Source organism: Aegilops tauschii, chromosome 6, assembly GCF_002575655.3.
Source record: "Aegilops tauschii subsp. strangulata cultivar AL8/78 chromosome 6, Aet v6.0, whole genome shotgun sequence".
Classification (NCBI taxonomy): domain Eukaryota; kingdom Viridiplantae; phylum Streptophyta; class Magnoliopsida; order Poales; family Poaceae; genus Aegilops; species Aegilops tauschii.
The window spans coordinates 392,489,290-392,561,378 of record NC_053040.3 but is presented as its reverse complement, the minus strand read 5'-3'; the positions used below and the strand labels follow the sequence as shown (position 1 = coordinate 392,561,378).

General features: G+C 44.8%; 4 protein-coding genes across 5 annotated transcripts; 1 reads left to right on the top strand and 3 right to left on the bottom strand.

Moving 5' to 3' along the window:
- Positions 1-24,431: 24,431 nt before the first annotated feature.
- LOC120967110 (uncharacterized) lies at positions 24,432-25,460 on the top strand. The gene is made up of 2 exons (XM_040393708.1): positions 24,432-24,771; positions 24,910-25,460. The coding sequence occupies exons 1-2, from the start codon at positions 24,432-24,434 to the stop codon at positions 25,458-25,460; spliced, it is 891 nt and encodes a 296-aa protein (XP_040249642.1).
- Positions 25,461-30,424: 4,964 nt separating this feature from the next.
- Positions 30,425-31,304, bottom strand: LOC109757850 (uncharacterized). Its single transcript, XM_020316686.4, has one exon. The coding sequence runs from the start codon at positions 31,108-31,110 to the stop codon at positions 30,697-30,699; it is 414 nt and encodes a 137-aa protein (XP_020172275.1). The 5' UTR covers positions 31,111-31,304; the 3' UTR covers positions 30,425-30,696.
- A 13,999-nt stretch (positions 31,305-45,303) lies between these two features.
- Positions 45,304-46,376, bottom strand: LOC109757849 (uncharacterized). Its single transcript, XM_020316685.4, has one exon. The coding sequence runs from the start codon at positions 46,188-46,190 to the stop codon at positions 45,645-45,647; it is 546 nt and encodes a 181-aa protein (XP_020172274.1). The 5' UTR covers positions 46,191-46,376; the 3' UTR covers positions 45,304-45,644.
- A 2,959-nt stretch (positions 46,377-49,335) lies between these two features.
- Positions 49,336-53,580, bottom strand: LOC109757843 (uncharacterized). 2 transcript variants are annotated; one of them, XM_020316680.4, is made up of 5 exons: positions 53,162-53,580; positions 52,254-52,596; positions 51,777-52,048; positions 50,630-50,829; positions 49,336-50,191 (listed from the first exon to the last, which is right to left on the bottom strand). In XM_020316680.4, exons 1-5 carry the CDS (start codon positions 53,349-53,351, stop codon positions 49,751-49,753), a joined length of 1,446 nt encoding a protein of 481 aa, XP_020172269.1. In that variant the 5' UTR covers positions 53,352-53,580; the 3' UTR covers positions 49,336-49,750. The 2 variants fall into 2 exon arrangements, with proteins under 2 accessions (XP_020172269.1, XP_020172270.1); XM_020316681.4 differs by having other exon boundaries at positions 50,639-50,829; positions 53,162-53,570.
- Positions 53,581-72,089: the final 18,509 nt, after the last annotated feature.

Below are 72,089 nucleotides of genomic sequence, written 5' to 3'. Positions count from 1 at the left end.
TGCCATGAATAACATTACTTACACATAACTCATGGACGAACACCTGCAAACTGGCTTTTTCCTTCATCTTCGGTATAATATTTCCATGATGGGAAGATACGCACATAGGATTTAACAACATCAAATTAGATGATGCTACACTATGAATGGCTGGTTGTGCTTCGTCCTCAGGAATAGGTGTACTAACTGGTCGATTTGGGGTTCACCGTGGTAGTCCTGGCACTTTGGGCACTTGAGCTACCTTACTAACTGCTCTTGTTTGGGAGCTATGTGGTGGAGATGGTGTTTTGTCAACTAGAACTGAGTTACTATCTGCTAGGGTTGGGGTTATATTGGGTGAAGCTAGTTTTCTGTCCATCGGAGTAGGCGTACAATCTACGAGAGTCTGGGTTCTTGTGCATGTATAGCCGGGGTGTATCTCCACCAAGAGGTAGCACTGTTTTATATGAACACCGTGTTTTTACTCCGCTAGATACTGTCATCACCCCCTCCAATTCAAATGGATGATAAACAAGAAAAGTAGTTGAATGTACATACCTTGTATGAGAGACAGATGCAATAGATAGTGTGGAAAAAAGAGGGCATGAAATAGTTCACGTATATATTGTCTAACTAAAAAGGATAGCATGACATAATTTCACATATATGATATCTATCTAAACTGGATAGCATAGCATGACATAATTCAAAGATATGATGACTAACTAAATAGGATGGCATGAGATAATTATATGATGTCTCTAGTAAACAGGTTCGCATGACATAATTCACATACGTGTTATCTTTAATCAGGATCACATGATATAATTCACATATGTGATTTATATACTAAGCAGATGGTTGTGTACAATATCTGACATATTCAACATGACTGTGTATAATATCTGACATGCATATGAAAAAAATATAGTGAGATTATGTAAGGAGGGCATGCAAAAATCTAGAGTGTTGGTAACAACAAGTGGATGTATCCAAAAATAATGATAGCAAGCTAATGATAGATTTAATTTAATAAAAAGACAGGTGATGATTGTTTTACTATTTGTTTCCCACCCAAGATGAACAATATAGACATACCCTAGGTGAACCAGATAATAGACAGAGGTACTATTCATTGTTGCCTCGATATGTGCCCCACAAGCATTTTAAAACTCAAGTTTAAACATTAATTTGGACCTGACTTGGAGTCTAAGAGGTGAACAGGATGATAAAGTAGCAGGTAATATTAAGCAATGCATAACATAAGCAGAAACAAAAGAGTGCGACCTATCTTGCGGACGAGAAGTAATTAGTGTGCATCTGATAGCCTTGAGCCTTTCATCTCCTCTTTTGTAGCTTCCATCACTTAGCTCCCCCCCCCACCTCCCTCAAGAACTATTTAGTTCTAACTGCTCTACAGCTAGTGCAGCAGTGGCATTGCGCCACCGGCAGGTGCTCGTAGTTGCTCTCCATCTCGCACGCGTAGGGTTGTGATTGCCCTCACAAGATGCAGATGTGCTAGCTGCTTGTCAATGCCAAAGGAAAGTTCCTCTATTCTCTGCGCAGAGGTGATTGCATTTGTATATGAATGGAAGTGATGACCAGCAAGGGCATGCAGATGGGAACTGGCGAACCTGGTGCGTTTCAACTTGGCATGCAGAATGGGCAAAGCAGCATGGCTGAAATGATGTACCATAATATATTTCGACCACTTTACTCGACTTTAAGGGATAGCTCATTAACAATTGATTCGAGATATTTATGAAATGAATGACACGTTGCAAGCAATTGTAACCTGTGTGTGTGTGTGTGTGTGTGGATGTCATTCGTATCTACGTACTTAATCACCATAGGCATAGATGATATATGCAAAGTGTGTTATACACATCACGTACATGGATGATACACACAATGGGTGGTGTACATTCAAAAAAAATTATCGAAGGGCATGGATGATATACGCAATGTGTGGTATGCATATCTTTGTACTATGTCAAAGGCATGGATGATATATGCAATATGTAGTATACATATGTTGATACTTAATGTCAAATGGCTTGGGAGGTATATATATTGTGTGGTATGCATATCTTCATAGTTAATGTCGAAGAGCATCATGTTTAAGATTCATGCTATCGTTTGGTTTGTTTAAGTTATTTCTTACTGTGTTCTTGGTTTCGGAACTTTAGATATTGTAACATCCCAAATTTTCAATTTGGAATGTTATACATAGGTCATCCATGCATATCATATTTTATTGCATTTCGTTTTGCGATCCCCGAAATTCTAAGCAACTCAAGGACCCACGGAGAGAGTTGGGGATTTCACGTTTTTCATATTTGAATTTTTTTTCAAATATCGAAACAAGGATCATTTGGTTTTAATTATTTTTCCTCTCCGAAAATATTTCATACTAAAATATATCAGAGGAGATAATATGACTTCTCCAAAATGAATGAAATATTGGAAGAAAAATACTAAAATCAAATAAATAATTTTATTTGAATTTTATCGCAATTTTATTTGAATTAGAAAAATATGCATTTTTCAAAATTGCATTTTAGGGCCAAGAAAATGTTCACTTTGTTCTAAATATTCTATTTAGACGGTGAAAATTTGTTTTGCTATTTTTTAGATTTTTATTTTATTTTCTAGGATTTTTCCGGCAAAATTAGTTTTTTTTTAATAAAAAAGTTTTGCTTCGGACCGACTGGGCCGAAAGCCCAGCCGGCCCACTCCGCCGCCGCCGTCGCCTTCGTCCCTGAGCCGGACTCCTCGAGGGAGTCCGAGCCGCCGCCGACGCCACCCCGTCGCCCCTCCCCCAAGCCGCCATCTCCCCCCCCTTTAAAAGCCGACCCGGGCCCCCCCTGGAGCCCCAAGCCAGAGCCGACGCCGTCTACCTCGCCTCGCCACCGCCTCCCGAGCGCCGCCGTCGCTGCCCGCGCCACTCCGCTGCCGCGCCCTGCCTCGCCTCGCCGGAGCCGCCGCCGTTCCCGATCCAATCCAAGCCGCCGTTTTTTTTGTTTTAGGTAAAAAAAACCCTAGATGTGTTTTTTTGGCTCGGTTTTCTCGGTTTAGTTGTTTAGCGTCCGTTCGTTTGTTTTAACGAACGTTGTTCGTCAGTTAGCCGCAGACAGCGAACGTTCGATCGTTAGCCTGTTCGTCTCCTTTTATTTTCCAGGGTTTTTCAGCGATTATTTTCGATCGCGATTTCTGCCCTGATCTTTGTTTTATTTTATCTTTTCGCTCGTTTATCCAAATCAGGTGAAACAAGCGCCTAGATCTTCGTCTCGAAGCCCTCTTTCTGTTTAACCAACTTGAGCAAGATTTTGGTACTGTAAAATTTGACTTTAGTCCAGATTAGATCTTGTTTCTTTCGTGGTTTGAGTTTCGTTGCTCCGTTTGATTTGATTCTTTTTGCAAACCGGAGTTCTTCAGTTGAACTTTCTGGTTAGATCTTCTTATTTGAGTTTTACCCATGCATCTTTGCTTAATTGCTTATGTATGCTATTGTTTGTTTGCGATAGAATTCCCGAAGTGCGAAGCGTGCTACCTCGAGTCTTTAGGATTTGCAGATCGTCAGCAAGGCAAGTAACACATTGATCATACTCTTTTCATACCCAGTTTTTATGCATTAGTTACAATCCTCAAACACTGCATGATTAGGATGTGATTAACTTGTGGGTTTTGGGAAGTAGTTGATGAGGTAGAACCTGTTGCCCTGTTTATTATCAAACCCTGGGAGTTACTACTACGTTATGCTTATATTGCCATGCTATGCTCGTAGACGTGGATTGGGTTTGAGTGAATCCATGACAGATGTGATATTGTTTATTAATGGTTAACCTAAGGTGGCTACTTGAATACACATCTGGGTGGATTGTTGGTTTGGGCACCTCCTGGAGAATCCAGTGTTGTCCTAGGATATCCCGGAGTACCCATGTGATCATCCTATGGTCCGCCACCCAGGCTCGAAGGGATCATAAGATTATTCATGCTAGAAACTTCCGTGTGCAGCCACAAGCTATTATGGGCTCTAGCATAGTTGAGTAGGTTGCATGACCTCTTTCAGTGGTAGGCTAGCAGATGTAGAGGGAAAGTAGGTGTAACTGTCTACCCAGAGTAAAGAGTTAATGTTTCTGAAAGACTGTGTCTCGGTCATCCGTTTCTCAAACACCATGTAGTGCGAGAAATCCAACGGAGAAGATCGAGTCTTGTGGGGAAACGTGGGCAAACCTCTGCAGAGTATATAAACTAATCATGGTTAGCCGTGTCCCTGGTTATGGACATCTTGAGTATCTGGTACTTGAATTATTGGTTTGATCTCATCACTCTAAATTAATTTGTTGGGATGATAATGACTACTTTAATTGGGATTGAGTTGGAGGAACCTTCTCAATGATGTTTCAACCAGCATGATAGTTAAATAAAGCATATTCCTTTGTTGTAGGGAAAAACTGGCTTTTCTCAAAACATTATAACCATAGAGCCTTCACCAGCCATATATGCATGTAGTGATAGCATTTATCTGTTCATTGCTCTATTGTGTTATTTTGCCAGCATATTCCATGTGCTGACCCGTTTCGGGCTGCAACATATCATGTTGCAGACTTTTAAGACGAGTAAGGTGCGCTAGGTTGTTGTCATGCACTCAGCTATGCCGTTGGAGTTGATGGACTCACTTTATCTTCTAAGCCTTCCGCTGTTATCTTTTTTAGATGGCCTTAAGCCATATTTATTGTAATAAGTTCTCTCTCTTGAGACATTCGATGTAATAAGTGTGTGATTGCTACTCTGTTATAAATCCATTCAAGTACTGTGTGTGTCAGCATTACCGATCCAGGGATGACACTGAACACAGAGATTTGACCGTCTGAGGTCGGATCGCTACAAGATGGTATCAGAGCACACTCTGAATGTAGGACACGACCACTAAGATGAGTCATAGGTCACTCTTCTCTACTCATTTCTGACTCCTCTCCATTTTCTACTCTTTAGGATGGCGGACTCAAGGAACAAGTTTGCACAACCGGATGAAGACACACCCTTTGGACGACACTTGAAGGAAATCACTAGGTACCTGAACATCGGAATACCGAGCTTCACCGGGACCTACACCGCCACTTTACCAGAAGAGGAGCGCTGGATGATTCGAGTTCAAGTTCCAGGAAGGACATTCACGCCAGTCACTGAACCCATAGAGTTTTCCTTTGATGCACCAACCTGGAGTCTAGGAAAGAGCATGGCAGCCCACATCGCCATGGGACGCATTGGCGAAGTTTATCACAAGGATCTCAAGGATACTATCTACCAAATATGTGGGCGCCGAGATGAGCAATGGGAGATAGTCAGCACCAGGAGGGACAGGTCCATTGCAGCTTTCATCCAGGAGCTAAACCAGCACATTCGTCGGCAGGAGAATCAGATGTGCACAGGCATGATAGATCTGAAGAAGGCAATGACCAGGATCACGGAGCTAGAAGAGGAACTCAAGTCTACACGCGATGGATATGAGGAGGAAATAATGATACTCGTGGAGAAGAATGACGACCTGACAAGGAAGCTAGGAGTTTTTATGGGAGACCCCGCGCCAGGAGGAGAAGACGACGAACCCAAGGAAATTCGTTCTGAAGACTACATCATCATCGACGACACCGACTCCGACCCTGATGGTAGTGATGATGATTATGAAGACGAAGCTGGAGCGGATATCATGGAGTCTTCCACCGATCAAAATTTCTAGATGACCACCATATGATTAGTAGTATTTCCCCATGTATATAGTAGTAGCCCGAGCACTTTTGTCACGATAGTTCTAGAACGATTGTATGCCCTTGCTTATCTCATGTGCACTTTTGTGATATGATTGTGTTTATCTCATGTGCATATGGGTAGTGCTTTCTCACTAGACCTCATTCTATTCTAATCTCTCCCCTCTAAACCCATCAGATGCCTCCGAGACGTGGTACCGGATTTGTCTTCCCACCGGAGATCACCCAGTTGATCCAGCAGCAGAATGCCTTGATGCAGATATTAGTCCAGAACCAAGGCAACAACAACAACAACCCGCCGCCACCACCTCCAGTTGACAACTTAGCTCGCTTTCTGAGGTTGCAGCCTCCGGTGTTTTCTAGTAGCACTGAGCCAATAGTTGCTGATGACTGGCTACGCAGGATTGGAAGGGAGTTGACCACCGCAGGTTGCACAGATGCTGAGAAGGTGCATTTTGCCGCACATCAATTGGATGGACCCGCAGCCGCATGGTGGGAGAATTACACGACCACTTTACCTATAGCCAATGTCACTTGGGATCAGTTTCAGCAAGCTTTTCGCACAGCCCATGTCTCAACTGGAGCTATGAGCATGAAGAAGCATGAGTTTTGCAACTTGCGCCAGGGAAATCGTACTGTGGCTCAGTACGTAGATGAGTTTAGTAAGCTATCTCCCTATGCCCCAGATGATGTGGCCACAGATGTCGTGAAGCAGGAGAAATTTATGGAAGGGTTGAATGATGAGATGAGCATGCAGTTGATGGTGGCAACATTTAACAACTACCAGGAACTGGTAGACAAGGCTCTTATGACTGAAGGGAAGCAGCAGCAGATAGAGAGCCGCAAAAGGAAGTATGGACAAGGGAAGTACAATTCTGGAGCTCAGCAGAAGCCCCGTTTCACCCCGAACTCGGGAGGATTTACCCATAACCATGGAGGCCATACCCACAATGGAGGAAGTTCACATAACCACAGTGGCCCCAAGAATGGAAATGGGAATGGAGCAGGCAGCAATCAGAACCGCTCTAACCCAGCAACGCCCGCCAAGAAGGATCTAAATCACATTACTTGTTTCAAGTGCGGGAAGACTGGACACTATGCCACTGAGTGCCCTGAAGTGAAGAATGGGAATGGCAATGGAAGCTCTGGGAAGAAGCCCAACCCTTTCAACAGGGGACAAGTGAACCACGTGAACGTGGAGGAGGTTGAAGAGCAGCCTAATGCAGTTGTCGGTAAGTTTTTGGTTAAGTCATTTACTGCAATTGTTCTTTTTTATACTGGTGCATCGCATTCATACATTTCAAGGGGATTCGTGGATAAATAATTGTTGCCCACTAAAGTACTTGGGACACCTATGTTAGTAACCTCACCAGGAGCGGAGTATATGGCAAGTCAAGGATGTTTTCAGATGCCATTGACCATTGGAAGCCATGTTTTCCCCTCAGACCTGATAATTTTGGAGTCACAAGGATTGGATGTGATACTAGGAATGGATTGGCTATCGATGTATGGGGGAAACATCGATTGCGCTAGTAAGTCTATTTTACTCACCACCCCGGAGGGAAAAAGGATCAGGTACGTATCCAGGCATGCGCCCAGGAGGACCCAAGTAAATTCTCTCTCGGGAGTTGTTCAAGAGGAAGTGCCTGTAGTGAAGGATTACCCAGATGTATTTCCAGAGGAGCTACCAGGCATGCCGCCAGATTGAGACATCGAGTTTCTAATAGAACTGTTGCCAGGCACCGGACCGATATCGAAGAGACCATACCGGATGCCCGCAAATGATCTGGAAGAGATCAAGAAGCAGATTAAGGAGTTATTGGAGAAAGGTTACATTCGACGAAGTTCATCACCATGGGGAGCCCCAGTGCTCTTGGTTGAGAAGAAGGATGGATCCTTAAGAATGGTTGTTGATTATCGAGCCTTGAATGAGGTGACCATCAAGAACAAGTACCCACTGCCGATGATCAATGATTTGTTTGACCAGCTACAAGGAGCTAAAGTGTTTTCAAAGATCGACCTGCGATCAGGATACCACCAGCTGAAGATCCGGGAAAAGGATATACCTAAGACAGCTTTCACCACATGGTACGGGCTATATGAGTATACGGTTATGTCATTTGGACTGACTAACGCCCCTGCCTATTTCATGAGTATGATGAATAAGGTGTTCATGGAATTCTTGGATAAGTTTGTCATGGTGTTCATTGATGATATCTTGGTGTACTCGAAGAATGAAGAAGAATACAAGGAGCATTTACGTTTGGTTCTTGAGAAACTCAGGGAACATCAGTTATATGCCAAGTTCAACAAATGTGAGTTTGGCTGAAGGAAGTTGGATTTCTTGGACATGTTATATCAGGAGAAGGTATAGCAATGGATCCTACCAAGGTTCAGTCAGTCACTGAGTGGTTGGCACCCACCTCAGTTGGAGAGATCCGCAGTTTTCTTGGACTCACGGGATACTATCGGAGATTCATTGAGAACTTTTCCAAGATTGCGAAGCCTATGACGGCACTGTTGAAGAAGGACACCAAGTTCCATTGGACTGAAGAATGTGAAGCAAGTTTCCAGGAGTTGAAGAAACGCTTGGTTACAGCCCCAGTGCTAATTTTGCCGGATATACGCAAGGATTTCCAAGTGTATTGCGACGCGTCTCGTTTAGGACTTGGAGGAGTACTTATGCAAGACGGAAGAGTTGTTTCATATGCCTCACGTCAGCTTCGACCACATGAGTTGAATTATGCCACGCATGATTTGGAGTTAGCAGCAGTAGTGCATGCGCTCAAAACCTGGAGACATTTTCTTATTGGAAACCGTTGTGATGTGTACACGGATCACAAGAGTTTGAAGTACATTTTCACTCAGAAGGAGCTGAACCTCAGGCAGAGGAGATGGTTGGAACTCATAAAGAATTATGATATGAAGTTGCACTATCATCCAGGCAAGGCCAATGTCGTAGCAGACGCTTTGAGCTGGAAGAGTTATGCCAATACGCTCGTGAGCGGAGGATTTCCAAAGGAGTTGGCCGAAGATCTCATGGAGCTTCGTTTGGAGATAGTCCCTAGAGGTTTTGTTGCAGCATTGGAGGTTCAGTCAACGTTACTGGGAAAGATTCGAGAAGCTCAGAAGGATGACAAAGAAATTGCCGAGATAAAGGAGAAGATGAGTGAAGGAAAAGCCAAAGGTTTTCGCGAGGATGAGCACGACACCTTGTGGTTTGAGGACCGTGTATATGTGCCCAACAATGCTGAGATTAGGAAGTTGATACTACAGGAAGCTCATGACTCGCCATACTCGATACACCCCGGGAACACCAAGATGTATTTAGATTTGAAGGAGCGTTTCTGGTGGACTGGAATGAAGAAGGATATTGCCGAGTATGTAGCCGTATGTGATGTATGTCAGAGAGTGAAGGCAGAACATCAGAAGCCAGCAAGATTACTGCAGCCTATGCCGATACCCGAATGGAAGTGGGACAAACTTGGCATGGATTTTATCACTGGATTACCCAGGACCCGATCGGGATATGATTCTATCTGGGTAGTAGTGGATCGCTTGACCAAAGTAGCTCACTTTATCCCAGTGAAAACCACTTATACAAGCGCAAAGTTGGCCAAGATATATATGACCAGGATCGTATGTCTGCACGGAGTTCCGAGGACCATCGTATCAGATAGAGGAACACAGTTTACTTCTAAGTTTTGGCACCAGCTGCACCAGACTTTGGGTACCAGGCTAGAGTTCAGTACAGCTTTTCATCCGCAGACGGATGGACAGACCGAGAGAGTCAATCAGATTCTGGAGGACATGTTGAGAGCTTGTGCGCTAGATTATGGATCTAGTTGGGATGACAATTTGCCATACGCAGAGTTCCCATACAACAACAGCTACCAGGCCAGTTTGGAGATGGCACCTTTCGAAGCCTTGTACGGACGAAGGTGCAGAACACCGTTGATGTGGGATGAAGTTGGAGACCGTCGGTTGTTTGGACCGGATTTGATTAAAGAGTCAGAAGAGAAGGTTAAGCTGATTCGAGACAGACTAAAGGTAGCTCAGTCTAGACAGAAGAGCTATGCAGACTCAAAACGAAAGGAGGTAGTCTATGAAATCGGAGACAGAGCATATCTACGAGTGTCACCTCTGCGAGGAGTTAAAAATTTTGGAGTTAAGGGAAAGTTAGCCCCGAGATTTGTAGGTCCATATCGTGTTTTGGAACGCATGGGAGAGGTTGCCTACAAATTGGAGTTACCCGAAGGGCTGTCAGGAGTTCATGATGTGTTTCACGTTTCCCAGTTGATGAAGTGTCATGCAAAGACGGTCGATATTCCTCTGAGAGATACAGTGCCCCTGGAAGCAATTCAGTTGGATAGTGATTTGACCTATGAGGAGAAACCGGTCAAAATTCTCGAGTTTGCCAGCCGAGTTACTCGCAGCAAAGTTATCAAGTTTTGCAAAGTTCAGTGGAGCCACTATACCGAGGATGAAGCCACCTAGGAGCGAGAGGATGATCTACGCAAAGACCACCCACACCTATTTTCTACCCAACCCGAATCTCGAGGACGAGATTCAACTTAAGAGGGGTAGGTTTGTAACATCCCAAATTTTCAATTTCGAATGTTATACATAGGTCATCCATGCATATCATATTTTATTGCATTTCGTTTTGCGATCCTCGAAATTCTAAGCAACTCAAGGACCCACGGAGAGAGTTGGGGATTTCACGTTTTTCATATTTGAATTTTTTTTCAAATATCGAAACAAGGATCATTTGGTTTTAATTATTTTTCCTCTCCGAAAATATTTCATATTAAAATATATGAGAGGAGGTAATATGACTTCTCCAAAATGAATGAAATATTGGAAGAAAAATACTAAAATCAAATAAATAATTTTATTTGAATTTTATCGCAATTTTATTTGAATTAGAAGCATTTTTCAAAATTGCATTTTAGGGACAAGAAAATGTTCACTTTGTTCTAAATATTCTATTTAGACGGTGAAAATTTGTTTTGGTATTTTTTAGATTTTTATTTTATTTTCTAGGATTTTTCCGGCGAAGTCAGTTTTTAAAAAAAAAGTTTTGCTTCGGACCGACTAGGCCGAAAGTCCAGCCAGCCCACTCCGCCGCCGCCGTCGCCTTCGTCCCCGAGCCGGACTCCTCGAGGGAGTCTGAGCCGCCGCCGACGCCACCCCGTCGCCCCTCCCCCAAGCCGCCACCTCCCCCCCTTTAAAAGCCGACCCGGGGCCCCCCTAGAGCCCCAAGCCGGAGCTGCCGCCGCCTCCCGAGCGCCGCTGCCGCTGCCCGCGCCGCTCCGCCGTCGCGCCCCGCCCTGCCTCGCCTCGCCGGAGCTGCCGCCATTCCCGATCCAATCCGAGCCGCCTTTTTTTTTGTTTTAGGTAAAAAAAACCTCGGTTTTTCTTAAGAAAAAAACCCTAGATGCGTTTTTTTTTTTGGCTCGGTTTAGTTGTTTAGCGGACGTTCGTCCGTTCGTTCATTTTAACGAACGATGTTCGTCAGTTAGCCGCAGACAGCGAACGTTCGTTCGTTAGCCTGTTCATCTCGTTTTATTTTCCAGGGTTTTCCGCGATTATTTTCGATCGCGATTTCTGCCCTGATCTTCGTTTTATTTTATCTTTTCGCTCGTTTAGCCAAATCAGGTGAAACAAGTGCCTAGATCTTCGTCTCGAAGCCCTCTTTCTGTTTAACCAACTTGAACAAGATTTTGGTACTGTAAAATTTGACTTTAGTCCAGATTAGTAAACGGATATTGTTTCTTTCGTGGTTTGAGTTTCGTTGCTCCATTTGATTTGATTCTTTTTGCAAACCGGAGTTCTTCAGTTGAACTTTCTGGTTAGATCTTCTTATTTGAGTTTTACCCGTGCATCTTTGCTTGATTGCTTATGTATGCTATTGTTTGTTTGCGATAGAATTCCCGGAGTGCGAAGCGTGCTACTACGAGTCTTTAGGATTTGCAGATCATCAGCAAGGCAAGTAACACATTGATCATACTCTTTTCATACCCAGTTTTTATGCATTAGTTACAATCCTCAAACACTGCATGATTAGGATGTGATTAACTTGTGGGTTTTGGGAAGTAGTTGATGTGGTAGAACCTATTGCCCTGTTTATTATCAAACCCTAGGAGTTACTTCTACGTTATGCTTATATTGCCATGCTATGCTCGTAGACGTGGATTGGGTTTGAGTGAATCCATGGTGGCTACTTGAATACACATCTGGGTGGATTTTTGGTTTGGGCACCTGGAGAATCCAGTGTTGTCCTAGGATATTCTGGAGTACCCGTGTGATCATCCTACGGTCCGCCACCCAGGCTCGAAGGGATCATAAGATTATTCATGCTAGAAACTTCCGTGTGCAGCCACAAGCTATTATGGGCTCTAGCATAGTTGAGTAAGTTGCATGACCTCTTTCAGTGGTAGGCTAGCAGATGTAGAGGGAAAGTAGGTGTAACTGTCTACCCAGAGTAAAGAGTTAATGTTTCTGAAAGACTGTGTCTCGGTCATCCGTTTCTCAAACACCATTTAGTGCGAGAAATCCAACGGAGGAGATTGAGTCTTGTGGGGAAAAGTGCGCAAACCTCTGCAGAGTGTATAAACTAATCATGGTTAGCCATGTCCCCGGTTATGGACATCTTGAGTATCTGGTACTTGAATTATTGGTTTGATCTCATCACTCTAAATTAATTTGTTGGGATGATAATGACTACTTTAATTGGGATTGAGTTGGAGGAACCTTCTCAATGATGTTTCAACCATCATGATAGTTAAATAAATCATATTCCTTTGTTGTAGGGAAAAACTGGCTTTTCGCAAAACATTATAACCATAGAGCCTTCACCAGCCATATATGCATGTAGTAATAGCATTTATCTGTTCATTGCTCTACTGTGTTATTTTGTCAGCATATTCCATGTGCTGAGCCGTTTCGGGCTGCAACATATCATGTTGCAGACTTTTCAGACGAGAAATAAGGTGCGCTAGGTCGTTGTCATGCACTCAGCTATGCCGTTGGAGTTGATGGACTCACTTTATCTTCTAAGCCTTCCGCTGTTATCTCTTTTAGATGGCCTTATGCCATATTTATTGTAATAAGTTCTCTCTCTTGAGACATTCGATGTAATAAGTGTGTGATTGATACTCTATTATAAATCCATTCAAGTACTGTGTGTGTTAGCATTACCGATCCAGGGATGACACTGAACACAGAGATTTGACCGTCTGAGGTCGGATCGCTACAGATGATATGATGAATATCTTGCCAAACACATTTAATTCATTTTTGTTTAGTGTAAAATAGCATTTCTTACTGACTACTGATATTTGTTGTTTGGATCGATATATCTCAAAGGGGAAAATATAAGCAAGTATTTACGGCATTTTTAACCATTTTTTGGCAACTTGGTGTAGATTTTTGTTTGAACATGAAAACTTGGTGTAGGCTCTCTGATGCACGATGCAGATTATCTATCCATCTACATGTCTATTATTACTATGCTATTATGAAAAACAAACAACCTACAATGTGCATCCACATGCTCAATTTATTTGCACCGTTTGATCAGTGTAGTACATAACATGTTGATATGCACGCACAAAGACACTGAACCATCATGCTAATATATTCTTTTTGAGAAGAAGAAAAAAAACATATACTAAAAATTAACTAGTTCGTTTGATTAGCCTATGTTTGGACAATAACGGAAGGATATGTAATCAACAAACCTACCCACAATCAAGACGTACATTTACATGCATACGTACATAGAAACAAGAGAACTAATTAGTGTGCATCTGATAGCCTTGAGCCTTTCATCTCCTCTTTGTAGCTTCCGTCACTTGGCTCCCCCGTCTGTAACTATTTAGTTCTAGCCGCTCTGTAGTGCAGCAATGGCGTCGCGCCACCGGCAGGTGCTCGTAGTTGCTCTCCATCTTGCTCGCGTAGGGTAGTGTGATTACCATTCACAGGACGCAGATGCGTCGGCTGCTTGCAATGCCAAAGGCAAGTTGCTCCATTCTCTCGGCAAAGGTGATTGTATTTGTACATGAATGGAAGTGGTGACCAGCAAGGACTCTATTATAAATCCATTCAAGTACTGTGTGTGTTAGCATTACCGATCCAGGGATGACACTGAACACAGAGATTTGACCGTCTGAGGTCGGATCGCTACAGATGATATGATGAATATCTTGCCAAACACATTTAATTCATTTTTGTTTAGTGTAAAATAGCATTTCTTACTGACTACTGATATTTGTTGTTTGGATCGATATATCTCAAAGGGGAAAATATAAGCAAGTATTTACGGCATTTTTAACCATTTTTTGGCAACTTGGTGTAGATTTTTGTTTGAACATGAAAACTTGGTGTAGGCTCTCTGATGCACGATGCAGATTATCTATCCATCTACATGTCTATTATTACTATGCTATTATGAAAAACAAACAACCTACAATGTGCATCCACATGCTCAATTTATTTGCACCGTTTGATCAGTGTAGTACATAACATGTTGATATGCACGCACAAAGACACTGAACCATCATGCTAATATATTCTTTTTGAGAAGAAGAAAAAAAACATATACTAAAAATTAACTAGTTCGTTTGATTAGCCTATGTTTGGACAATAACGGAAGGATATGTAATCAACAAACCTACCCACAATCAAGACGTACATTTACATGCATACGTACATAGAAACAAGAGAACTAATTAGTGTGCATCTGATAGCCTTGAGCCTTTCATCTCCTCTTTGTAGCTTCCGTCACTTGGCTCCCCCGTCTGTAACTATTTAGTTCTAGCCGCTCTGTAGTGCAGCAATGGCGTCGCGCCACCGGCAGGTGCTCGTAGTTGCTCTCCATCTTGCTCGCGTAGGGTAGTGTGATTACCATTCACAGGACGCAGATGCGTCGGCTGCTTGCAATGCCAAAGGCAAGTTGCTCCATTCTCTCGGCAAAGGTGATTGTATTTGTACATGAATGGAAGTGGTGACCAGCAAGGACTCTATTATAAATCCATTCAAGTACTGTGTGTGTTAGCATTACCGATCCAGGGATGACACTGAACACAGAGATTTGACCGTCTGAGGTCGGATCGCTACAGATGATATGATGAATATCTTGCCAAACACATTTAATTCATTTTTGTTTAGTGTAAAATAGCATTTCTTACTGACTACTGATATTTGTTGTTTGGATCGATATATCTCAAAGGGGAAAATATAAGCAAGTATTTACGGCATTTTTAACCATTTTTTGGCAACTTGGTGTAGATTTTTGTTTGAACATGAAAACTTGGTGTAGGCTCTCTGATGCACGATGCAGATTATCTATCCATCTACATGTCTATTATTACTATGCTATTATGAAAAACAAACAACCTACAATGTGCATCCACATGCTCAATTTATTTGCACCGTTTGATCAGTGTAGTACATAACATGTTGATATGCACGCACAAAGACACTGAACCATCATGCTAATATATTCTTTTTGAGAAGAAGAAAAAAAACATATACTAAAAATTAACTAGTTCGTTTGATTAGCCTATGTTTGGACAATAACGGAAGGATATGTAATCAACAAACCTACCCACAATCAAGACGTACATTTACATGCATACGTACATAGAAACAAGAGAACTAATTAGTGTGCATCTGATAGCCTTGAGCCTTTCATCTCCTCTTTGTAGCTTCCGTCACTTGGCTCCCCCGTCTGTAACTATTTAGTTCTAGCCGCTCTGTAGTGCAGCAATGGCGTCGCGCCACCGGCAGGTGCTCGTAGTTGCTCTCCATCTTGCTCGCGTAGGGTAGTGTGATTACCATTCACAGGACGCAGATGCGTCGGCTGCTTGCAATGCCAAAGGCAAGTTGCTCCATTCTCTCGGCAAAGGTGATTGTATTTGTACATGAATGGAAGTGGTGACCAGCAAGGACTCTATTATAAATCCATTCAAGTACTGTGTGTGTTAGCATTACCGATCCAGGGATGACACTGAACACAGAGATTTGACCGTCTGAGGTCGGATCGCTACAGATGATATGATGAATATCTTGCCAAACACATTTAATTCATTTTTGTTTAGTGTAAAATAGCATTTCTTACTGACTACTGATATTTGTTGTTTGGATCGATATATCTCAAAGGGGAAAATATAAGCAAGTATTTACGGCATTTTTAACCATTTTTTGGCAACTTGGTGTAGATTTTTGTTTGAACATGAAAACTTGGTGTAGGCTCTCTGATGCACGATGCAGATTATCTATCCATCTACATGTCTATTATTACTATGCTATTATGAAAAACAAACAACCTACAATGTGCATCCACATGCTCAATTTATTTGCACCGTTTGATCAGTGTAGTACATAACATGTTGATATGCACGCACAAAGACACTGAACCATCATGCTAATATATTCTTTTTGAGAAGAAGAAAAAAAACATATACTAAAAATTAACTAGTTCGTTTGATTAGCCTATGTTTGGACAATAACGGAAGGATATGTAATCAACAAACCTACCCACAATCAAGACGTACATTTACATGCATACGTACATAGAAACAAGAGAACTAATTAGTGTGCATCTGATAGCCTTGAGCCTTTCATCTCCTCTTTGTAGCTTCCGTCACTTGGCTCCCCCGTCTGTAACTATTTAGTTCTAGCCGCTCTGTAGTGCAGCAATGGCGTCGCGCCACCGGCAGGTGCTCGTAGTTGCTCTCCATCTTGCTCGCGTAGGGTAGTGTGATTACCATTCACAGGACGCAGATGCGTCGGCTGCTTGCAATGCCAAAGGCAAGTTGCTCCATTCTCTCGGCAAAGGTGATTGTATTTGTACATGAATGGAAGTGGTGACCAGCAAGGACTCTATTATAAATCCATTCAAGTACTGTGTGTGTTAGCATTACCGATCCAGGGATGACACTGAACACAGAGATTTGACCGTCTGAGGTCGGATCGCTACAGATGATATGATGAATATCTTGCCAAACACATTTAATTCATTTTTGTTTAGTGTAAAATAGCATTTCTTACTGACTACTGATATTTGTTGTTTGGATCGATATATCTCAAAGGGGAAAATATAAGCAAGTATTTACGGCATTTTTAACCATTTTTTGGCAACTTGGTGTAGATTTTTGTTTGAACATGAAAACTTGGTGTAGGCTCTCTGATGCACGATGCAGATTATCTATCCATCTACATGTCTATTATTACTATGCTATTATGAAAAACAAACAACCTACAATGTGCATCCACATGCTCAATTTATTTGCACCGTTTGATCAGTGTAGTACATAACATGTTGATATGCACGCACAAAGACACTGAACCATCATGCTAATATATTCTTTTTGAGAAGAAGAAAAAAAACATATACTAAAAATTAACTAGTTCGTTTGATTAGCCTATGTTTGGACAATAACGGAAGGATATGTAATCAACAAACCTACCCACAATCAAGACGTACATTTACATGCATACGTACATAGAAACAAGAGAACTAATTAGTGTGCATCTGATAGCCTTGAGCCTTTCATCTCCTCTTTGTAGCTTCCGTCACTTGGCTCCCCCGTCTGTAACTATTTAGTTCTAGCCGCTCTGTAGTGCAGCAATGGCGTCGCGCCACCGGCAGGTGCTCGTAGTTGCTCTCCATCTTGCTCGCGTAGGGTAGTGTGATTACCATTCACAGGACGCAGATGCGTCGGCTGCTTGCAATGCCAAAGGCAAGTTGCTCCATTCTCTCGGCAAAGGTGATTGTATTTGTACATGAATGGAAGTGGTGACCAGCAAGGACTCTATTATAAATCCATTCAAGTACTGTGTGTGTTAGCATTACCGATCCAGGGATGACACTGAACACAGAGATTTGACCGTCTGAGGTCGGATCGCTACAGATGATATGATGAATATCTTGCCAAACACATTTAATTCATTTTTGTTTAGTGTAAAATAGCATTTCTTACTGACTACTGATATTTGTTGTTTGGATCGATATATCTCAAAGGGGAAAATATAAGCAAGTATTTACGGCATTTTTAACCATTTTTTGGCAACTTGGTGTAGATTTTTGTTTGAACATGAAAACTTGGTGTAGGCTCTCTGATGCACGATGCAGATTATCTATCCATCTACATGTCTATTATTACTATGCTATTATGAAAAACAAACAACCTACAATGTGCATCCACATGCTCAATTTATTTGCACCGTTTGATCAGTGTAGTACATAACATGTTGATATGCACGCACAAAGACACTGAACCATCATGCTAATATATTCTTTTTGAGAAGAAGAAAAAAAACATATACTAAAAATTAACTAGTTCGTTTGATTAGCCTATGTTTGGACAATAACGGAAGGATATGTAATCAACAAACCTACCCACAATCAAGACGTACATTTACATGCATACGTACATAGAAACAAGAGAACTAATTAGTGTGCATCTGATAGCCTTGAGCCTTTCATCTCCTCTTTGTAGCTTCCGTCACTTGGCTCCCCCGTCTGTAACTATTTAGTTCTAGCCGCTCTGTAGTGCAGCAATGGCGTCGCGCCACCGGCAGGTGCTCGTAGTTGCTCTCCATCTTGCTCGCGTAGGGTAGTGTGATTACCATTCACAGGACGCAGATGCGTCGGCTGCTTGCAATGCCAAAGGCAAGTTGCTCCATTCTCTCGGCAAAGGTGATTGTATTTGTACATGAATGGAAGTGGTGACCAGCAAGGACTCTATTATAAATCCATTCAAGTACTGTGTGTGTTAGCATTACCGATCCAGGGATGACACTGAACACAGAGATTTGACCGTCTGAGGTCGGATCGCTACAGATGATATGATGAATATCTTGCCAAACACATTTAATTCATTTTTGTTTAGTGTAAAATAGCATTTCTTACTGACTACTGATATTTGTTGTTTGGATCGATATATCTCAAAGGGGAAAATATAAGCAAGTATTTACGGCATTTTTAACCATTTTTTGGCAACTTGGTGTAGATTTTTGTTTGAACATGAAAACTTGGTGTAGGCTCTCTGATGCACGATGCAGATTATCTATCCATCTACATGTCTATTATTACTATGCTATTATGAAAAACAAACAACCTACAATGTGCATCCACATGCTCAATTTATTTGCACCGTTTGATCAGTGTAGTACATAACATGTTGATATGCACGCACAAAGACACTGAACCATCATGCTAATATATTCTTTTTGAGAAGAAGAAAAAAAACATATACTAAAAATTAACTAGTTCGTTTGATTAGCCTATGTTTGGACAATAACGGAAGGATATGTAATCAACAAACCTACCCACAATCAAGACGTACATTTACATGCATACGTACATAGAAACAAGAGAACTAATTAGTGTGCATCTGATAGCCTTGAGCCTTTCATCTCCTCTTTGTAGCTTCCGTCACTTGGCTCCCCCGTCTGTAACTATTTAGTTCTAGCCGCTCTGTAGTGCAGCAATGGCGTCGCGCCACCGGCAGGTGCTCGTAGTTGCTCTCCATCTTGCTCGCGTAGGGTAGTGTGATTACCATTCACAGGACGCAGATGCGTCGGCTGCTTGCAATGCCAAAGGCAAGTTGCTCCATTCTCTCGGCAAAGGTGATTGTATTTGTACATGAATGGAAGTGGTGACCAGCAAGGACTCTATTATAAATCCATTCAAGTACTGTGTGTGTTAGCATTACCGATCCAGGGATGACACTGAACACAGAGATTTGACCGTCTGAGGTCGGATCGCTACAGATGATATGATGAATATCTTGCCAAACACATTTAATTCATTTTTGTTTAGTGTAAAATAGCATTTCTTACTGACTACTGATATTTGTTGTTTGGATCGATATATCTCAAAGGGGAAAATATAAGCAAGTATTTACGGCATTTTTAACCATTTTTTGGCAACTTGGTGTAGATTTTTGTTTGAACATGAAAACTTGGTGTAGGCTCTCTGATGCACGATGCAGATTATCTATCCATCTACATGTCTATTATTACTATGCTATTATGAAAAACAAACAACCTACAATGTGCATCCACATGCTCAATTTATTTGCACCGTTTGATCAGTGTAGTACATAACATGTTGATATGCACGCACAAAGACACTGAACCATCATGCTAATATATTCTTTTTGAGAAGAAGAAAAAAAACATATACTAAAAATTAACTAGTTCGTTTGATTAGCCTATGTTTGGACAATAACGGAAGGATATGTAATCAACAAACCTACCCACAATCAAGACGTACATTTACATGCATACGTACATAGAAACAAGAGAACTAATTAGTGTGCATCTGATAGCCTTGAGCCTTTCATCTCCTCTTTGTAGCTTCCGTCACTTGGCTCCCCCGTCTGTAACTATTTAGTTCTAGCCGCTCTGTAGTGCAGCAATGGCGTCGCGCCACCGGCAGGTGCTCGTAGTTGCTCTCCATCTTGCTCGCGTAGGGTAGTGTGATTACCATTCACAGGACGCAGATGCGTCGGCTGCTTGCAATGCCAAAGGCAAGTTGCTCCATTCTCTCGGCAAAGGTGATTGTATTTGTACATGAATGGAAGTGGTGACCAGCAAGGGCATGCAGACCGGAGCTGACGAACGGGGCGCGTTTCAACTCGGCATGCAGAACGAACAAAGCAACATGGTTGAAACAATGTCACCATAATATATTTCGGCCACTTTACTCGACTTTAGGGGATAGTTCATTAACAATTGATTCAAGATATATATGAAATAAATGACACCCCGCAAGCAACTGCAACGTGTGTGTGTATGGATGTCATTCGTATCTACGTACTTAATCACCATAGGCATTGATGATATATGCAAAGTGTGTTATACACATCACGTGGATGATACACATAATGGGTGGTGTATATTCAATAAAAATTATCCAAGGGCATGGATATTATACACAATGTGTGGTATGCACATACACACAATGGGTGGTGTACATTCAATAAAAATCATCGAAGGGCATGTATGTTATACGCAATGTGTGGTATGCATATCTTCATACTATGTCAAAGGGCATGGATGATATATAGTATACATATATTAATACTTAATGTCGAATGGCTTGGAAGATATATGCATTGTGTGTTGCACATCTTCATACTTAATGTCGAAGAGCATCATGTTTAAGAAAGATTCATGCTAGCGCTTGATTTGTTTAAGATATTTCTTACTGTGTTCTTGTGTTCTTGGTTGTTCGGAACTTCAGATATGATATGATGAATATCTTGCCTATTTTAAGATTCAAACACATTTAATTTATTTTTGTTTAGTGTAAAAGAGCATTTCTTACTGACTACTGATCTTTGCTGTTTGGATCGATATATCTGAAAGGGGAAAATATAAGCAAGTATTTATGGTGTTTACAACCATTTTTTGGCACGTGTTTGAATTCTAATTTGGTGTAGATTTTTGTTTGAACATAAAAACTTGGTGTAGATTTTTGTTTGAACATAAAAACTTGGTGTAGGTTCTCTAATGCCTGTCTATTATTACTATGATATTATGAAATACAAACAACCTACCATGTGCATCCACATGCTGAATTTATTTGCACCGTTTGATCAGTGTGGTACATAACATGTTTGACATGCACGCACAAGGATACTGTATATTCTTTTTGACAAAAAAATATACTAAAAATTAACTAGTCCGTTTGATTAGCCTAAAGGATATGTAATCAACAAACCTATCCACAATCACGATGTACATGTATACGTGCATAGAAAGAAGAGAACTAATTAGCCTAAAGGATATGTAATCACAATGTACATTGTATATGTAAGGTCGGTGATGCTAATTTAATATAAAGTCAGTTTAATTCAATATAAAGTCAGTGGGGGGGGGGGGTAATGTCATGGGTTGGAAGATATATGCAATGTGTGGTATGCATATCTTCGTACTTAATGTCAAATGGCTTGAAGATATATGCAATGTGTGTTATACATATCTTCATACTTAATATCTTACGGCTTGGAAGATATATGCAATGTGTGGTATGCATATCTTCCTATATACTCCTATGATTCATTAACCATGTGATACATATTTGGCTTTGGTTCCCTCCTATCCAACTTTTGAAAACCCAAAATATAGTTCCCCTCCCACTCATGGTTCGCAAAAAGTCTATCAAATGCAAAGTTATGCTAGATGCTCGATGCCCGCTTCAAATGGAACCAACTAAAAAATCCAACACAATTAACCAACTTACATACATCGAACCTACAGGATTAGATGGACATTTGGTACTGCATGCAAATGTAGCATCAAGCATTCATCAGACCAAATAACATAATTCCTATATCCAATATATGCAATAACAATAATACAATGTCAACATAAAAAGAAAGGGCACTGATAGGCGCCGGCGCGCCGGCCGAAATTTCAGCTGGTCAGCGCACAGCCGCCTGATACAGCTGTAGCGAGCCGTCTGATCTGGCCCCGCGCCGTCTACTTCCTCCCCTTGATTCTTTCTTCCTCCTCCCACTCATTGCCGCACCAGAGCCGCCACGCACAAACCCCCGTCCCTTCCTCCCCCGACGACCCCCAACGCCGATGACCTCGCCGGCTCGCTGCCGCTTGCCATCCCCGCTCTTGGTCAGCCACGACTAAAGACCAAAAACACCGATCCCATGGTTGCAGCAAAACACGACTATTGTCCCAGCTATTTTGGACTGCGGTTCCAGCTCGGTGTGGTTACCGTCACAGATGGCCGCAGACAATTTCCGTCGCAGCTTGCCGTGGTGACCATCGCAACTCACCGTGGTGACTGTCGTGCTCACCGCGGTGACCACTGACCGGTTCCAGCAAAAATGACTAACGGTTGCAGCTCGCCGGCCGCACTCTTTTTGTGCTCGCCGCCGTGCTTGGAGCACCATGGCAACCATGAACAAAGGATGTAGCAAAAGGACCACGGTAATAGCAAAAATCAGACTTGGTTCAAGCATTGAAAAGGCCGGTTGTGGCAAACGAATTGGCCACATCCAGCAAAAATCTAAAGCAACAGAAACATTCCAAAAAACTTGGTTGAAGCAGAAAAAATTGCCCGTTCCGGCAAAATTGAAGAACGGTGGTAGCAAAACTTAAGCATGGTTCCAGCAAAATCAAAACAAAAGGGGTGGTAGCAAAAATTAGGACTGGTTCCAGCATTTGCCATGGCCGGTTCCAGCATCTCCGACAGTGGGGTGCATCTTTTTGTCTCCGCCGTCGAAGCTTCGCCCATCGCGGTTCCAGCATCTCTGTACACTGGTTCCAGCACCCCCGCACCATGGTTCCAGCAAATGAAAAAAACCGGTCACAACAAAGAACGTCCCGCTCGTCGCCGCTTGCAGCACTTGGCTCCGCTGGTGGCGGCGCCGACGGACGCCGGTTCCAGCATACACCAACAACGGTTGCAGCTTCAAGGCTTGTTGGGTCTAGCACAGCCGCACCCACCCTCCGCTCCCAGCTGCAGCTTGGTCTCTCAGCACCGGAGCTCGCTGGGTTGAATCCATGGCACTGACATGTGAGAGGGATGTGGAAGAAGAGAGGAGTTATTGGCTAGTTGTAAAGTAGAAGATGAGGTGTGGAAGCTGTGAAGTAAATGAATGGCTCTAGAACAGGCGCGTGAACAGATAAGATTGGGAGGAGGCGCGGAGCGGTGGGTGGGCCTAGCTTCACACGTGGATGTGCGCGCGCTCGTGTAGCTCCCCAAGAGCAGGCGCTTTTGTTCGTACATGGGATGACCTGGGTAAACGCGGACGCTTCGATCGCAACCGCATCTAAGGCCAACTCCACCGCGCGACCCCATCCTGTCCGCGTGCGTCCGTTTTGGGGTATAACGGACGAATAGCGCGGCCCAACGCGCGGCCTCAAACAGACAAATATCCAGATTCCGTCCGTTTTCGACCTATCCCCGGCCCAAACTTGCGCTCGGTTTGGGATGAAACGGACGCGCGCGGACGGCCTGGATGCACGCCCTTATCCCCCTCCCCCGTGGCCCGCCTGTCAGGGACACTAGCAGTCCCTCCGCTCCCAACGCTTCCACCCTCTCTCTCCCGCCCCGCCCCGCCGCCGCTATTCTTCGGCCGCCTCCTCCGCGCAGCCCCCGGCCGTCCCTACCAAACCACGTCTCGACATGACTGCCACCAGGCCCGCGCTTTCGTCGTAGTTTTGGCCGTCGATCGGAGGAGGTTTGGCCGTCGCCGTCTTTGCCGGTGGCAGAGGGGACACGACCGCCGGCGACGTACCACGGTGGCCTCGGTAGCTTCCGACGAGAGCTCCAGAGCGGCCAGTAGCCGGCCGGCAACCACCCCTGTTGCATCGAGGTGATCATCGCGGCCTCTTCGCCACCACGACCGCAAGGTGTTAGACATTTTGCCCACAAAGGTATGGACAGTGGAGACGAGTTTTTCTTCCATCACTTCCTTTGTTCATCGGACGATTCGTCGTCGGATGATGAAGATCTTGTGGTGGCTGCACTGGTCGTTCACGACCACATTCAACGGCAGCTTCCTCGGTACAGGGGGTCAGTCCCTGGCCGTGCTCCCAACCTGAACCGCAACAGGGAGAGGCCACGCCTTGCTCTATGTCGATTACTTTGCGAACACTCCGCTTTTCAAGCCGGATAAATTTCGTCGCCGTTTTCGTATGGCAAGGCATGTGTTCAATCGTATCCGAGAGGGAGTGGTTGCTCATGACCCATACTTCGAGTGCAAGACGGATACCCTTGGCAAGCTTGGATTCTCCTCTTACCAGAAATGCACCGCGGCCATCCGCATGCTTGCATATGGTATTCCAGGCGATCTGATGGATGAGTATGTGCGTATGAGTGAGACAACATGTCTAATGTCAATGTACAAGTTTTGTCAGGCTGTGATCGAGGTGTTTGGCCCAGAGTACTTGAGGCAGCTAACTACCGCTGATACAGAGAGATTGTTGGCGACCAACGCAGCTAGAGGCTTTCCAGGCATGCTTGGCAGCATAGATTGTATGCACTGGGAGTGGAAGAACTGTCCATTTGCTTGGCAGGGACAGTACAAGGGGCATGCCAACGGGTGCACTGTCATATTAGAAGCGGTGGCATCGCAGGATCTTTGGATATGGCGTTCTTTCTTCGGCATAGCAGGTTCTCACAATGATATCAACGTGCTGCAGCGTTCTCCAGTCTTTGCGAGGCTTGCAGAAGGCCACTCCCCACCTGTCAACTTTGAGATCAACGGCCACCAATACAACAAGGGATACTATCTAGCTGATGGTATATATCCTCAGTGGTCAACTTTTGTGAAGACAATCTCGAAACCCCAAGGTGAGAAGAGAAAGAGATTTGCCCAAATGCAAGAGAGTGTTAGAAAGGATGTGGAACGTGCTTTTGGTGTGCTTCAATCCCGGTGGGGTATCGTTCGAAACCCTGCACTGTCATGTGATGAAAGGAAGCTTTGGAAGGTGATGAGTGCTTGTGCGATCATGCACAACATGATCGTCGAGGACGAGCGTGATGAGAGTATCTTCGACCAAGGATTTGATTATCAAGGTGAAAATATTGAGCCCCTGCACCAAGACCCGGCCACATTTGAACAGTTTGTCCAATTCCACCGTGAGATGCGTGATTGGCACACTCATTTGAATCTTCAAAATGACTTGGTTGAGCACGTGTGGGATCACATTGGCAACCAATAGATGTATTGGTTCATTTTATGTTCAGTTAAGACAATTTCGATTTGATTGTAAAACTATTTTATTAAAGACAATTTTAATTGGGTTGTAAAACTATTTTAATTTTCAGACAAATATTTGGATTGTAAACTAGTTTTGATGAAAATATGGGCATTTTGGGCCCTGGCGGACAGGATAGGGCAAACGGATGCGGTCGCGCGCTGGGCGCACGGCCACCGCATCCCAGGACACGTCCGGACACGACACCATTGCCCTACCCAAACGGACAGAATCCGGACAAAACGGACGTCCGTTTGGGGTCGCGCGGTGGAGTTGGCCTAACGACGAGCGAGCGACCGGCCAAAAGTTTGGGCCGGCATGTAGGCTTGAAACGTTTACCAAAAAGAAATGCGCCATCATTGGTGTGCCTCCCGATGCTGACAAAAAGCATTAGACATAAAAATGATGACACTAGAGGAGTATGCAATCACCAATCATGGCACGACAACAATCAAACAAGACACTCAAATGATAATTCTCATTGAGTAATGACTATTGGTTTTCATTACAATGTCAATCTTGATTGCTATTATTCAGTTTATTAGTATAACAATTCGACAGCACTTCCCCAATCCCAAAACAAGTAAGCAGCAATGCCATCACATAGACAATATCCTAATTAGTAATAGCAGTTTCATTCCCAGCAGAATCTCACTTGTTTGGCAATAAGCACGTAAAACATGATAATGCATGCATAAAGATGAACGACCAAACAAGTGTATTCATCATTTTGTGTGTGCGGCAACTGATATGCTACCAGAGATCCGTTTTTAGTATTATGCTGCTTAAAACCCTCAAAGGTTGTGTAGTTTACACTATGCTACAGGCAGATCACAGAACGCGCCCAAATCAATAAACCATATTTACACTTAAATCGCCTCTTGCCCAACAAAACTAAAATGCAGAACATGGCATTATGACAAAGTGGCAAATTTTGCAATTGGAATGCTAATGTGTATTTTCCACAGAATCGCACAACCAAGTCAGGAACAGAACAATTAACATAGGCAAGCAAATATAATTGCCCCAAACATATCTTCATTATTTTGAATTAAAACAAGATTTACAGAATTCTACTACCTTGCAGAATGCGTGTGAACTGAAAGTAACTATAAAGAACTAACAAAGCACATGTCTTCACTCGTCAATATAACCCAAAGAAACCTTCAGTCCCATAAGTCAATGATTAGTTTACTGCAACAAATGTTGCTTGATTATGAATACTCAACGTTTAGCACCTACCAAACTATCATTACATATTTTAACTGCTGAATTGCAGAAATCACCATTAGATTTGACAAACGAACTGCAATAGCTACTTTAATTCTGGACTGGGTACTAAATAGAACTACTCATGCTGCATGAAACTATCACGAAATCATGCTAGCAAGTAGCAACTGACCGTTACATGTGCTCTAATGGCAAATGCATACCAATTCTATGGGGCACCTTATATGAAAATTGACCGTTCTATCATATTCATCTATACCTTATGTCATCTGATCATGGGTACAATGCGGCGAATTCGCTCACACTAGATCCTTTCAAGCAAGTATTATAGTCGCAATTTGGACGGGATGATGTTCACTGTCGAGCGAAGACCAGCTGAGACAATTAAGTTATACTCTCTCTGTTCCTAAATACTATAAGCTTTCTAAAGATTCCAATATGGACTACATACGGAGCAAAATGAGTGAATCTACACTCTAAACTATGTCCATATACATCTGTGTGTAGTCTTTATTGAAATCTCTAGAAAGACTTATATTTAGGAACGGAGGGAGTATTAGTTAACCAACACTAAGACCAGGAAGTAGGGGTAATCATAAATGACACAGAAAATGGCAACACCACAAACAATAACTAACAAATATGTCCAAAACCAAATTGCGGGCAAACCAAACCTCCATACCGACTTATCACTTAAGCCTTCTGATTAAGCGAGTAACAGGATTGAGATTTGTTATTTGTTTATAACAATAACATATGATGTAGTTTAAAGTTAAACATTTAGCATCAATTACCATGTCGTCGCAGTATAGTAGAGTAAATACTAAATCATTACTGAGTTATCAAAACTGAACAGGAAACTTGATTCAGTTCTAGGTGAGCATTAACTAATCAATGGTGCATGAGCCTACGAATAGTAATGAGAACAAAATAATGTAACCTATGTTTTGATGCCGCATTCGGAAAACTAAAATGCATCACCAGAAGATCAGGAGACTAATTATTACTCCCTCTGTAAAGAAATAGAAGAGCTAGTGATCTAAACGCTCTTATATTCTTTACGGAGGGAGTAGTTTACTAAAATAGTGCTACTTCAGTTTGGAACCTTAACATCTACTCCCTCATTGAACTACCAAAACGTCATATATGTAGGAATGGAGGGAGTAGCAGCTATAATTAATAACTTTGCTATCGCATGTATGACTGCTGCACAAATGCGGAAGCCATCAGTAGTTTACCAAAACATAGTACTAAAGGATTGAAACCAGACAATTCAGCAAAAACATATTGTTAATCATCGAGCTATGATGTGGTCATGCTTTGACACGGCATAAAGTTGTAACCACTCATAGCACCTGCATCACAATGCCTACCAATGAACAGTTTTGCGGTCATCTCTATAAATGATGACTACATGCCTAAATCCTCACTAGTTTATCCACACATAACATTTCATGTTTTAGTTCCAGATAAGTTACTAACAGACTATGCGTTGAGCCTAAGGATAGTCATGAAAATAAAACAATGTTACCCCTGTGTTCTGATGCCGCATTTGAAAAACTAAATGCATCAACGGAAAATCAGGAGACTAATTCTTAGTTTACTAAAATAGCGTTACTTCAGTTTGGAACCTTAACATCTAGCAACTATAATTAACAACTTTGTTGTCGGACGTATGACTGCAGCATAAATGCAGAAGCATCAGTACTTCACCAAAACATAGTATTGCAGAATTTAACACGAGGCATTTCAGTAACAAAATATTGTTAATCATCGAACTATCATGCTAACACAGCATAACGTCAGTAATCAATCATAGCATCTGCATCATAATGTCTACCAATCAACAGATTTGCAGTCACCTCTATAAATGATGACTAAATGCATAGATCCTCACTAGTTTATCCAAGCATAATATTCCACGTATTTTAATTCCAGATAGGCTACTAACGGACTGCAAAGTTGTGCATGAAGTAATAATGTAGTATTAGCTTAGTACAATAACTGCTGCCCTCCCTATCAAACTGTAACGCGTGATAACGTCCAACATCGACAGCTTTGTTGCCACATCTACAAATGATACTAAATGCAGAAACTCACTAGTCTGTCTAAGCATAATACTCTAGATATTTTAACACCAGATAAGCTTTGCCGCCTCCATATCAATGTAACACCAGACAAGCATAATACTCTAGAAGTCTAGATATTTAATAGCATCTTTCACATAATAATGTCTAAAATCGACGACTTTGTTGCCACATATACAAATTATATTAAAGGCAGAAACCGTCAATTGTTTAGCCAAGCATAATACTTAAGACATTTCAACACCAGATACACTACTAACAGACTACATGTTGTGCATGAAGCATTCATGTCATCTCAACTTAGTACAATAATGGTATTTGTACATCAAACGGTTATGCTTAATAACTTCTGCAGAATAATGTTAAACATTAACAGCTTTGTCGACACATATACAAATGATGACTAAATGCAGAAAACAACACTAATATATCCAAGCATAATAGTTAAGTACTATCATTACAGATACGCTACTAACAAACTATGTTTCATGCATGAAGCAATAATGTGACTGACTTAGCATGACTTTGATTCCAAATGTATACCATTACCCTGTAGCAGGTAATGTGAAAACTTTCTTCTTAAATAGTACTGAATTCAGAAACCTCCTGTAGCTACAACTTAAAACAGAACGACAGAAAAATGCTGCATCCTTTCAAGACATATAATTGGCTGGACTTCCTCGCAAGGTCTACCGTCTTACTCAGCAAATAGATACAACAGCTCAGCGTTAAATACAGAAAAAAGTAGTACCGGGCACTGGGCAAACATGTTACATGAAAATACCAAAAGATTCAAGAAGTGATCTAGAAATGGAAATTACCAAACCATTTGTTGCCACAAAAGACCTGGAGAATCCCTATGAAAACCTGAATATTTCTAGCAAGATAGTAATATAAGCAAACTACTTCTAAGCGAGAAAATAAAAAAACATGCACGGGCACTAACATATAGGAGCATCAATAATATATAGTAGTAAATACTGATGTACAACTAGTAAGTAACCACGCTGCTAAGTTGAGCTGAGTAGTAAAACATACAGATATCAAATAATAAGAATTCTAACTAGGCAGCATCAAAGACACACCCCAAGCGTCAAAATGCGATTAACAGGTAACATAATACTCCCTCCGTCCGGAAATACTTGTCGGAGAAATGGATGTATCTAGACGCATTTTAGTTCTAGATACATCCATTTTTACCCATTTCTTCGACAAGTATTTCCGGACGGAGGGAGTACTATTTAGAAGCATGATAGAAATAACTTATTCACAGAGAAAAATCTGAAAGCAAGAGAAGTAGCACAAAATAATCGAATGATGCACCATATCATTTCACTAGCCCAAGAAATACTTAAACAACTGAACAACCTTGCAGACTTTCAGTTTGAAGAAGTAGAACAACATATGTCACTATAATTTTCCTATCAACAGCATAAGCAAAGCAGTTTTTATGTAATGTTGGACGAGATAACTTCTCCCTCAGAGGAAATGCATAAACCAAGCAGGAAAGACAGCCCAAAATAATTGAATGATGCACCACATCACCATTACCCTGGCGACTGATTAAAATGACTGAACCAAATGCAGCTTCAAGAGCTAGAACAACCTATGTGACAATAAGTTTCCTGTCCACAGGATAAGCAAGCAGTTTCCATGGTAAATTAAACCATCCACACAGATGTATATCATGACATCAAGTACTGAATGCAAAATGTCAGAAACTAACCCAGGGTAAGCCTTAATCTTAAGACGGGCCCTAAAGGTGCAGATACCGATAACAGAGTTCAAAACATTGCATCATCCATCACAACCTCCAAACGCGTAGAATAGATTCACAGCGTACGATTCAGAAGTGGAACCAGGCGAGGCGAGAACCGCCGTCTTCACTCGGCCTTGGCGGCCACGGCCGCCTCCCCCTTCTCGCCCAGCTCGACCTCCCTGTCCGCTCCCTTCTCCTCGCTCTCCACCGAGGCCTCGGCCGGGAGCGGGGGCGCGGACGGCTCGGCCGCGGCGACGGCGGGGTCCTTCTCCTCGGCGACGGCGGAGGCGACAGCGGCGGCGACGGCGGCGGTGGCGGGCGACTTGTCCTCCTCGGGGGCGGGGGCGGGGGCGGCGGTGTCCTCGTCGGGGTCGCGGGCGGGGTCGGTGGAGCGGGAGACGGCGCCGCGGAGGCGGTCGAGGAAGGGCTTGAAGGCGGACTCGACGGTGAGCCAGGCGAGGACGAGGCCGCCGGTGACGACCAGGGCCGTCTTCACGGCGCCCCCTCCCCCTCCTCCTCCGGCTGCTCCTTTCGCCATGGCTGCTCGGGTCCCGGGCGCGTGGGCTGCGATGGGGATGGGTTGGATGGGTGGTGTGCGATGCGTGTGGGGGTGGGGCGCCTTGGGGGGTTTGGGGGTTTTGTGCCGAGAGCTTTGTCTTGCTCGGTACTACACGAAAGGAAAGAAAAGGCGAGGACGAAAGCAAAGCAACGGCGAGGAGGCGTGGCTTTGCTTGCTGGCCTGGGTGGTGGGTGGTGCCCGCCGCCCGTTAGTGGGTCTTAGCCTAGGCGTTGGCGCTTGCGTCCAGAAGGTTCTAAGACGTCGTATTCAGAGGCCCAAACGTTAGAGGGGAGCTGGCCTGCTATTACATGGGCTTTTTCTATGTTTTGCAATTCGGTGGAGTCCATTTCAGAAGAAAGGAATGGCTTGTCTCAAAAAAAAAAAAGGAATGGCAAATTATTAGAACCCGGAGGAGGGCAGCCATATGGCGGACGAGCTCGCCTGCTCCTTTTATACGGGCCAATAGGACAACGTCTGGACGGGAGCTGTATTTATGGCGCATGGAAATGCTGGAGCGTACACGCTAGGGAAATAGTGCACGTACAGGAATGGCCCTGCATGACGGGGCAACGGAGTTAGTCATTGTCGTGACGGCTGGACCTGATAATTTCGATTGGTACAAGATCGCTGATGGCCGCAAAAAGATATGCGTCGTGGGTGGATTCCAGCTTTTCGCCCAGGTCATTTGGAACGCAAAAGGTTGAAGCAAAAAAAAATTGGTAGATGGACGGCCACAACGGAAAGCTCTTCCTCCAGGTCATAATAATGTGCAACTTGAAGCAGGGACCTAATTTATGAAAGGAAAAAACATGGTAGCTATCACCTGGCCAATGCAGCAAAACACAAAGGTGCAAACAGAACGTGGACCCAGTTTATGGTTCATGTCCTCTATCTCTTTTTAAATTTTCAAATCGGCAAAATAAAAAGAAAAAGAAACTAGGATCTTGGCTGATTTCAGCACTGACTTGCTTTAGCACATGTAAAAATAGGGGACGCAGAGTTTCTACACTCGAGTTCAAATGCTCCCTTATGAGCAGTAACATAAGGAAATAGTAAAAAAAATCAGAATTTTTTGGTGGCAAACTTTGACTAGTGTTTTGTGCAATTGCAAAAAACATATCATGAAATCACATTCCTGGAAGTCATGGCAAAAAAATCGATGCTCCAAAAATATTATTTTTGAAAGCATTTTGAAGTGCTGGTTTTTTTCATGACTTTCACAAATATTATTTCATGATGAAAAAATTCAGACACTCAAACATTTATCAAAGTTTTTTTACAAAAAAAAAAGTTAGAATTTTTTGAAGTCCTTAACATTTTTTTGATTTTACTGTTCACACCGAGCTCATTTGAGCTCAGGAGCAGACTAGGACTTTTTGGTTGCAACATGAGTTTCACACGGTAGTAGCACTTGTGTGGTCAAGATTTTTTTGCAGTCAAAGCAAAGTGGATAAAAAAAAGTTATGTGGATTAATACCTTTTTTAAGCAAAGATGGGATTTACATCATAAAATATGTATTTCTAAGCTATGTACGGTAAAGTAATAATATGTTGTTCTCCGATAATAATCCATATCCAATACTCCCTTCGATCCATAATACGTGTCGTAGTTTTGAACTAAGCTTGGTTCAAAACGACGACATTTATTTTGAATTAGTGGGAGTATTAATTAGACAAATTGTTCTTTGTTATTCGTGAAAAACAAAATAATAAAAGAATTGCCAGATTGCCACTTTCAAGAATCCAACCCAACACCTTCTTAGTTTTATCCTTTTGGGAGTCACACCTTCTAGCAATATTAAAGTTCAGAACGTATGCCGTCTGATGGGCTGTGAGTACAGATTTGTAGACGTTTGTTTTCACGTCGTGAGTGAACGGACGTACTGTGCTGTGGGTCCGCACCAGAATTCTTAATGTTTAGGGCGTTGCTTGCTGCAGCATATACGGCATTCAATACGAGCCCAGCCTCCGATCCCAAAGCGAACGAGCGCGCAACGATAACATGAGCAGGCGAGGACGAGCGCTCCTATGGATTTTCGAACCCGGCTGACCCACGTGGTGGGAAGCGATTGCTCGCCCAGGCGCAACTTAGGGCCAGCCCATGCGGGGGCGGGGTGTCCCTTTTTTTCGTTTTTTCGGTTTACTTTTACTTCGTTGAAAAATGTTAAGGATTCCAAAACCTTCATGAATTTAAACAAAATTATCGAATTCAAAAAATATTCCTGAATTCGAAAACAATGTTCTCGAATTTGAAAAATGTTGGCAGACTCAAAAAATGTTCATACTTTTGAAAAAATATTCGTGAATTTGAAAAAAAGTTGTGAATTGAAAAATGTACGCGAGATTGAAAAAATCATCGTGAATTCACAAAAAAAGGGGTTTCCAAAAATGTTTGTGAATTCAAAAAAAGGTTTGTGAATTTAAAACCTATTCATGATTTCATATAAAAATTGCATGAATTCGAAAAATTTCACAAATTTTAAGAAGGGCTCAAGGTTTCAAATTTTTAATTGTATGAACACTTCCTGAATTTTCTAAAGAAATTATGAAATTCATGAACATTTTCTAATATGAAAACATTTTTTTAGTTTTTATGAACAGTTTTACATTTGATTAATATTTTTAATTCGATGGCAAAAAATTGTTCATAATTTTCATATAAATCACGCAATGAAAAATATATAATAACATAAAAACAAAGAAGAAGAATAAAAATTAAAGGAAAGCGAACATTAAAAAAGAAAAGAAAACAAATACTGAAAGAAAAACAAAAAAACGGTCTGAGAACCGAAAGTGTGATTTGCGTCATTTGGGCCGGCCCGGAACACGTAGCTAGCCCGGGGGTGCATTTGGTCGAGAATTGTCGACGTGCGCGAGGAGTAGGATTCTCCATTAGAACCCCTTCATTAGCACTGCTCAAAATTCCCTTAAAAATAACACTGTTCAAAGTACAAAGGGACTAAAACACCTCAATATTGTTACATTATAGCATATAAAGCGAAAAGCCAAAGCAAAAAACACATAAATAGATGTTTTTTTGGCTTTTAAGCCGAAGTGCAAAAGGCAAGAATAAGCCGAAAGACACCTCCCCCCCCCTCCCCCCCAATGCCTCTTGGATATAGAGATAACGGAGGTTAGCACTGATTTTTTTGCATGGAATTTCACCAAAACTGACTCTTTTCAGTTCAATCGGCATACCATGCCATTTGGAATTATCAGCTTAGAATCAGATCTCTAACAAGCACCCCTCCCCCCCCCCCCCCCCCCGACACCCCAAAATTTTGACCTCGTTTTATTAATTAAAATTTTGCCAGGAAATTAAAACTTTTATTTTTCTGGATTTCTCTTTTGATTTCAGAACCCCTCTTCTCTTTAATGTTGTGGGTTTTTTTTTACCTCAAGTGGAAACTTTCCAAAAGTATTATTGGACTTGTATGCTCTCTCAATAAAACAATTCCTTATCAGTGGATTTATTTGCATAATTGTTTTTCCTGAACTTTATTCTTTTAAAATGATTTTTCATAAATTTGGAGCCTCTGTTGCACTGCAACCATTTGATAAATGCATTTAAAATTTTCACCAAAATTTGGGGATGCCATGTGATGTTTCCACATCACTTTTATGTAAGAACATCTTTTGGTCATTGGAGATTTTGAGCTCTACATCAACTTTTCAAATCTGGTCCAGTAGATATTTTTGCACTACAACCTATTTAAATTTTCTTTTAAAAATTCTTCCAAGTGTTTGGAGATGTCAGTAGATGCACATGATTCAACTTTATGCTAAAACCCAGTGATGTTCTTTGAAATATTTGAGTGAATCAACCTCATCTTCATTCTGCTCCAGTTTGGTGATTTGTACTGCAACCCTATTTTATTTTGCTCTAGTGCCCATGAGCTTTTTCCTGCTTGTAGACCACCCTGCAAAACCCTTAAGTCCAGGAGAGTGGACCCATTGGAGGATTTTAAGTGCATGCAATGAGACCTTTTTCTTTCTGTCCAAAACTGAAGTTTTGCAAAACTTGCACGAGCAAGTTTCTGATTTTGGCCAAATGATCTTGCCATCATCACCTTCATCTAGAGAGACCCTGATCTGGAGATTTTGGCCACTCCAAGAGTTGCCTAAATGCACTTAGCATTCTGTCGAACACTTGGTGTGCACAGTCAGTTTTGACATGAGTTTTAGTTTGCACCGTGTACTTGATCCACTGACCCAGCAATCTTATCCACTAAGCTCCTAGCTATCCCTAACCCTGTCCTGTTAATTGCCAGCCTCGCTCTAGCACGCTAGGCTGCCCTGGCATTACGTCGAGCATGTCCCGTGCGTGCTCTGGGTGCGCCCAGAGCGCACGTTTTGCACGCGCGCGCACCGAGCCGCCGCGTCGCACTGCCGCCCTCGCCGCGTCCCGCGCCTGGCCCTTGCTCGCCTGCAGAGCCACGCACTACCCTCGCCCACTCGCCAGAACCCTCCAAGCCACCCCTGGCGCCCTACAGCGCCGCCGTCAGGGCTCCCTTGGCGGCACGCCGGCGTCGGCAGCAGGCTCTGCCATGGACGGCGCCGCCCAAGCCACCCGCGCGCGCCAGCTGCCCCTGTGAAGAGCCCGAGCTCATCCACATGCTCGTCGGCACGCGCTCGTCGCCGCCACGACGCCCTGCAGCTACAGAACGGCGACTCGCCGTCGTTCTTATCCACCACCGCGGAACCAGCCCCGTCGCGCTATAAAAGGAGGACCCCAAGCCCCTCCGAGCACTCAGACGACCCCAGGCCACCCCCATAGCACCCCCACGGCCAGCATTCGACGGATGGTAGCCGTCTTCCTCGACTCCGGTCGGTTCGGCCGCCGCCACCTTCCGGTGCCATTCATCGCAACCAGACCCTCCCCCGTGCCTCCAACACCACCATCCGTTTCCCCTCGACCTCATGGAGTCGCCCATCCTCTTAGCTTCGATCGAGAGCCACCACAGCCCAAACCCCCAATCATGCCCGAAACCTCCTCCGCCGCGGAGCTCGTCGCCGGCGACTCCCTTCACCCCCACGGCCCCCTCGACCACCGGGAGGACCGCCCTGGAGCCACGGATCCATCCCTGCCCTCCGGAGCCCGCGAGGAGCCGCCAATCGCCGGCGGCGATCGCCGGAGTCCCGCCTCCGTTCGGGCAGAGGAAGAGGAGGGAGGAGAGACTAGTCAAACCTGACCAGTGGGCCCGCTGGACCCACTGTCAGTGACCCAGCCCCGCCACCACGTGTTTAAGTGGTCGCGTAAACGCCTGAGTATGTTTCCTCTGCTTCGAAAGCGTATTTTCCCCCGAAACGTTTTCTTTTTCTGGTTTTATTAAAAACAGAACTTTGACTGGCTATATCTTTTAAAATAAAACTCCAAATGAGTTGATTCTTTTTCCTACCTCTCTCAAATTTCATCTAGTTTATTTTAAGATTTATTTCAAAAATATTTGGGACAACTTTTTGTACTGTTTTTGAACTATTTGTTATTTGAATATTTTTCAAAATAGGAAGTGGAGAGAGAAGAAAACTTTCGAAAAAGTGCACCCCCTTGCATACTCTTGAAGGCAAGCATTCTGAACTCTGGCATGATATTTTTGTGAGGTGTTTTGATACGGTTACAACACTACCTTGACTTGGAGCAATACGTTATTTTTATGTAACGATAAAGTCACACGCATGAGTGCATATTGGAGATGATTTATTGTTAGAAATGGATATGCTGGTGATAGTGATCATCCTCGCGAGCTTTTCATGCATACCGGCAGGAAGCCGGGAAAGTCGTGGTCTTGGGTAGACACGAGCTTGTCCCTAGTTCCTCGTCGAGACGAGTGTGTCCGGTATGGCATGATGAGGTTTGATGAGCGGTGATTCTGTCTGTTAATGGAAATATATTGGTTATGCTAATCATTCGGAGAATACTTGGACCTCCTAAGTCGGCCGTAGGTCGAGTCTTGTTCAGTAACTTCCCCTACTTGTTTTGTACTACCACTTGTCCCTGCCGCAGGTAGGGTACGGTTCAGTAAGTTGTCAACCCCTTACCAAAGCACACACCATACAGAGAGGCCATGGTGGAAGATACCGGAGGCCTCCGGTAGGCATGCCACCTGGTCCGGGGGCATGGGTGTTTCCGGTTGGGACCGAGAGGGGCACCCCTTAGAGCGCGCGATATAAATTTGATCCCATGCTACGTCGAGGTTGTAGCCTCCCCACTTAGAGTTTTGCTTGACAGGTGTCGTGGGTGATTCCAGACACCGGTAAGTTAAGCTGGTGTGTGCAGGTCAGGCGTGTTTCAATTAAAAGGCCGTAGGCGGAATTAGTCCCGATGGACTAAATAAATCCGTTACTCGTGGGTAAAGAGTACACCCTCTGCAGAGGTTATATCTATTCGGATAGCCATGTCCATGGGTAAGGACTACAGTCTGAGATGGGTCTAGTGACGGTTTTCGGATGGAGAAACGGCTAGACTGGAGCATAGTAACGGTATTCGGATGGAGAAACGGCTAAACTAGAACATAGTAACGGTCTTCGGATGGAGAAACGGCTAAACTAGAGCATAGTGACGGTCTTCGGATGGAGAAACGGCTAAACTAGAACATGGATTATGACCTGTGTCATGTGAGGATTTTTTTATTATTATTGTGGACTAACCATTTACATTATTTGAATTATTGAGTATCCCTGGGACGGTTCTACCTCCGGGCTACTCACTGCGATTATCATTTATAAGCCCTTTATGTGGTGTCGCTCAGACGCCCGACTGCGGCATGCTTGTTATTTATTTATTTATAAGCCCTTTATGTGGTGTCGCTCAGACGCCCGACTGTGGCATGCTTGTTATTTATTTATTCTTTATAAGCCCTTTATGCGGTGTCGCTCAGACGCCCGACTGCGGCATGTTTGTTATTTATTTATTCTTCATAAGCCCTTTATGTGAGGTCGCTCAGACGCCCGACTGCGGCATGTTTGTCATTTATTTATTTTTCATAAGCCCTTTATGTGGTGTCGCTCAGACGCCCGACTGAGGCATGATTTTATCTTATTATCCTTTCGGGGCGTCGCTTCAGACACTCGATCGGTGCATTCTATTTCTACTCCCGTATTGCACATTCATATTTTACCTGCACGCGTGCATCTTGAATTTTTGTTTATTTAGTGACAGACGTTATGATCGTAGAATCTTTCGGAGTATGATTTCCCACTATTATATTATACCCGTGTTCATAATGTTTGCGAATACATTCAAAGTACTCACTGGCTTGTCCCTGGCTATTGTCTTGGCCAGATTCCTCGCATGGAGATAAGCATTGCGGTGACAGCCCCGGAACCTACGCAATGATGATAGCAGCCTCGTGAAGATAGGAGTTATCCTGGTCAGCTGTTCCTGTGGGAAATGGAGTTCCATAGACGCAGATGAACCACAAACCGCTTCCGCCATCAACCACTAGAAACCAAGTGTTGTACTCATAGGCCACAATGGTCTTGTACTACATATTTTGTACTTTGCTTGGAATTCTTGTATCAAGTTGGTGCCTCATCAGCTAACAGTAATCCTGGGGCTGGTGGGCACAAAGGCCATTTTCTGGGAAATTAATATCCCGAAAAACCGGTCCTGACACCCCCCCCCCCCTCCCGGCGTGCAAAAAAAAGATCTCTAACAAGCAATTGTTCGAAGCTTCAACATATATACAATACATGGAAAAGGTTATGGAACTTGCACTGTCCAGCCAAGATTAAAATTTTCCTCTGGAGGACATTGAAAGGGGCGATCCCTTGCCATGATATCTTAATAAATATATAAAGGTTTCTCCCCAATGCCCAGTGTGAAAATTATCTGCCGATGACGTGAAGCATCTTATCTTTTGATGTGTGTCGCCTACTCAAGTATGGAAGTTGTTGGGTCTTAGGTGATGTTATTGATAGTGCTTGTGTTGTTGATCTGGCTGGCAAGGTGATTTTGGAGTATCTCTTGAACGTCTCTGGTCATGAGGCTTTGGTCTTAGGACTGGCGGAATTTAAGGAGATCATTGCTACTACAACTTCGTACTTATGGTGGGAACGGAGAAAATTTTGTACATGATGAACCAATACAAGCACCGAATCAAATTCAACTTGCGGTGTGAGCTTTGGCTGCAAAATTCACATTAGCTAGCAACCCGAAATCTAAGATGGAGCATGGGGTTGGACCAAGCCTATTGGAGGGTATGTGAAGCTCAATGTGGATGCTAGTTTTGATCCTTATACACTCCAAGCTCCTATTCGAGCTATTCTTCGTGGTGATACAGGTAAGTTTATTGCAGCGGGGAATGATCGCATTAATATTTATTTGATGCTCTGACTGTCGAATCCAATGCACTGAGATCTGGGCTAAACATGGCCCATACAATTGGATGCAACAAAATGATTGTGGCCTCGGATAATCTTGAAGTTGCAGGGGGGGTCATCTCGGGCTTCCCGAGTGCCTTATTTGATGATTGTTATTTCGTGTCGCTTGGCTTCACTCATGTAATTTATGGACATTGTCCTAGAGAGGCTAATGTAGCCTCACATGAGTTAGCAGGTCTAGCTAGATCTTCTCCTAGTACTTGGATGGATGATGCCCCTCGGGCAATAATTCCAGTCCTTGTGAACCATGAATTGCTGCTTGTGAATGAATGAAACAATATCTTAAGAGCAACTCCAATGGGGCGACCCATTTTGTCCGCCTGCATCCGTTTGGGTCGGCGTGGACAAAAGTGGAGGCCCAACGCGCCGACCCAAACCCAAATCGCGTCCGCGCCGACGCATTTGCGGCCCAAATTTGCGGCTGCACGTCTCCTCGGTGTCTGCCGCGGTCCCATTTGGCGGCCACCCAACTACCGCCCGTCGTCTAATTTATGACGACCACCAACAGAGGGCCCACTAGTCAGCTAGTGGAAGCGTCCTTTTTTAACCCACGCGTGTGCCTCATCGGCGGCACTCCCAAACCGTAGCAATGGGCCTCTTCGGCAGCAGCAGCGGCAAGGGTAAGTGCACCCCCGGTGCCTCATCCTTCCGTGCTCCTCCTCCCCCTCCTCCTCCGCCGCCGGCGCGTGTCCGCCCAGGTCACCGGCGTCTACACATCCCGGTGCACCAAGCGCGGTGGCACTGGGAGTACAAGCAGCCGCTGCCTTACCCCGACGTGACGCTGCCGCACCATTGGCACCTCGATCCGTAGCGGATCCCAGTGTCGGCGGTTCCACGGACATAGCGGGCGCACAACGAGGAGGTGCGCAGGCGCCGGGCGCAGCTCGCGCCGACGCAGCGGCGGATCCGAGTACGCCGCCGACTCTCCCAACTGGGAGGCCTGGTTTGCCCTCGAACACGAGGAGCAACGGTGGCTAGGCGTCGACGACACCCCGCAGTTTCCACCGCTGCCCCCGCGGGTAGAGCCGGAGGAAATGGAGGCGGAGGCGGAGTACCAAGCCGCCCTCGAGGAGGCCCTGCAGCATGCATTGGAGGCTAGCCGGCTCGAGGAGGACGCACATTGGGATGGGCTGGAGCAAGCCCTTGCCTTGTCGGCGGCAGGGGACTCCGTCCACGCCCCGCTCTTCGACCCGCCTCCACCACCACCGCCGCTGCCCATCGTCGAGCCGAAGCCGGATCCGGAGCCGACGCGGAAGCGCTCGCCGCCTCCACCCACTTGGCCGGAGGAGGCCTACACGTGGACCGGCGAGTACCGCGAGTGGGTGAGCGCACCTCCGATCCACTACGCCGGAGGAGGAGGCGGCCCACCATAGCGCTGGAAGGCGCACTGGCTCGCCCAGGAGGAGGCCGACGGCGAGCAGCAGATGCGTTGGGAGCAGCTGCTGCAACACGACGTGGAGGCGCTGCGGCTTGAGGAGGAGGAGCGCGCTCGGCGGGCCGCAATGCCGCCGCCCCAGCAGACGGCGGAGAAGGCTGCCCTGGCACTGTACCAAGCGGCGTTCGGGTGGGCTGGCCCTGCTCCTGTCTTCATTGACTTCACCGGCGGCGATGGCGATGGCGACGTCAAGGGCAAGGACAAGGCAGACGACGTCTAGGGCAGCGTGCGGGCGCAGACTTTTTTTTGTTTTAATTAATGTTTAATTAGGTTTAAGTGGACTTTGGCCGGCGGTTGATCGGCCATTTCTATACCTACTATTAAAGGGAATAGGTATTCTTGGTTTGGTTTCGCTTTGTTTCGTCCAGTTTCGATGATTTTTACGTACACTATTTTTTTGGTTTGATTGAGAGTCTGTTTGACAAACGTATGACGTACATGCAAAGGAAACGAGAAACAAAGGGAATGAGAAACAAAGGGCCGAGGATGTACATGCAAAGGAAACCAGGACGGGCGGCCCATATGTCTATTTTAGTTCCCAGCCCATATTGCCCTGAGGATGCTTCCTAGCTCGGTCGAGCCCGAGGACACACGACAGAACCCACGGCGTACGGCGTGCGTACGACATCGCCGCCGCTGGCTTCTCTCCTGTGCCGTGCTGTTTTCGACCGGATCCGCGTAGGAGAATTACACCAATACGGAGCCATGGATGCCTTCATCCGGATTTCACAAAGAATTTATGCAATAAAATCTGTAAAAAGAAAGGATCGACTGGAAATCGAGCTAAATTGCATAGTAAATTCGCAAGACTGCAAGTATCTCGCCCCCCGCCGAGTTCGCCGGAAGATCGCCCAATGTCGCCTTCACTGACTTCGCCGGAAAACAAGATGACGTCCGAAAGACTGCCCAATGTCGCCTCATCAGACTTCGCCGGAAAACAATCCGGCATCCGACAGTGTTGCACAGTTTGCCGGAACTTTGTCGGCCGATTTTACACGTGAGGTATGTGGACAAGCAGGCTTGAAATCATGATTTCTGGTTCTCTGGCGACCTACAGTTTGTTGCTTCAAATATGTCTGCAACCTCTCTTCCTCCCCAACTCGCTTTGGCTGCTTTGGCATCCTACAGTTCACTCTTTGGACGTATTTATTGGCACGAATTAACCTTGATGAGATAGCAATGTTTCTTACTAGAGAGACCCAGATCCATGGCAAGCAACATATCCTCCAGGACAAAGATTAAAGGTTCTCAATTATAGTGCTATGCATTAGAGATACATTCATGTGTATGACTGACAGTAACATTAGCAACTGTTGTATGTTGTTTTTTCTAGGGAATCAAGAATTCTGCAAGAGTTGCTTCTTACAGTTTATCCCTTTGGATTTAATATATAACTTAAATTTTCCTAAGGGAAAGAAATGAGTTCAGACATACAGTAACTACTTATGACATGCATGTAACCTCTTTTTTCGCGAATACGCAAGCTGCGTATCTTTGCATTGATAGAAGAAGAGTTTACAGCAAGAGGTTACAACCACACGCAAGCCATGTACGCTAGAGGCATGATCGCGGGCGGTGGAGCAGACAGAACAAGAGGCTGCTCATCCCCAAAACGCAAAAAGTCTAACTCTCGGGAATGATGTCGCTAATCCCTGCGGCGCCGGCCTTGGCCCATAGGCGCGCCTCGTCTTTGATGACTGTGGTGAGGTGGGAGAGGGATGGCGGATCGTGATCGAAGACATGCATGTAACCTCAGTAGATGCATTTTTCGCATATACATTCATGGTTGATCTACAGGCCTAATAGTATATTGTACATTGGTGGACAGAACATGCAATACCTGACAGTGATGTAGTCTTTGATACATAGTATAATTTTTGGAGGCACAACGTTTACATGTTACCCACGTCCTAATTGAAAAGTAGTCTGTACTATTAATTTATTTCTCAGGTGCTTTATGAAGTTTTTGGTAGTTCACTGTATCATGAGCACATAGTATTTGACATGCGTTGTGGATCATCTCACCCCTAACCAGTGAATGAGTCAGAAGTATTTAAGGAAATTACCCCGAGTTGTTGTTTGATAAATTAGTTCCCAGTTCTCAATTTGTTTCGATCTAAATCCTGAGCCCTACACTCTGAGAACTCAGCAGTACTATTTCATTGGTGACAAATTGAACTCAGCAGTATTGTTGAGAGAGTAATGCTCCTTTGTGAATCTAGCTTGCAGCAAGTAGCAATTTAAATTGATGCAAGCAAGTAGTAACCATGAAAAAGACGCTCCTGATTCTGTAGTATGTGTTGTATATTACACTTCTTTTTTGCTGCAGGTTCTATTAATTTTATGTGTCATATAGTGCTCCTGGTACTGCCTTCTTCTTATTTTTTTATGTTAATTTGTCATAGATAGTTTGATAAGAAGAGTAGCTTTTTATATTGGGAGCTGAGTGGAAGCCGGGACTAACCAGTCAAAAATCGTAGGCCGTAGTGCGCGACTAAGCTGAGCACTAACTAGCCCGCCACGGGCGCAGATGCGGAGCACCGCATCACCCAAAGAGGCAGGACCTCATAGATAGCAACGAGGAACGACAACCGGAGAAAGCCGCGCCATTGTCCAGGTCAACGCCACACCAGAAACACGAAGGGACGGCGTTGATCGAAATAGCGAGGCGGCATTGCAAGGCGTAGCCGGGGATTAACACAAAAGAAAATGGCGAATCTACACCGGTGGCGGTGGAGAGTGCCGGGTGAGTGGGCGGCCGGCGTTTGGGAAAGGCGGCCGGCGGTGGCGTTTACTAGGATAGTGAGATGAGGAACCGGAAGAGAGACAGTGCATGCAGTTCTGGTCTCACCAAAAGAAGGTGTATTCTTTTTCTGAGAGAGTGCGTGTTGTGTAGGCCAAGTCCTTATGTTTGATTTAAAATTTTCAAATAATGTTCTAAAAAATTGCAAAAAATACATTGAGAGAACCGTGTTATTCTGAACAAAAAACAAATGAAAGACTATTCCGTGCATCACTACTTTGTCATCAGATGAAAGTGTGAGATGAAAGTGCGGAGCTGCAGTACATCCTGATGAACTATGTTAGGGAGGTTTCTTCACATTCACACTTCATGGAGGGAAAAGGATACTCAGGGTTACCTTATTTCTGATGTTCATCAAAATTGGATATGTTAAGTGTTGTGGAATGGCACGCTGAGCAGGTTCTATTAATTTTATCGCCCGGTGCAACGCACGGGCGGCACTTGTCATAGTAATGTTTAATTATGTTTATTTCTGTGATCTGTTTTTTTTTCTACGCCGGTAGATTTGGGTTCGCCTTCCGTTGGACGATCAAGCCGACACATATGGATGTACACGTCCGCCTGGCCGACCCAAATGGACGAAAAGCGGACAAAGCGCGCGTCCGCTTGAGTTGTGCGTGTCAAAAAAGAAGATTGACAGCAGCAGCTGCACCGCCGTCCTCCTTCCCCGCGATATTCGTTGGATTCAGAACACAGTAGTGAACTCACATTTTGTTGGATTCAGAACATAGCGAGCTTGTGCATGCCAGCACGTCAGCGCCCATTACTTTCTATCTCTCCATCAGAAAGCTGTAAGCTAGTACTAGAACCAGTAAACCACAAGTACACTGCCTGAATTCGTGTGTGCCATGTTTCCAATCATTCGTTTCTGGTGGCGCACATGTAACCCTTAATTATGCCACAGATTTGGACCTCCTACCTGTTCTCCTCGTCGCGACGCTTCACCAATGCTCCGAACCGCGCCTACTCGTTCGTTACTTTCTGCTCTAATGTCACTTTTCCGAAACACCCTAAACACAAAACGCTTGAAAAATCTACCAAAAAAAGGGCGAAAGACGGTGATGCTTTATTTATAAGGCGGGGCGACGAGCCTTTTTGGAAAAGATGTAGCTTGAGAAACAACATACGCCCAACTTGTAAAGAAATGTGCAAATTTTCGTGTGTGAATTGTCTCTGCTTCTTCTTCTTCTCTATTTTTTTATTGTTTTTCTCCTTCTTTGCTAATACACCGACACGTTCTTATTATTTTTCTTCTAGTACCTCGTTGATGCACCAACACTAGAGTCCATCGAAGCCTGTTCATCATTATTTTATTTGTTTGAGCAGCAGTTCCATCATACGGAACTGCTTTCCATAATTATAATATAATGCGTGTCATCTGTGGTATCAAGCCTCTACGAAAGGAAAACAAAACCCTCATTAGCTAGCTCCACCAGCTATTGTGAGCTGCATGGACCATTAGCTGGTAGCAACTGGAAAGATGGTTGAGCTCTTCAGATCTGAAGAGAAGCAGTAGACGGCATCTATATCATCAAGACGAACATAGGAGCAGTCGACCACGAATCTGCATTAGCTTTTATTTACCGCAGGAGGCAAAAACATAAGGAATCCACAAACATTTACATGGCACCCACGACCTCAAAAGAATGGAAAGAACCACCAGCATACACTCGGTATCTATTATACGTAGAGACATTAGATCTACCCACAAAAAAGAAAGCAGCACGGTAAACTAACAACTCTAAATTCCCAGATATAATTGTGTAGCGAGCCATCTTCCCCATCGATCTCACCTGAGACCTGAATCTTCTCCTTCTTCACGAGCTTCCTTCCCGTCGTCGTGTCTATTTGGATCTCGCGGACACCACCAGAACAAGATGCAAAGCAAGCTGCTTAGTGCGCCATTGCTTGGCCGTACTGGAAGCTCTGGGTGTAGGCGAACTGCGGCGCGGGCTTGCAGTGCTGGTGCGCGGAGGAGGACGGGGGCAGCGAGGCCTTGCGGTGGTGCGTGGTGGGCAGCGAGTGGTCGGACGCGACGAGGCGGCGGACCCCGGAGCGCACCTTGTAGAGGACGTGGGCCCAGGTGCCCCTGCTTTGGCGGCCGAGCGCGGCCGCCTCCTCCTCGTTCATCTCCAGGTCGCCGGCGAAGCCGAGCTTCTTGGAGAGCAGCCAGCCGAGGCCCCAGTCCCACCAGCGCTTGAGCGGGCCGCCCGCGAACTCGGCGGCGAGCGACGGCGCCGACCGGGTCCGCCTGAACGCCCACTCGGCGGACGCGGAGGAGATGGGCTGGATCTTGCCGGAGAAGCTGGAGAGGCGCTTCCGCAGGCCCATGAGGTGGCTCTCCTCCTCCTTGCCGCCCTGGAAGGTGGGCAGGTCGTCCCTCAGCGGCCTCGTCGGCAGGAACCGCGCCTTCTGGATGTTCTCCAGGATGGTGGCCATGGCGACCAAGCAAGAACGCTAGGCAGATAGAGGGAGAAGGGGATGGTGGGGAGCTAGCAATGGCCTCCTCTCTTCTCCAGATCTTCTTGGTGCTCTGGGAATGAGTTGGCGAGGAGGATTGGGGGGCACAGAGAGGAGAGGAAGTCGTAGAACGCGCGTCTGGGTGTGTATATGTGGGTGGTGGGCGCTGCGGTCGCGGCTGGACAGGCTGGCGGGCTTTTGGGCCTCTGCGCATCGGGGGCCACGAAGTGCAGTTGAAAGCTTCGTACACCGCCGGACCGGAGGCTGCGTGTTGTTCCAGCCAGGGAGGCGACGTGAGCTGGACGTGGACGGACGGAGCAGCCGCGTTGGCTGGCAAGGCAAATGATGGGCTGCCGGTGCGGTTGCCTGTCTGTGTGTGTGTGTGTACCGGAACACCTGGCAATTGCACCTGCTGCTCTGCTTTGACATCCACCACGTGGCGAGCTGTCTGACTTTGCTGGCGTCTGTCCATGCTGGCCTAGGAACTGCTGCTACGTGGAAGTGGAACGCGAGAAAGTTTTTGTGCAGGAAACGAACGGGTCGTATGCCTTTGGGGTGGTAAAATGGATGAAAATTATCGTTGTTGCTGCTGTCCTAGGATCGATCAACCGGACACCTGGTTGCAGTTGCACTGCGCTGCTTTCAGATCATCATAAGAGGACGGCCCCTTTTGCACTTGTTGCTAGCTTCGCTGGAACCTTTGATGATCCTCTCAATGATGGATGGTTCCAGGCACATAATAAACGAGAGGGGCTGCTCTATGTCTGTGTTTGAGTGGTAGTAATAAGCAAAAGAATGCGCATGAGAACGTGGGGGTTGGATTAATCATCCAAATCGCCAGTCAGGTCGCCCACGAAACAATGCTCCTACCAGACAGAACAACCAACTGTTTGTCACCTTCTCCTTCCATCCAGCCGGGTGCTCACACACTTCAACGTACCACGCCTTTCCACAAAGACACTGCTCCTTTTTCTCTTCTTCTCGTACGTAAATAACAACGCGTGCGTCTTCGCAAGCATCACCCAGACCAAAAATGCCAGTAATACGTCGACGGGGTTATACGGGGAATCACCCGGACGGTGCCCGCCCTGAACGTTTCAGTTTCAGCGCGTTTCACGCCAGAACCATGCGGCGGTGGCGTGCAATTCGACGCGGGAAAAAGGTTGGAAGTCACCAGAAACCGGTGTTGACGGTCGAAGCTACGGAGAGATGTGCGGTTCCGAAGAAGCGGGCACAGGCCACCACACACACACACAGAGCCGGACAGCGGCGGCGGTTCACAAGTCCAACTCTGATACGACGCCCGGGCCCACCCGCCCCTACTGTTCTTTTTTTTTTTTTGAGGGGGCCCCTACTGTTCTCTTGGTCTCGATCGTCGGTTGCTTCCTCCCGCCGACACCTCCCCACCTGCGCGCGCTAAATGAGACGGCGAGGTGGGTGGAGGAAGGAATCATCCGAGTGGAGGGGCGCAACTGCTGCAGCTCCTTTGTTCCTTTCCTCCCTCGTCGCAGCGGTTTGACTGAACCATCACGCTGTGATATGCCTTTGTTTTTTTTATTAGGGTTAGGGGCGTATAATATGAGTGCCGATTTTTGGTTTTTTTAACACATTATACAGACGCAAACGCTCATACATATGCGCATACACTCACCTGTATGAACGCACACACTATTCCTATGAGCACCTTCGAGAGACTGAACCGACATATCACCTTGAGACTTACGAAGTCACCATAGGCGCCTCGTTGTCGACGGGAACGTCTCCTCCCATTAAAAGCGCATCGCCGGAAATCCTAAAATAAATCCAGGAATAATGCGAGCACCAGGACTCTCCCTCTAATCATCCAACCACGGGTTGGTTCGCGAAAATCGTATTTAATAGTTTCAGAAATAAACAAAAGAAATCTACAAAAACTTATACGTGTTTGCGGCAGATCTGTAAAATTTCAATTGAAAACATACTAGTGATTTTAAGCTAAATCCCAGCCCAACAACAACAACAACAACAAAAGGTGGCCCATTTTCATGTGCATATTTTTCTTTCTGTGTAGGCATGGAACGTATCATTACTCCCTTCAATTCATATTACTTTTTCCATCTGGATTTACTTGTCACGAAAATGGATGCATCTAGACGTATTTTAGTTCTAGACACATCCATTCCCGCGACGAGTTATTCGGGGTGGAGGGAGTACTTGTACTATTAGATTTGTTTATATATAGATGTCTCAACACACGTTTTAGATACATCCGTATCTAGACAAATTTAAGACAAGTACTATGGGTCGGAGGGATTTTGAAAATTTGCATGTATACATGCTATACATGTATTGTATGTGCATAACTTTTCCCCCCTTTTTTGTGACGCTAAAAATACGGTGCTTGACTACCAGTCTCCCTGGTCCCCCCCCTCCCCCCCCCCCCTCAGGCATTTTCGTGTATAATATGCCTTTGTGCCCGAGAGGCGTTATCTCTTCTTAAGGTACCCCAGCAACTCGCGCTGGTCATGCCTGGGCATGCGACCCCCCGACCCAGGTTTTGTCACTATCAACACTGATGTGGCAATCAAAAGAGAAGATGGCAAAGGAGGAGCAGGGGCGTAGCCCGGTCCTCTAACTCATTTCTAGGAGCATGGAGCAAACCATACCCCGGAGTCACGGATCCCTTCATTGCAGAGGCGATGGCAGTGCGCGACGGAGTTATCTACGCAAGCTAGAGGGGTTTTACAAACGTCATTGTGGAGACGGACTGCTTGGAGGTCGCCAACCTCTGGACCACTCGCCATGACTCTCGCTCAGTCGTGGCCCCTATCTTGTTAGAAATTGGAGAGCTCTCTGGTAGTTTACTTATTTTGATATTCGGCATATTGTAAGATCGGCTAACGGTCCTTCTCATATTTGTGCTAAGCAAGCCTGCACAATTGATGTGACCGAAAGCTGGATCGATAATACTCCTAGCTTCCTGATCAGTAGCCTTTTGGCAGACTGCTCGGCGAACGCCTTTAAGCAATAAAGCTTTCGCTATTTCCCCCGCAAAAAAAAGGGTTGGTAGCGCCGTAGTGGTAGCTCGAAGCAAAACAAATCAGGGACAACAACAATAATCTAGTTCCTGCTACATACCGACTCTGCTACGCAAGAAAAACGAGCTGCGTCAAGCCCACAGATATTATACAGTTCAGTGTGTAGTGCTACATCGATGAAAGCTTTAGAATTTGTGTCGGTTGAACGGTCACATTTGGCCTGACAGACCGACAGTGATTGTTACAACCACTCAAAACAAATGACACTTGATACTTGAGGGTCACAGCCTCACAGGCACGACCCGACCGACCATGTGTCCATGTGACGCAACCTTCGGTTCAATGCCAAGCTCGTGTAAAGCATGGCAAGGCGACGGACATGCATGCCTGATACACTACATTACACAAACCTCAGGGTGCACATTTTACAGCAGCAGCAGCACCGGGGTTACAACCGCTGGGGAATTTCTACTGGAATCCATTGTTATGAACTCCCAGATAGTAGGTTGTACAACACACAAATCACGCCCTCGCTCTTGCTCTCTTGAGCAGAAACCGGAGGGAAAAGAACCCCAGGACAAAGGTCTGCCAGAACCACCCCGTAGCGTTCCTCGGGTCGACCTTCTTCGCCAGGAACCAGGCGTAGACGGCTTCGCCCGCGTGCGCCGCGACCGCGGCCACAAAGACTATCCGGGTTACCAGCACCGAGCGGAAAACGAACAGATCAATGGCGAGCACCCATTTGAGCGGACCGACGGGTGGAAGGAAAGCGGCGGAGAACACAGCCAGCATCCCGGCTATTACTGCAACCCAGGTGAATATCGTCGGGCCATCGAGCTCTCTCCTCTTCCGCTCTTGCCAATAGGAGATGGTTGCGGCCAGGCCTTCCTGTGGACTCGTCACAGGCACATAGCCAAGCTCCTCCTTAGCTTTCAGATATGAAAAGTAATGTGTAACACCCACCTGTCAATATGAACTACCAGCATTAGTTTATGATCCCTGTATACAGGCAATGATTTGTTGCCACTCATCAGTCACTTGTCGATAGTAATATTATAGCAAGTCTACTTGCCTACTAGTAAAGCATAAGTAGTCAGTACAGAACTACAGATATACCTTGAAAATGACAATTTTCAAAATACTGTAAGCTCTGATTCATAAACTGCAGATCTGCCGTAGCTATATTAGGTGGAATAGGTTCAAGCTCATAGAAAACCAAAGAAGAAAAAAAGGATCTATTGTTATTCATGGCTCAGAGTGATGAACACGGTTGCCATATGAAGATAGTACACAGAAATTATGATCAAAATATATCCACCTTACATGAAAGAACAGCAGTATAGTTTTCTTTCAAGGAACAAAGACTAGGTAAAGTAATTAAAACATGACAAATACAGGTACCTTGTATACTTCAGCAGGAAGAAGAAGAGGCTGAGGAATCCATTTACTATCTAACCACGGATAGAATAGTGTGGACATGAACAAAAAGATTCTTGAAATTGCGAGGGCAACAGAGGTATCTAGTGTAACTCGAGGAACCGGATAGCCCAAACTTCGAAATAAGGGACTGATGATAAAATCAAAAGTATTAACAGGCGATCCTGAAAAAAAAAAAGCAAATTCCCGCAATAAGGCAATGCCAATTTATTTAAAGTATAATCAGACACTTCTAGTAATAAAGAAAGTGTAAATGCCATACTTTAGGTCGTGTGTATTTACTGAAAGTAAACAAAGCTAATAAAGCATCACATACATGCTACAATTAAGTTCGTAACCATTAAGCTTTGAACTCTCCAGGTTCGGAACAAGTGGAAATAAAAGTAGCAAAATAGTACTTTCAGACTTATGCAGTGTAGTGTCATCTGAAAATTAGTGAAGTACTTTTAGCCTACACAAATTATGTAGTTTTTTTTCCTCTTTTTAAGAAAAGGTTTGCCCCAAATTTTTATTAAGACAAACCAGATACTACAGGGTTCACAGCCACAATGCGGACACCACTACAAAATGCCCAATTCTGGTAACAAAACAGCCACCGAACAAGTTATGTGGTAGTAACAAGTAGAACATACATCCTTAACAGTGGCATTATTGTGAAAGTCCAGGGATGAAATCACCGATTCTGCCAGTAGTTTTTTTGCGGGTCTGTCAGTAGTTCAATTAAAGTAACCAACTGTCGCTGCTTTAGTACAACTTTGTACTAAATTAGCGACACTTATTTTGGGACGGAGGGAGTATAAGTGTATAATACTATAATTCAATAACTGTATATAAGGTTAATAATACTAGGACAGGAGCAGAAACCATGCAGGCTAACAGGAATAACTATCACATATGAAATATTCAGAACATTGTACAATGAATATGAGTTTATAGCTCAGTAAGTACTCCCTCCATCCAGACATACTTGTCGGAGAAATGGATAAAAATAGATGTATCTAGAACTAAAATACGTCTAGATACATCCTCCGACAAGTATTTTCAGACGGAGGGACTATGTATTAATAATACTAGGACAGGAGCAGAAACCATGAGGGCTAACAGGAATTACCATCACATATGAAGTATGCTTGACCAGCTGCTACAGGAGTTCCCTTCCTGCCAGGAATGTCATCTAAAAGTCCCATACTTGCCAATATCAGTGCAAGAACAAGATTATCAGCATAGACCCAATCTGTCTTCACATTTGGAGCCCCAATCCTGAAAGATGCTAATCCCAATTTTCCAAGAGACAGGATTCTTGGAAGATGACGCTCTTCACCTGGACCATAGATAGCAGCCGGGCGTATTGCACATGTATAAAGACGAGTACCTTTATTACTCCTGTAGGCAAACATCAGATCAGTATGACACTAAGACAGCCTGCATGGTGTCAAGTACTACCAAATGCCAGTCTGAGTTCAAAACAAACCAAATATTTGTTTTGAACAAATATAGTTGTACTAGAGAATAAACCCATCATATACATGGCATCGTTGCAGAGGCAGACAAATATGAATCATGACAACAACAAAAAAGTTATACTTACTTAGCTTGCCGACCATTGCTCTTCAGCACCAACTGTTCAGCGATCGATTTGCTACGCCCATAAGCATCAACATGGTCTTCGATGGGAAAATAAGGCAACGTCTCACTGCCATTGACAATTGGCTTTCCTCCAAACACCACATTATACGTGCTTACATACACAAGCCTTCTAACACCATGCTCATGGCAAGCATCCAGTACATTGCACGTCCCGTTTATATTGACCTCATCTGTTCGTCCTGCCTGAACCATTTCTTTCCCTGACATTCCATATGAAGCAAGGTGGAAGACACAGTCCACATTGCGGAAAACCTTCTCCACATCCTCCTTCTTCCGAACATCCCCTGCAACACAAAGTAATCCAGCAGATACTTTATAATTCAGTGTATATCTGGCGTTGATAGACAATTCAGGGAATGATGGTATAATAGATACTGTTAGAGTTACTCTTTTAAGAAGTAACCATGCAAGAACCCTCTCTACTTGAAGCAAAACAAACACACCAAGGAGGCAAGGAGTACTGAGGTAAAACCTCCGACACTAATTTGCAGGTTGATTCAGAGCAGTACTGTCAGGCAATTCAAGGCACGATGGTCTAATAGATACCGTTAGTGTTACTATTTTAAGAAGTAACCATGCAAGAGCCCTCTCTACTTGAAGCCAAACAAACACACCGAGGTGTACTGACAGTAAAATCTCTGTGGAACAGACGCTAATTTGAAGCTTGATTCAGTGGTAGGACTATATCCTAGTAAGAAAGGGTGGCAGCATAATGTATCATGGTCTGGAAAGCAATTCTGTCAACTATGTGCGTCTAACAGCAACCTATCTACTACATGAACTCCATTAGACGGGGGCATTTTAAACTGAGCAAAAAACCACGGTAATTTGAGGGAGGGAGAGAGCAACCTTGGAAGAAGCGGACGCCGGCGTCGAGGAGCTGCTGGGACCAGGAGGAGGAGGCGCGCAGGTCGAGGGAGCGGACCTCCAGGGCGCCGCGGCGGATGAGCTCCAGGCAGAGGGCGGCGCCGACGAAGCCCTGCCCGCCGGTCACCGCGAACCGCACGCCCTCGATCCCCTCGTTCTCGCTCAGATGCATCTCGGCTGCAGGTTCGGGCGTGGGGGTTGCGGGGCGGAGATAACAAGGCGGAGCAGGATCCGGCTCCGGCGCCGCCGACGATCTCGTTGCCGCTTTAAATTCTTGGTTGCCTCCCTGTGGGCAGAGCTGCCTGGCCAAGGCACAGGCAGGCAGGTTTACCTGACCTTCGGACGTTCCCGTGTGTGTGGCAACCGGCGGCCGATGACGGGGGTTTCTCGCGGCGCCTTGCACCCAAACACATCTGCTGATTGTTTGTAAATTTTGCAAAATTTTGCAGCTCAACAGCTAATTACACTCAAATACCCTTGGAAGGATTGGAGTATTTTTGTGCATGGTTATGTGTGTGCCTAGGCGATAATACAAGTTATACTTTTCACTTAAAATGTTGTACTTTTCACTAAAGAAATTGTACTTTTCAATGTCAACTTATACATAGAAAAGTATATGTCGATTTAGAAGTGAGTGGTAAACCTAGGTTGAGATTCTTCTAATTTGGTAGATTTTTCATATTTACTCTTAGTCTAGAATGAGATGGTTCTGTTGGGGAACGTGGTAATTTCAAAAATTCCCTACGCACACGTAGGATCATGGTGATGCATAGCAACGGGAGGGGAGAGTGTTGTCTACGTACCCTCGTAGACCGTAAGCGGAAGCGTTATGACAACACGGTTGATGTAGTCGTACGTCTTCACGATCGACCGATCCTAGTACCGAACGTACGGCACCTCCGCGATCTGCACACGTTCAGCTCGGTGACGTCCCACGAACTCACGATCCAGCAGAGTGTCGAGGGAGAGCTTCGTCAGCACGACGGCGTGATGACGATGATGATGAAGCTACCGGCGCAGGCCTTTGCCTAAGCACTGCAACGATATGACCGAGGTGGAATATGGTGGAGGGGGGCACCGCACACGGCTTGGAACAATCAACTTGTGTGTTCTAGGGTGCCCCCTGCCCCCGTATATAAAAGAGCAAGGGGGAGGTCCGCCAGCCTTGGGGCGCGCCAAGGAGAGGGGGGAGTCCTCCTCCTAGTGGGAGTATGACTCCCCTTTCCTAGTCCAACTAGGAAGGAGGAAGGGGGAAGGAAGGAGAGGGAGAGAGGGAGAGAGGGAGGAAAGAGGGGGCGCCGCCCCCTCCTTGTTCAATTCGGACTCCCAAGGGGGGGGGGGGGCGCGGCCAGCCCTAGGCCCTCTCCTCTCTCTCTCCCACAAGGCCCATGTTGGCCCATTAGTTCCCCCGGGGGTTCCGATAACCCACCGGCACTCCGATAAATATCCGGTGACCCCCGGAACTCATCCGGTGTCCGAATATAGTCGTCCAATATATCAATCTTTATGTCTCGACATTTCGAGACTCCCCGTCATGTCCATGATCACATCCGGGACTCCGAACGATCTTCGGTACATCAAAACACATAAACTCATAATACCGATCGTCACCGAACGTTAAGTGTGCGGACCCTACAGGTTCGAGAACTATGTAGACATGACCGAGACACGTTTCCGGTCAATAACCAATAGCGGAACCTGGATGTTCATATTGGCTCCCACATATTCTACGAAGATCTTTATCGGTCAAACCGCATAACGATATACGTTGTTCCCTTTGTCATCGGTATGTTACTTGCCCGAGATTCGATCGTCGGTATCTCAATACCTAGTTCAATCTCGTTACCGGCAAGTCTCTTTACTCGTTCCGTAATGCATCATCCCGCAACTAACTCATTAGTCACATTGCTTGCAAGGCTTATAGTGATGTGCATTACCGAGAGGGCCCAGAGATACCTCTCCGACAATCGGAGTGACAAATCCTAATCTCGATCTATGCCAACTCAACAAGTACCATCGGAGACACCTGTAGAGCACCTTTATAATCACCCAGTTACGTTGTGACGTTTGGTAGCACACAAAGTTCTCCTCTGGTATTCGCGAGTTGCATAATCTCATAGTCATAGGAACATGTATAAGTCATGAAGAAAGCACTAGCAACATACTAAACGATCAAGTGCTAAGCTAACGGAATGGGTCAAGTCCCGTTAATCAAATGACAACTCATGTCTATGGCTAGGAAACTTAACCATCTTTGATTCAACGAGCTAGTCAAGTAGAGGCATACTAGTGACACTCTGTTTGTCTATGTATTCACACATGTACTAAGTTTCTGGTTAATACAATTCTAGCATGAATAATAAACATTTATCATGATATAAGGAAATATAAATAACAACTTTATTATTGCCTCTAGGGCAAATTTCCTTCAGTCTCCCACTTGCACTAGAGTCAATAATCTAGTTCACATCGCCATGTGATTTAACACCAATAGTTCACATCACCATGTGATTAATATCCATAGTTCACATCACCATGTGGCCAACACTCAAAGGGTCTACTAGAGTCAGTAATCTTAGTTCACATCGCCATGTGGTTAACACCCAAAGAGTACTAAGGTGTGATCATGTTTTGCTTGTGAGAGAAGTTTAGTCAACGGGTCTGCCAAATTCAGATCCGTATGTATTTTGCAAATTTCTATGTCAACAATGCTCTGCACGGAGCTACTCTAGCTAATTGCTCCCACTTTCAATATGTATCTAGATCGAGACTTAGAGTCATCCAGATCGGTGTCAAAGCTTGCATCGACGTAACTCTTTATGACGAACCTTCTGTCACCTCCATAATCGAGAAACATATCCTTATTCCACTAAGGATAATTTTGACCTCTGTCCTGTGATCTACTCCTAGATCACTATTGTACTCCCTTGCCAAACTCAGTGTAGGGTATACAATAGATCTGGTACACAGCATGACATACTTTATAGAACCTATGGCTGAGGCATAGGGAATGACTTTCATTCTCTTTCTATCTTCTGCGTGGTCGGGCTTTGAGTCTTACTCAATTTCACACCTTGCAATACAGGCAAGAACTCCTTCTGTGACTGTTCTATTTTGAACTACTTCAAAAAATTGTCAAGGTATGTACTCATTAAAAAAACTTATCAAGCGTCTTGATCTATCTCTATAGATCTTGATGCTCAATATGTAAGCAGCTTCATCGGGGTCTTTCTTTGAAAAACTCCTGTCAAACACTCCTTTTATGCTTTCCAGAAAATTCTACATCATTTTCGATCAACAATATGTCATTCACATATACTTATCAGAAAGGTTGTAGTGCTCCCACTCACTTTCTTGTAAATACATGCTTCATCGCAAGTCTGTATAAAACTATATGCTTTGATCAACTCATCAAAGCATATATTCCAACTCTGAGATGCTTTGTACCAGTCCATGGATGGATCGCTGGAGCTTGCATATTTTGTTAGCACCTTTAGGATCGACAAAACCTTCTGGTTGCATCATATACAACTCTTCTTTAAGAAATCCATTAAGGAATGTAGTTTGACATCCATTTGCCAGATTTCATAAAATGTGGCAATTTGCTAACATGATTCGGACAGATTTAAGCATCGCTACGAGTGAGAAAATCTCATCGTAGTCAACACCTTGAACTTTGTCAAAAACCTTTTCTGACAAGTCTAGCTTTGTAGATAGTAATACTACTATCAGCATCCGTCTTCCTCTTGAATATCTATTTATTTTCTATGGCTTGCCGATCATCGGGCAAGTCAACCAAAGTCTACACTTTGTTTTCATACATGGATCCCATCTCAGATTTCATGGCCTCAAGCCATTTCGCGGAATCTGGGCACATCATCGCTTCCTCATAGTTCGTAGGTTCGTCATGGTCAAGTAACATGAACTCCAGAATAGGATTACCATACCACTCTAGTGCATAACGTACTCTGGTTGACCTGCGAGGTTCGACAGTAACTTGATCCGAAGCTTCATGATCATCATCATTAACTTCCTCACTAATTGGTGTAATCATCACTTGAACTGATTTCAGTGAAGAAATACTTTCCAATTCGGGAGAAGGTACAATTACCTCATCAAGTTCTACCTTCCTCCCACTCACTTCTTTCGAGAGAAACTCCTTCTCCAGAAAGGATCCATTCTTAGCAACAAAGATCTTGCCTTCGGATCTGTGATAGAAGGTGTACCCAATAGTCTCTTTTGGGTATCCTATGAAGACACATTTCTCCGATTTGGGTTCGAGCTTATTAGGTTGAAGCTTTTTCACATAAGCATCGCAGCCTCAAACTTTAAGAAACGACAGCTTAGGTTTCTTGCGAAACCATAGTTCATACGGTGTCGTCTCAACGGATTTAGACAGTGCCCTATTTAACGTGAATGTAGCTGTCTCTAATGCATAACACCAAAACGATAGTGGTAAATCGGTAAGAGACATCATAGATTGCACTATATCCAATAAAGTATGGTTATGGCGTTCGGACACACCATTATGCTGTGGTGTTCCAGGTGGCATGAGTTTGTGAAACTATTCCACATTGTTTTAATTGAAGGCCAAACTCGTAACTCAAATATTTGCCTCTGCGATCAGATCGTAGAAACTTTATTTTCTAGTTACGATGATTCTCTACTTCACTCTGAAAATCTTTGAACTTTTCAAGTGTTTCAGACTTGTGTTTCATCAAGTAGATATACACATATCTGCTCAAATCATCTGTGAAGGTCAGAAAACAATGAGACCTGTCGTGAGCCTCAACACTCATTGGATCGCATACATCGGTATGTATTATTTCCAATAAGTCAGTGGCTCGCTCCATTGTTCTGGAGAACGGAGTCTTAGTCATCTTGCCCATGAGGCATGGTTCGCAAGCATCAAGTGATTCATAATCAAGTGATTCCAAAAGCCCATCAGCATGGAGTTTCTTCATGCGCTTTACACCATTATGACCTAAACGGTAGTGCCACAAATATGTTGCCCTATCATTATCAACTTTGCATCTTTTGGCATCAATATTACGAATATGTGTATCAACACGATCAAGATTCAATAAACCATTTATTTTGAGTGTATGACCATAGAAGGTTTTATTCATGTAAACAGAACAACAATTATTCTTTGACTTAAATGAATAACCGTATTGCAATAAACATGATCTAATCATATTCATGCTCAACGCAAACACCAAACAACATTTATTTTAGGTTCAACACTAATCCCGAAGGTAAAGGGAGTGTGCGATAGTGATCTTATCATCCTTGGAATCATTTCCAACACACATCGTCACCTCGCCCTTAACTAGTCTCTGTTTATTTTGCAACTCTTGTTTCGAGTTACTACTCTTAGCAACTAAACTAGTATCAAATACCGAGGGGTTGCTATAAACACTAGTAAAGTACACATCAATAACATGTATATCAAATATACCTTTGTTCACTTTGCCATCCTTCTTATCCGCCAAATACTTGGGGCAGTTCTGCTTCCAGTGACCAGTCCCTTTGCAGTAGAAGCACTTAGTCTCAGGCTTAGGTCTAGACTTGGGCTTCTTCACTTGAGCAGCAACTTGCTTGCCGTTCTTCTTGAAGTTCCCCTTCTTCCCTTTGCCCTTTTCTTGAAACTAGTTGTCGGTGGAAACGACACCTATGGAATCACTGGGATCCCTTCTATGGTTGGCGGGCGCGGGGTTGTGCAAAGAGCGGGTCTGGCGGTCAGCACAAGGTTCGTTTACCCAGGTTCGGGCCGAGAAGATGCGTAATACCCTAGTCCTGCTTTGGTGTATGTATTTGAGTGTTCTTGAGCTCTTGAGCTAGCTACGGTGTGTGTGTTGCTCAAAAGATCCGAATCCTTCTCCTGGATGCCTCGGGCCTCCTTTTATAGACAAAAGGGGTCGCCACAGTGGCACACAGGAGGTGGAAAGGTGTACAGTGGATGAGTCTATCCTCTAGCACCGCCGAACAAACGCATTTAATGCGCTGCCGACGTGCCCCTCTTGCTTTATCGGGGACGACAAGGAAGCTCGTCCCAGTTGTCGCTGCCTCGCCTGGCTCTGATGTGCGTCCGAGCTGATGAGGCGTTGCAGCGCCACGTCGGCTGGCTGCTGGGCTGGCGCGGTGGTGGAGTCTTCACGAAGATCTGCATGCCACCACGCAGGTGCTAGCTGGGTCGGTGTAGAGGCCGCATGCTGCCACGCAGGTGCCTGCCCAGCTGGTTGAGCTAGCAGCTGCATGGGAGCGGCAGTGTAGTCTTGGCAGACGCGGGCCTGATTGCGGCCTCGTAGGTGTCTTCGGCAAGGGCCTTGCCGGGGCTCCGGCTGCCGTGGCTCCGGCTGCCGTGGCACCGCGGTCGTCCCCGGCAAGGGTCTTGTCGGGGGTCTCATGGATTTCCTCGGCTAGGATCCCGCCGAGGTTCGTCGTCTTCTGGTCCTCATCTGATCTTGTGTGTTTATGATCTTGACGAAGATCTGCATGCCACCACAGAGGCGCCTCCCGAGCCTTGGTTCCAATGTGGTTGATGATGTTGGAACCCTTGGGCTCGAGGGTGGCGCACTCTGCTGGCATCGGGCAAGTTGCCCCGGCAAGGGTCTTGCCGAGGCTGCGGAGGCTGCCCCGGCAAGGGTCTCGCCGGGGGAGTCTGCCTCGCACTCTTGCTCTTTGTGTCTCTGGTCTTGGCGTTGCTTTGGTCGTCTTGTGCTCTGGCTTCCCTCCTCTGCCCTGCTCAGTGTGGTCGCGAGCGCGGCTCTGACTGCCCGTGTACAAGTAAAGGGGTACAAAGGAGAGCCCCTACTTTAGTACACCGACAGGAGCCCCCGGGCCTGGGCCACACATAAGCGTGGTGCGTTGTTGGGCTAGGCCCAGAACGGTGCGCAGGCAGGCGGGGCGGATTTTTATCACAATAATTTTTCCGCTCACTGCGCTTCCCCACGACCTGCGTTGAACGCGTGACGTGGGGGGTCATGCGTGACGTGGGGGTCATGCGTGGGGTGGTTCCTGCACGCATGTGTCACGTCACAGTAAATGGTAAAGAGGCGGCCCGCGCCTTCCCCATAAAAAGGAATAACCGCAGGTGCGCTGCTCATTTACCCTCTGTGCCTTCTCCAATCTCGGAACCGCCATCCCCTCCTTCTTCCTTCCCAAGCTCTTGCTCTCGCTCGCCGCCGCCGCGTGTTCGCTGTTCTTCATCCTTCGCCTCTCGCAGCCGCCATGGCACCCAAAACCAGCAAAGGCAAGGGAGTGGCCAAGGACACCGGGGGAAGGAGCCGCCGGAGAGCGAGTTGGCGGCGCGGCGGACGCAGTTCGCCTACTTTCCCTCGACGGTCGACATGGTCCACCTCCGGGACTACTTCAAGCCCCTGTGGGGGTGCAAGACAGGGGGAAGACGACGGGGCATCTGGCCACGCGTATCATCCTTGCTGATTTCGCCGAGGCCGGCCCGAATCGGTACCCATTCTTTGTCGATTACTTTTCCTGCGGCCTCTGCCCCCTTTCTCCGATTTCTTCAATGATGTCATGCACACATACGACTTCCACCTTCTGGATTTCACTCCGAATGTCGTGGCGTGCATGGCTCTTTTTGCCCATCTCTGCGAGGGCTTCACGGAGTGCTCCAAAATACGACGCTCTTCCGCCACTACTTTTATCCTCGGATCCAAAAGGGAGGCGCCATCTCCGGTTGTGTCACCTGGATCCCAAGGACCCAGGAGAAAGGGACATACCCGGAGGGCGCTCAGAAGGAGAGGTGGGAGGAGTGGCGGAGCTGGTGGTGCTGGATTGAGGAGGAGGATCCACAGGAATTTTGCCGGGTTCGCCAGGCGCCGCCGGTTCGCAGAAATGACTGGGGCGATGTCGACGCCCAGGATGAGAAGCTCAAGGTCACCACCACCAGGATCCATTGCCTCACCGTTGTCGGGCTTACCCTGGAGATGATTGGGGCGGACTTCATCCGCTGCCGAATCGCTCCTCTGCACAACAAGGGGAGGCCGGCCTGGCTTTTCAAGAATGCGGCTGACATCATGAGGCTTCGCCCTGGTTTGAACCACAACTTCACGGTGATGGGGCACGCCCACTTTTGCCAATGGCTATTTCAGCTCGACGTGAACCGCGACGGTAAGGCCGAGAGGTCCGGCAAGGCTGCGAAGGCCGGCAAGGTCGCCAAGGGGCCCTTGTTTGGGTTGCCGGCGGGGGTGGTCCCGCTGCGCAATAACTCACGCCGCAACGACACCATCGCCATGATGCCGGACTTCAACGCGCACGGGCTTAACCCAAATTGGGCCGAGCCGGGGGAGGATCAGGTGCAGGAGTTCTTTGACAAGCTGTCGGAGAAGTACGTCCATGCCGAGCCGCTGCTCGTCTAGGACACCACCCAGGCAGAATTGGACTATATCGCCGCCAGGGCAGCGGAGGCGGAGCTCTCCAAGGAGGCCGGCAGTGCTGGCGGCGTGGACGACGAGGTTGCGGCGGCCGTGGAGGAGAGGGAGCTCGCCCAGTGGGAGGAATCCGCTGGGGAGGCCAGCAGCGCCGGCACCGGGGCCCCTCTCATTGAAGATGTGGTCGAGGAGTCCTCGAAGGAGGAGGTCGAGACTGTCGACCCTCCGGCCATGGGGAGAGGGCGAGTCATGCAGCGGGCCAGCTCTGGCGAGCCGGTCCGCCCCGGCAGGGCTGCGCATGTTGGGGAACGTAGTAATTTCAAAAAAATTCCTACGCACACGCAAGATCATTGTGATGCATAGCAACGAGAGGGGAGAGTGTCATCCACATACCCTCGTAGACCGTAAGCGGAAGCGTTATGAGAACGCGGTTGATGTAGTCATACATCTTCACGATCCGACCGATCCATGTACCGAACGCACGGCACCTCCGAGTTCAGCACACGTTCAGCTCGATGACGTCCCACGAACTCCGATCCAGCAGAGCTTCACGGGAGAGTTCCGTCAGCACGACAGCGTGATGACGGTGATGATGTTGCTACCGACGTAGGGCTTCGCCTAAGCACCGCTATGATGTGATCGAGGTGGATTATGGTGGAGGGGGGCATCGCACACGGCTTGGAACAATCAACTTGTGTGTTCTAGGGTGCCCCCTGCCCCCGTATATAAAGGAGCAAGGGGGAGGCCGGCCGGCCCTTGGGGCGCGCCAAGGAGGGGGGAGTCCTCCTCCTAGTAGGAGTAGGACTCCCCTTTCCTAGTCCAACTAGGAAGAGGGAAGGGGGAAGGAAAGAGAGGGAGAGGGAGAGGGAAAGAGGGTCCGTGCCACCCTCCCCTAGTCCAATTCGAACTCCTCATGGGAGGGGATGCGCCACCTCCTGCGCTGCTGCCCTCTCTCTCCCCCTCAGGCCCACTAAGGCCCAATACTTCCCCGGGGGGTTCCGGTAACCCCTCCGGCACTCCGGTTTTCTCCGAAACCACCCGGAACACTTACGGTGTCCGAATATAGCCGTCCAATATATCAATCTTTACGTCTCGACCATTTCGAGACTCCTCGTCATGTCCGTGATCACATCTGGGACTCCGAACTACCTTCGGTACATCAAATCACATAAACTCATAATACCGATCATCACCGAACGTTAAGCATGCGGACCCTACGGGTTCGAGAACTATGTAGACATGACCGAGACACGTCTCCGGTCAATAACCAATAGCGGAACCTGGATGCTCATATTGGCTCCTACATATTCTACGAAGATCTTTATCGGTCAAACCGCATAACAACATATGTTGTTCCCTTTGTCATCGGTATGTTACTTGCCCGAGATTCGATCGTCGGTATCTCAATACCTAGTTCAATCTCGTTACCGGCAAGTCTCTTTAGTCGTTCCGTAATGCATCATCCCGCAACTAACTCATTAGTCACATTGCTTGCAAGGCTTGTAGTGAAGTGCATTACCGAGAGGGCCCAGAGATACCTCTCCGACAATCGGAGTGACAAATCCTAATCTTGATCTATGCCAACTCAACAAGTACCATCGGAGACACCTGTAGAGCACCTTTATAATCACCCAGTTACGTTGTGACGTTTGGTAGCACACAAAGTGTTCCTCCGGCATTTGGGAGTTGCATAATCTCATAGTCATAGGAACATGTATAAGTCATGAAGAAAGCAATAGCAATATACTAAAAGATCAAGTGCTAAGCTAACGGAATGGGTCAAGTCAATCACATCATTCTCTAATGATGTGATCCCGTTAATCAAATGACAACTCATGTCTATGGCTAGGAAACTTAACCATCTTTGATTCAACGGGCTAGTCAAGTAGAGGCATACTAGTGACACTCTGTTTGTCTATGTATTCACACATGTACTAAGTTTCTGGTTAATACAATTCTAGCATGAATAATAAACATTTATCATGATATAAGGAAATATAAATAACAACTTTATTATTGCCTCTAGGGCAAATTTCCTTCAGTCTCCCACTTGCACTAGAGTCAATAATCTAGTTCACATCGCCATGTGATTTAACACCAATAGTTCACATCACCATGTGATTAATATCCATAGTTCACATCACCATGTGGCCAACACTCAAAGGGTCTACTAGAGTCAGTAATCTAGTTCACATCGCCATGTGGTTAACACCCAAAGAGTACTAAGGTGTGATCATGTTTTGCTTGTGAGAGAAGTTTAGTCAACGGGTCTGCCAAATTCAGATCCGTATGTATTTTGCAAATTTCTATGTCTACAATGCTCTGCACGGAGCTACTTTAGCTAATTGCTCCCACTTTCAATATGTATCCAGATTGAGACTTAGAGTCATCTGGATCAGTGTCAAAACTTGCATCGACGTAACCCTTTACGACGAACCTTTTGTCACCTCCATAATCGAGAAACATATCCTTATTCCACTAAGGATAATTTTGATCGCTGTTCAGTGATCTACTCCTTGATCACTATTGTACTCCCTTGCCAAACTCAGTGTAGGGTATTGCTACCTCTTGAGCACTGCGTTGGTTTTCCCTTGAAGAGGAAAGGGTGATGCAGCAAAGTAGCGTAAGTATTTCCCTTAGTTTTTGAGAACCAAGGTATCAATCCAGTAGGAGGCTACGCACGAGTCCCTCGCACCTACACAAACAAATAAATCCTCGCAACCAACGCGATAAGGGGTTGTCAATCCCTACACGGTCACTTACGAGAGTGAGATCTGATAGAAATGATAAGATAATATTTTTGGTATTTTTATAATAAAGATGCAAAGTAAAATAAAAGCAACGAAAATAACTAAGTGTTGGAAGATTAATATGATGGAAGATAGACCCGGGGGCCATAGGTTTCACTAGTGGCTTCTCTCAAGAGCATAAGTATTTTACGGTGGGTGAACAAATTACTGTTGAGCAATTGATAGAATTGAGCATAGTTATGAGAATATCTAGGTATGATCATGTATATAGGCATCACGTCCGAGACAAGTAGACCAACTCCTGCCTGCATCTACTACTATTACTCCACACATCGACCGCTATCCAGCATGCATCTAGAGTATTAAGTTCATAAGAACAGAGTAACGCTTTAAGCAAGATGACATGATGTAGAGGGATAAATTCATGCAATATGATAAAAACCCCATCTTGTTATCCTCGATGGCAACAATACAATACGTGCCTTGCTGCCCCTACTGTCACTGGGAAAGGACACCGCAAGATTGAACCCAAAGCTAAGCACTTCTCCCATTGCAAGAAAGATCAATCTAGTAGGCCAAACCAAACTGATAATTCGAAGAGACTTGCAAAGATAACCAATCATACATAAAAGAATTTAGAAGATTCAAATATTGTTCATAGATAAACTTGATCATAAACCCACAATTCATCGGTCTCAACAAACACACCGCAAAAGAAGATTACATCGAATAGATCTCCACAAGAGAGGGGGAGAACATTGTATTGAGATCCAAAAAGAGAGAGGAAGCCATCTAGCTAATAACTATGGACCCGATGGTCTAAGGTAAACTACTCACACTTCATCGGAGAGGCTATGGTGTTGATGTAGAAGCCCTTCGTGATCGATGCCCCCTCCGGCGGAGCTCCGGAACAGGCCCCAAGATGGGATCTCATGGGTACAGAAGGTTGCGGCGGTGGAATTAGGTTTTTGGCTCCGTATCTGATCGTTTGGGGGTACGTAGGTATAATATAGGAGGAAGCAGTACGTCGGTGGAGCAACGTGGGGCCCACGAGGGTGGAGGGCGCGCCCAGGGGGGTAGGCGCGCCCCCTACCTCGTGGCTTCCTGGTAGCTTTCTTGACGTAGGGTCCAAGTCCTTTGGATCATGTTCGTTCCAAAAATCACGTTCCCGAAGGTTTCATTCCGTTTGGACTCCGTTTGGTATTCTTTTTTGCGAAACTCTGAAATAGGCAAAAAACAACAATTCTGGGCTGGGCCTCCGGTTAATAGGTTAGTCCCAAAAATAATATAAAAGTGAATAATAAAGCCCAATAATGTCCAAAACAGAAGATAATATAGCATGGAGCAATCAAAAATTATAGATACGTTGGAGACGTATCAAGCATCCCCAAGCTTAATTCCTGCTCGTCCTCGAGTAGGTAAATGATAAAAACAGAATTTTTGATGTGGAATGCTACTTGGCATAATTTCAATGTAATTCTTCTTAATTGTGGTATGAATATTCAGATCCGAAAGATTCAAGATAAAAGTTCAATATTGACATAAAAATAATAATACTTCAAGCATACTAACTAAGCAATTATGTCCTCTCAAAATAACATGGCCAAAGAAAGGTCATCCCTACAAAATCATATAGTTTAGTCATGCTCCATTTTCGTCACACAAGAATGCTCTCATCATGCACGACCCCGATGACAAGCCAAGCAATTGTTTCATACTTTAGTAATCTCAAACTTTTTCAACCTTCACGCAATACATGAGCGTGAGCCATGGATATATCACTATGGGTGGAATAGAATATGATGATGGGGGTTATGTGGAGAAGACAAAAAAGGAGAAAGTCTCACATCAACGAGGCTAATCAATGAGCTATGGAGATGCCCATCGATTGATGTTAATGCAAGAGTAGGGATTGCCATGCAACGGATGCACTAGAGCTATAAATATATGAAAGCTCAACAAAAGAAACTAAGTGGGTGTGCATCCAACTTGCTTGCTCACGAAGACCTAGGGCACTTGAGGAGGCCCATTGTTGGAATATACAAGCCAAGTTCTATAATGAAAAATTCCCACTAGTATATGAAAGTGACAAAACAAGAGACTCTCTATCATGAAGATTATGGTGCTACTTTGAAGCACAAGTGTGGTAAAAGGATAGTAACATTGTCCCTTCTGTCTTTTTCTCTCATCATTTTTTTTGGGCCTTCTCTTTTTATGGCCTTTCTCTTTTTATTTATTCCTCACTTGGGACAATGCTCTAGAAAAATGATGATCATCACACTTCTATTTATTTACAACTCAATGATTACAACTCGATACTAGAACAAAGTATGACTCTATATGAATGCCTCCGGCGGTGTACCGGGATATGCAATGAACCAAGAGTGACATGTATGAAAGAATTATGAACGGTGGCTTTGCCACAAATACTATGTCAACTACATGATCATGCAAAGCAATATGACAATGATGAACATGTCATGATAAACGGGATGGCGGAAAGTTGCATGGCAATATATCTCGGAATGGCTATGGAAATGCCATAATAGGTAGGTATGGTGGCTGTTTTGAGGAAGATATAAGGAGGTTTATGTGTGAAAGAGCGTATCATATCACGGGGTTTGGATGCACCGGCGAAGTTTGCACCAACTCTCAATGTGAGAAAGGGCAATGCACGGTACCGAAGAGGCTAGCAATGATGGAAAGGTGAGAGTGCGTATAATCCATGGACTCAACATTAGTCATAAAGAACTCACATACTTATTGCAAAAATCTAAAAGTCATCAAAAACCAAGCACTACGCGCATGCTCCTAGGGGGATATATTGGTAGGAAAAGACCATCGCTCATCCCCGACCGCCACTCATAAGGAGGACAATCAAAGAACACCTCATGTTTCAAATTTTTTACACAACGTTTACCATACGTGCATGCTACGGGACTTGCAAACTTCAACACAAGTATTTCTCAAATTCACAACTACTCAACTAGCACAACTTTGAAATCACTACCTCCATGTCTCAAAACAATCATCAAGCATCAAACTTCTGTTAGTATTCAACACACTCATAAGGAAGTTTTTACTATTCTTGAATACCTAGCATATTAGGATTATTTAAGAAAATTACCATGCTATTTAAAACTCTCAAAATAATCTAAGTGAAGCATGAGAGTTCAATAGTTTCTATAAAACAAATCCACCACCATGCTCTAAAAGATATAAGTGAAGTACTAGAGCAAAACTATATAACTCAAAAGATATAAGTGAAGCACATAGGGTATTCTAATAATTTCCGAATCATGTTTGTCTCTCTCAAAAGATGTGTACAACAAGGATGATTGTGGTAAACTAAAAGCAAAGACTCAAATCATACAAGACGCTCCAAGCAAAACACATATCATGTGGTGAATAAAAATATAGCTCCAAGTAAAGTTACCGATGGAAGTAGACGAAAGAGGGGATGCCTTCCGGGAAATCCCCAAGCTTTGGCTTTTAGGTGTCTTTAGATTATCTTGGGGGTTCCATGGGCATCCCCAAGCTTAGGCTCTTGCCACTCCTTGTTCCATAATCCATCAAATCTTTCACCCAAAACTTGAAAACTTCACAACACAAAACTCAGCAGAAAATCTCGTGAGCTCCGTTAGCGAAAGAAAACAAAAGACCACTTCAAGGTACTGTAATGAACTCATTATTTATTTATATTTGTGTTAAACCTACTGTATTCCAACTTCTCTATGGTTTATAAACTCTTTTACTAGCCATAGATTCATCAAAATAAGCAAACAACACACGAAAAACAGAATCTGTAAAAAACAGAACAGTCTGTAGTAATCTGTAACTAACGCAAACTTCCGGAACTCCAAAAAATCAGCCAAAATAGGACGACCTAGACAATTTGTTTATTGATCAGCAGAAATTGGAATCAATATTTTATCACGTTCTGGTGATTTTTAACAATTGTTTTCGTGAACAGAAAGTTTCTGGAAATTACAGCAAGATCAAATAACTATCATCCAAGAAGATCCTATAGGTTTAACTTGGCACAAACACTAATTAAAACATAAAAACACATCTAACCAGAGGCTAGATCAAATATTTATTCCTAAACAGAAGCAAAAAGCAAAAAAAAACTAAAAATAAAATTGGGTTGCCTCCCAACAAGTGCTATCGTTTAACTCCCCTAGCTAGGCATAAAAGCAAGGATAGATCTAGGTATTGCCATCTTTGGCTTTCAACTTTTTAGCGGAATCAAGCTCGAATCCGGGAGGTTCTTTACGTTTCCCTTCATATTCTGAAATTTTTAGATCTAAAGAATCCAACCGCTTATTGCAAAGAGTAATCAACATATTCATGCGGTGAATATTTCCGCTAACGTTCTTAAGAGGTTCAAGAGACTTCTGTAAAATCTTAGTTACTTCGCAAAATTTTTCAAAAACTTGTGTCTCTTCCTGGGTATGATGAGGCCCCTTTTGTTGAGGTAGTGTTCCCACTATACCTTCTATAACTTCATGCGCAATATGGGGATCAACTTCAATAAAATTGCCTTTGGCAACGCAATCCAAAAGTTGTCTATGAGACATATTTAATCCAACATAAAAATTGCGAAGCAAAATTCTCAGGTTCACTTCAAAGGTACAATTACGGTAAGACTCCATTATTCTCAACCAGGCATCTTTTAAGTTTTCTCCTTGTCTTTGTTTGAAGTGAAAGACTTCAAATTTAGGGGACAGCGGAGATGATAAGGGACTAGCCATGACGACAAACAAACGAAAAAGAGGCGAACGAAAAAGAGAGGGCGAATAAAACGGCAAGGGTGAAGTGGGGGAGAGGAAAATGAGAGGCAAATGGCAAATAATGTAATGCGGGAGATAAGGGTTTGTGATGAGTAGTTGGTATGTTGACTTTCGCGTAGACCTCCCCGGCAACGGCGCCAGAAATCCTTCTTGCTACCTCTTGAGCACTGCGTTGGTTTTCCCTTGAAGAGGAAAGGGTGATGCAGCAAAGTAGCGTAAGTATTTCCCTCAGTTTTTGAGAACCAAGGTGTCGTGGAATTAACACGTCAGATGTCCTAGATGTAAGGACTTAGTCGTGAGGCCAGCGCATCTATGCAGTAGCTTGAGAGGGGTTGATTGGGATGAGAGACGCAACACAAGACAAGGGTTTAGACAGCTTCGGGCCCCGGGAAACATCATCCGGTAACAACCCTACATGCTGTTTGAGGCTAGGTCTCATTATGATCACGGGAGAGTCGCCGGCCCCGGCTCTCGGTGTTTAGCCCTAGAGATTATTTCTTGTTGCCTGTCCCTCTTAGGGAGCCCTGCCCCTCCTTATATAAGTTAGAGGGGCGGGTTACATGTAGAGTCCCAGTAGGACTACGACTAGTCTATCTTCTCTTACAAGTTGATTATAAGTCCGGGTCTTGCTTCCTCGTAAAGGAAATATTCGTCATCCCTTTCCTCTTGAGCCGGCCCATCATAAACGTGAGCTGGCCTTCTGGGCCTTGGGCCTAGTCTTCTATCTGACCCGCCGTCGGGGCCATCTATGAGTCGTCTGGTTCATGAGCTCGTCTGGCTGTGAGCCGCCAGACCCGTGAGTCGCCAGTCCTCCGGCGGGTCACGATGAAGCGCCAAGTCCGGCCGGGTCATTCCGCGGGGTATATCCCCGACATTAGCCCCCAGTTTAATTTGGATTTATCCATGTTAAACTAATCTGCAATATAAACACAAGAACAAATTTGACAGGTTGTGTTCCGGGTTAAATATTCTTGGTAAGCCGGCACTTGATCATCCTTAAGTCCTTGTCATCTTCCTTCTTGATAGGTATCCATAATCTCATAGCAAATCTCTTTAGTAGATATGTTCAAATTTTACCAATGCAAAAAATCCAGATACTTCCTTTGAAAAATCCGGGTCAATAGGCCAGCTTCAGAGTCAATTTGCTGACATTGGTCTCTTTGTTGAGAAATATTGTAAGAGATAACCCACTTGAGTCGGCTTTCAATGCTCTGACTTGACAAAAATATTGGTCTTCAAATATTAAACTTATATTCAGCCGGCTTAAAGATATAAAACTTGCCGGTTTATGAGTACCAAAATTGCCGGGTTATAAAAGCTGATACTTCCGGGTCATGATTGTTGCCAACACCGATTCATGTTAATAATGCCGGGTTGTAGACACAGGGTCATAATGATTGGTGACGCCGGGTCAATCTGGTTTGCTCAAAACAAAGAATTTGAAAATATTTCTTCGATAATAATATAATACCTGTAACCCCCAAGTCTCGAGGAGAACAAAGTGATGGCTTAAGACTTGCTCCAATATAAATGCTGACACTTTGAAGAAATCCATATTGTTCATCTCAGTCACTAGTAAAAACTGAATACTCCATATTATGTAGCCCCCAAGTGCCGGGTTGTCATGCTTGCAGCAACCTGGGACTTGTAATTGCCTTATGCTCATATAAACTTCAACCAGCGTAGCCCCCAAGGGCCGGGTCATTATGCAATAATGAGCAGGGACTTTGTAAATATGATCATTGATAATAACAGTATATAATGTAATCTCCACCATGGGGCTTGAACCCACGTCCACAAGGTTAAGAGCTTTGTACTCTACCAACTGAATAGCGGATCTTTCAATATAATGGATTAAGGCTTGTGTACCTCGAATTTTCGACAGGAGCAATTGGTAGCCCCTAAGGGCCGGCTCATTTAGAATGTGATGAGTCGGGTCTTCAATAAGTTGAGCCAAAAAGAATGACTTTGCATTAGCCCCCAAGTGCCATGGTGCATGCTGGCAGTGACATGGGACTTGTATATTCGTTGTAATCTCGATTTGAACAATGTAGCCCCCAAGTGCCGGGTCGTAAGCCTGCAGCGACTCGGGACTATTTCCTCCATTGTAAAATAAATCATGCCCATTGATAACAATAATAGCCGTTGCACTGAAGCGACTTTGAAAACCTCAATCATAACACTGGTTATTGATAATCACAATAGAAATCCAGCCATGTTGGCTATTCAAGATTTGAATACCTCATCGGTTGACAAGTAAAATAAAAGCAACGAAAATAACTAAGTGTTGGAAGATTAATATGATGGAAGATAGACCCGGGGGCCATAGGTTTCACTAGTGGCTTCTCTCAAGAGCATAAGTATTTTACGGTGGGTGAACAAATTACTGTTGAGCAATTGACAGAATTGAGCATAGTTATGAGAATATCTAGGTATGATCATGTATATAGGCATCACGTCCGAGACAAGTAGACCAACTCCTGCCTGCATCTACTACTATTACTCCACACATCGACCGCTATCCAGCATGCATCTAGAGTATTAAGTTCATAAGAACAGAGTAACGCTTTAAGCAAGATGACATGATGTAGAGGGATAAATTCATGCAATATGATAAAAACCCCATCTTGTTATCCTCGATGGCAACAATACAATAAGTGCCTTGCTGCCCCTACTGTCACTGGGAAAGGACACCGCAAGATTGAACCCAAAGCTAAGCACTTCTCCCATTGCAAGAAAGATCAATCTAGTAGGCCAAACCAAACTGATAATTCGAAGAGACTTGCAAAGATAACCAATCATACATAAAAGAATTTAGAAGATTCAAATATTGTTCATAGATAAACTTGATCATAAACCCACAATTCATCGGTCTCAACAAACACACCGCAAAAGAAGATTACATCGAATAGATCTCCACAAGAGAGGGGGAGAACATTGTATTGAGATCCAAAAAGAGAGAGGAAGCCAT

Excerpts from the sequence above, each read along its gene's own strand:
- LOC120967110 (XM_040393708.1), top strand. The coding sequence starts at position 24,432 with ATGGCAAGGCATGTGTTCAATCGTATCCGAGAGGGAGTGGTTGCTCAT. Across the intron at positions 24,772-24,909 it reads CATGCTTGGCAGCATAGATT|GTTCTCACAATGATATCAAC; the intron begins GTATGCACTGGG and ends TCGGCATAGCAG.
- LOC109757850 (XM_020316686.4), bottom strand. The coding sequence starts at position 31,110 with ATGGCGAAAGGAGCAGCCGGAGGAGGAGGGGGAGGGGGCGCCGTGAAG.
- LOC109757849 (XM_020316685.4), bottom strand. The coding sequence starts at position 46,190 with ATGGCCACCATCCTGGAGAACATCCAGAAGGCGCGGTTCCTGCCGACG.
- LOC109757843 (XM_020316680.4), bottom strand. The coding sequence starts at position 53,351 with ATGCATCTGAGCGAGAACGAGGGGATCGAGGGCGTGCGGTTCGCGGTG. Across the intron at positions 52,049-52,253 it reads AGCAATGGTCGGCAAGCTAA|GAGTAATAAAGGTACTCGTC; the intron begins GTAAGTATAACT and ends GTTTGCCTACAG. Across the intron at positions 50,830-51,776 it reads AGCATACTTCATATGTGATG|GATCGCCTGTTAATACTTTT; the intron begins GTAATTCCTGTT and ends TTTTTTTTTCAG.